Below are 72,089 nucleotides of genomic sequence, written 5' to 3'. Positions count from 1 at the left end.
ATAGCGAACAAATAACTTCTACTACCTTATACAAAAGTTTGTAAGGATAATATGGATGAGATTTCTTATCTATTGAAATCCCATCCAACATGTAAAATTTTGCAAATAAGATCTCGATGAATGAGATCACTGAAAGTTTTATCTACTGAAATCTCATCCAACAAATGTCATGTCCCGATACCGGGGTGAGTTGACATCCGGCGTTGTGTTACAATTATTCAATCGTAATTCAACAAGTCTCGTAGTACAGTGTACAACCAAACCAGTCTTTTTCATAAAACATACATTGTCTTTACAACGTAATCAACTTAACAAACGAGTGCGGAAGCGAACAACGTAAAAATAAAAGATAGCCAAATTCCAAAGTATGTCTTGATCAACTGAAACCTTGTTACCATCCCCAGAAATGCATTTGCTCTTCTTCTTCAACTTGTTTTTCATTCTTATCTGGGAGTGAGAGGTGTAAGAGTGAGTATTTTGTGAAATACTCAGCAAGCGGGAGCCGATCGATCATAATAACACAAGGATATCCATATATAGATCTTAACAATTCGAAATTTGCCGTGTCTCAACAAACGTCGGGACAATAATTAGACAAAATGATAGACATGACATAACTTATATATATTTATGTAAATATTAAATGAATTTCATGTCACAATAATAATTCATAACAAAAGTCAAGACATGATATTAACAATGAGCAAACATAACTTATCATATGCATATAGACATATATATTATTCGTATTACACTATTATTTCATCTTTCTATCCATGATGTTACTGATCAGTCCCCTATATGTAATTCCTCTAAGGGGTGAGGCCATATATCGGTTATTATTAGCCACCGCATCAGGGCCACAAACTTGTCATATCTTATCATGTGTTAGGAAAATTTTCCTTTTTTTTACCATTTCTAACTTGAATCATAACAGTGCCTTTAAACATAATTCTTAGAATACACCAAATTGGTGTTTAAGAACATATATTAGAATATAACATGAAACGAAGACAACATAATTTTGAAACGAAAGGAACATGCACTTGAAATTGATTTAAACATGCTTAACAATTTATCGAAACGAAATATTCATATACCAAATCGAAGGAATATATCATGTCGATCGAATTTTCGAAAACATACTTAAATACTTTAAAACATAAGCCCACTTACCGAAAGGTGCTCCTAAATTATGGAAGAAACAAGCTGGAAGTTAACGTCCGAAAATCCGTAAGATTGCTAAATTCGCTTGAATTCCGAGCAGTATTCTTGCAGATACGTTTCCCATAATTTATACCGTTGGATGAGGCTGAAATTTTGATATGATGTTTAGAACATTTGAAAGTGTATTATGAACGGTGGAGATCGGATTCGAAGGTCAGGAGTGATGGGAGGAATTTCCATAAATATAACAGAATTCTTGTCCTAAATTTCACTTCAAGAAAGGTTGATGGTTTCAAACTTCAAGCTTGCTCTAAATGGAGAGGTTTTGGTGTGATTTCCCTCAAATTCAATACATCTATTTATAGGCAAAATTTGAAAACAATTTCCACAATTTGATGCATACTTTAATATATTTTATTTATTTTAGTCAAAAGTTTGGCACATTTGATTTTCAATGTTTTGCACTCATAGTTTTGTCAATATTTTGCAATCATGTTTTTCAATGTTTTGCACTCATGATAGTTAATAATAATAATAATAATAATAATAGCCATAATAATAGTTATAATATTCATAATTCTTACAACAAAGATAATTTATAGGTAAGATTTGAATGGATCTCATCTAATAGACGATACATGGATGAGGTCAATTGAAATCTCACAATGAAAATCGTTTCTTTTGCATATTTCAAAAGATGACCCCAAATATTATATATAAGTCCATATATATTCAAAAACATATCCAACACAACTAAAATATATTATATTGATATCGATGGACGGAAGTAAAACTATACCTGATGAAGATAAGCTCTTATGACATTTATTTTGATGTTTCGCAGGATTCTCATCGTATCCTTTGACTTATATGGACATCAGAGGACGGGAAGCTATTTTGTTGACCCGTACTGATGAGAATTTGACTTAATGAGAAATTGAACAAAGCGGAATTGGCGTATTTTTGCGCGTACCAATTGAAGTCTTTTGAGAAAAGTAAGGTAATGGGCTGAAGAATGAATGCTTTCTCAGTAGGAGAGAAACTGTCGAGTCAATGGTTTATTTGCTGCTGAAACATTACGATGTGAGCGTAGTCAAAGGACATTTGAAGGAGTCGAAAGTGGATGATTATGATTTTTCATGAACATACAGACAACCCAATTAGGTATAATTTGTTCCTTGACAATAGAAATCTTTGATTTACAACGAGTTCTAAATTTTCGACAAGCTCATTTCTTTTTCGGTTGATTATCTTGTGCATGTTTATTTCCTTATATCTCATCTGCACGGTTTAAACCAAAATCGTCGCTATTAGCGACGGTTTTTGCTTAACCATCGCTAATAGCGACGGTTTAATAAACAACCCTCGCTAATAGCGATGGTTTATTAGCCATGGTCCACATCCATGATAAATTTTTCTCTCTTAGACGATTTTAATTTCGATTTAGGGTAAGTTTTTTCGCTTCAAATCTTGATAAATTTTTAAGTATTAATTAAGATCATGAATATTATTAGTTTATTCAGATTGTAAGTTTTTTGGTAGATTTATTAAATTATAAAAGTAATTTTTTTTATTTTACTTAAAAAATTAGCGACGGATTATGTCTAAACCGTCGCTAATTAGCCACGATTTAGTCAAATTACGGTCGCTAATTAGCGATGGCTTAGTCAAAAATCGTCGCTAATTTTAGCGACGGTTTATGACCCGTTGTCATTGAACGAACTTTCAACAACATCATCAGTTACAACAGTTTTCTGGCAACTACGACAACGAATAGTATTATCTGTTGTCGTTTTGCAATTTTGTCGTAGTGCAGACACTAAACATACGTATGTGGTTTCGAAACTTTCTTGGATTTAGTTAGTCTTTCATATAGTTTGCTACAAGTTGATTACGGAACAAGTAAAGAAGGTGAGTGAGTATAGAACAAAAAGAAAAAAACGGGGGATCACTTGTTCACTTGATTTAGATATGGGTTTTACAAAACCACAAATCGAATGATGCTTTTTCTAAGGTAAAAACACTAAACAAAATATAAGTAATAAAGTTCGATCATTTGCTTGTATGATTAGTTCCACTTGTGTTCATTTTTCAATCCCTTAGGATTGTGTTTTGACAGCAGCAAGTTCATTCGTCCGAGTCCATGAACCTGTCTGTTGCGCTGAACATATCATGATCTAACAATGATCATTGTGGACGTAATTAATTTGACTGTTTAAAAGATTAAAATCACAGAAAGAAAACAATATAAATCGTAAATTCGATTCCCTCACCGTACCAACAAAATAAATGAGGTAGGTGCTGTGTTAATGTCCATCACATGCCATAAACAGACAAACATTTGTCCAATTCATGACATTAATTCAGTGCTCTTTATGCCATGATAATAATAGCCTCATTAATTTTTTGTCAAATATTTGTGTGAGACGATTTCACGGATCGTATTTTGTGAGACATATCTTTTATTTGTGTCATCCATGAAAACATATTACTTTTTATGTTAAGAGTATTACTTTTTATTATGAATATCGGTAGGATTGACCCGTCTTACATATAAATATCCGTGAAACCGTCTCACAAAAGACCTACTCTAATTGTTTAGGGTTTGTAAATTAAATAACCAAAAGGCATGGAAAATAACCCCCAATATGGGAGACCTACACAAAGTCATTATATATATATATATATATATATATATATCATATCCTATTCTGGTATGGAAGACTTGGTAAAAAAAGTATGCATTTGATTACTTTTTGGATGATTTTGCCTTGTACTATTTTATTTTCACTATATTTATATTTTCATGACGAGATTCAGATCATGATCTCTTTAATTAATTAATTGTATATAAATATAGATAGTGAGAGATGTTATCTACGAGCTAATGCTGATTTAGCCTATATTATTAATTAGCCACTAATAACGCTTGTGTCAATCATGTGGGTTTGAGTTGGTAAAGTAGGTGAATGCGAAGACTACTAGTTCGATTCCATCTACCAACATTTTATCGATCGAGTATGTTGCACATAGTTTGTCTAGTGTGGTTTACTCGGTTCACGTGATCTACAAGCTACTATGTTAATTCCAAGAGTTTACTCTGTCCGCACCCGAAAAATAGAGGCCGCAGTTTCCCATCACCAAAAGTATAAATCTGACTTCCTATATATTTAATTTATCTGTCAGTGTATATAGATTTATAATCTGATTTTATGATTTCACCGAGGAAAATCACAAAATTGTAGCTATCAAAATGGCATCAAATTTGTCGTGAAACACCATCCCTCCAAAGCGTCGGTGGTGGATGAAAAATGTGGGCAAAAGAAGCATAGGTCACTATTTGTGCAGGCCAACAGCTTCCCTAAACAATCCATGCAGAGAAAGGAAAATAAAGTAATGTATGACTTATTTTCATGGGTAGGTATCTTGTGGGACGATTTCACTGAATCTTTATCTGTGAGACGTGTCAATTTTTTTCATGGATGACCCAAATAAGATATTCGTCTCACAAAATACGACCCGTGAGACCGTCTCACACAAGTTTTTCTCTATTTTTATTCGTGAAACAGATTAATTTTGTTAATATTTATAATAAAAAATAATATTTATGATATAAAAAATAATTTTTTTGATTGACTCGTGTTTTTGTGAAAATAGAAAGAACAAAGAAAAGAAAGCCCAGCACCAAATTGTCGTGCACGCAATAAATTATTGTCTCGTTTAAAATTTGGTCAATTATTCTGTCAACTTGGAGTCCTCTAAATATCTTTCGTGGTATTTCAGAAACGAAAGGGAAAAATATTTTATATATTAATGAATGAAGGGATCCAATATAGACTTCCCCAATCGAGGCGGCTTCAAATTGCTTTAAGTAAGAAAATGGAATTTATTCGTTCCATCCAATTGTGATTTTCGTTAATTCGACGACATCAAAAGTCGTCTAGATAAGATTTAACAAAATCGCACGCCAAATTTATTTATTCCATGTCATTTTAAAAATATAATAACAATCAGGCAAATACTTGTTTGAGACGGTCTTACGGGTCGCATTTTGTTAGACATATATCTTATTTGGTTCATCAATGAAAAATTATTATTTTTAATGCTAAAGAATTATTTTTATTGTGAATATCGGTAGGGTTGATCAGTATCACATATAAAGATTCGTGATACCGTCTCACAAGAGACCTACTCTAACAATTAATAATTGATCTATAAAATCGAAATATAATTGAATTAAGAATATATTTTTTATGAGACGATATCATGAATTTATATTTTTGATTTCTAGAACAAATAGTAATGTTTTTATGATATTTTTCATGAGTCGAGTCGGATTGAAGATTCGTCTGACTCTTCACCGACGGATTTTGGTCCATCATAACTAGTATGACAATAATAGTTTGCGAATAATAAATATCAGAATTAGAATAATTAGTGAAACATTTATTTATTTGTATATTTTTCGTAAATTTCGTGACAATTATGGAGGGCCTGAAATTGTATAATACTTTTTGACAAACTATTCGGACAAGAGAAATTAACTTTGACTGCCAAAAGTCGACAATATATTTTTACCCAATATGGTACAACGTTGCGTTATGGAGTAATGATTCCAAGGACTGTGATGTCAATACAGGAAATACATAGTGGCAATTCCGTTTTTTCATAAAATCTCTTCTTACACTTTTTCGAAAGGAGTCGTAGGTCGCTAATGGGAAGCAACCGTCGACCCGCAATAGCCGGTTCAGAGTTCTCCGCCTCTGTTGTCGGTGGTGACAAGTGACCGGATATCATGGGTTTCCCGCAAATCGAAACGAATTTAATATACAGACTTGAACCCCTCAGGATCTTTTGTATCTCATACAATGACGTTCATTTTTCACTATACTTTCCCGCGAGTGTACGTAAAATTTACGTGTTTACGGAGAATTTTTAATATTTTGTAACAACTTAATCGACCACCTTTGAATTGTAAATTGTTTGGTAGTTGAAAGTAGGTCTACTTTTGATCCTTGGCGGTATTTTCTTGATTATAAATGTGACTGACGATGGCTTTGAATGATTAATGATATATTTCAAGTTTTTAGGTAGGCTTCTGTTGTCGGGTTGGTTTTTGCGAGATTTCAACTTGTATTTTTAAAAGGAGGGTAGGTTTCTTGCTGGTTTTTATTTTACTATTTTATTTTTTTAAGAGGTGGCTTTAGAACTGGAGTTTTGGATTATGTTATCTGCTTCTTCTTCTTCTTTTTTTTTATAGTACTGGAGGTGGTTTAAAATGATGGGTAGGCTTCAATTCATGAATATATACTTTGTCGGCTGGAGTGTGTGCCATTCAAAGAGGGAATAAAGTATTCAACATTACAGCACATGTTTGAATGAGGGAAAGAGCTTGGGGATGTTTTGTTAGTACCCTTTGATCAAGAAGCTAAGGGTGAAATGAGGTTGAATTTGGGGAGGAAGAATGTGGTGGTGGGAATTCGATTCGACGAGCATACTCAAGAATTGTTGGATTGGGCAGTTGTGAAAGTGGCTGATTCAGGAGATAACGTTGTTGCTGTCCATGTTTGCAGAAATTCTGGTACCAAAAGTGGAGCTTAATAGCATGTTTTTTGTGAAGCTTTTCGTGTTTCAGTACAGTATAGGATTGTGTTAAAACTAAACCAAATTCTTGGTTTCAGATTTCGTTTTGAAACAGAGAGCTGTGTTGGATGGTTATTTGGAAGACTATCGAGGTCTGTGCGATAGAAGGCAGGTTAGTTTCTGTTTTGTAATGTTTGCAGCACATTGTTTTGAATCATTACTTCATTTTGTTAGATATTGATAACTTCTTTGATTCGATGTTTGGATGTTTCTTTTCGCCTTTTTTTAATTCTTCAGATTGTATGGTGATACTGTATCAGGTTTCTCTGTCTTCTGAGGTGGTTAAAGGAAATTCAATCAGGAAAATTTTGGTGAGAGAAGCAAATAAATATGCTGCGACTGCTGTTATAGTGGGGATAACTAATCACAATGCTTTGGGGTGAGTAGTTTTGGGTTTTTGCTATGTTTCTTTCTTTCTTTTTTGTATATTCTATGTGAATTCCGGGTTAAAAGTATATCTATTTTTTTCCCTTTTTGAGGGGATGGAATTCAATTGCTAAATATTGTGCAAAACGTCTGCCTCAAAGCACAGAAGTTATGGCAATACACAATGGTAAAATTGTGTTCAGCAGGTGTTCAACGAGTCACCTTGAAGGTCTGTTTGTAATTCTTCAAAATAGAATGGAACTCAGTTTGGATTTAAACTGGAATCTGAACATATTGTGATGGTTCTCCAGGTCTTAATGACGACCCAAAACCGAGTTTTTACTTTAAAAAACGCTGCCATAAATTCAAAGATTACCTGTCTGAGTTTGAAGAATCTGAGATATCGGAAACGAGTAGACTTAGTTGTGATGGAAGAGAGGATGATGTACTTGACTCTGTTTCTAGACTAAGGAGAAGCTCTTTGAGTTTAATTTCTTTGCCAGTGGAGGATTTTACGAAACAAAGGCCTGGTTGGCCTCTACTCCAAACAGCTAGTTCAGTAACTCAACCAGCACTTGAAGCAAGAGAAATGTCAGTAGTGCAGGTGGGTAATGAACTTACCTCACCGATATCTGGACCGACTAGCTCATCATCAGGAGTTGCCGAAAGATCTTGAACTTGTACTCACCGAAAATTCAACGTGCTGCCAAGTTTTCAGCCATGACTTTATCAAGAAATCCACTTCTGAATTCTCCCTAGGTGGCTTTTCTTTAAATAAGAATTTTTTTTTAAAAAAAAATTTAATTTAATGTCTTCTGCATTTTGGGCTCTCATTTTCTATGTTTGTATGGATAAATACAGGAAATTTGATTGGTAAAGGAGGAAGTAACCGTGTGTATAAAGGGGTTCTTCCTGAAGGGAAACCTGTTGCAATAAAGGTATTGCAATCTTCAGAAGAGGCGTGGAAGGATTTCATACAAGAGTTTGCCATAATGACCACAGTGAAGCACGAAAGAATAACACCTTTACTTGGTATATGCGTAGAAAGCAGTAGCAATCTCGTATCTGTTTATGATCTTTTGTGCAAAGGGAATTTGGAAGATAATCTACATGGTAAGTTAAACGTGAATAGTGAACTTTTTCTTAAAAAACTACGCGAACTCCAACTAATTTCTGAGATTTGATCAGGTAGTGATAGAACGAAAGATTCAGTACTCTCATGGGCAGTAAGATTTAAAATAGCTTTTGGGATAGCTGAAGCACTAAATTACTTGCACAACGAATGTCAAAGGCCAGTTATTCACAGAGATGTTAAATCATCAAATATTCTTCTCACCGACGAATTAGAACCACAGGTAATCCATCATAACTTAGTGCAGAAAACTTTAAATTTTTTCAAGTAATTCAAAAGTTAAATTAGTGCCTATATTTTGTTTTTTCCCAATAGTTGAGTGACTTTGGATTGGCTATCTGGGGACCTACAAAGGCATCTTTCTTGACAGATAGTGATGTAGTTGGAACATTTGGCTATCTTGCTCCTGAATATTTTATGTACGGTAAAGTAAGTGACAAGATTGATGTATATGCTTTCGGTGTCGTTCTACTAGAATTGTTATCGGGAAGGAAACCTATTGGACTTGAGATGACAAAGGATCAAGAAAGCTTAGTGATGTGGGTAAGTAACAAGAACATGCATAAGCATCTTACTGAAATTTGCTCTGCTTTTACGTTTTTCTGAGCATTATACTAAATTGTTTTTCGCTTGTAGGCAAAACCCAAACTAGAAAATGGCGATTTGACGAGCATATTGGACCCAAATTTGGATAGCAATATCGATGACATTCAAGTGAAAAGAATGGCTCTAGCAGCTACCTTATGCCTAACTCAAGCAGCACGCCTGCGTCCCAAAATGTGCCAGGTATGGTACTCTTTGGCATCTCTACCATCTGGTGCAGATCCATTGGAGGGCACCCGTCGTTCTTAAATGACTAAATATTTAATTCAAAGTGCAGATTTTTTAAACTACAAACTTCATTCTTAAAATATATTTTGAGTCTCAATGTACCAGCACAAGAAACTTTGGATCTGCTGTTGGTTTACCACATATTGTTCGTCATCTCGGTCTTAAGATTACTGCCCTTATCCTTAGTTGAATATTTCAGATACTAAAGATCCTCAAAGGAGAAGAAGAATGTATGAACGGGCGAAAACCGCATGATGATTCAGAAAATCACGATGATGACGAAGTTTATCCAGATTCAAGTGCAGAATCACATTTAAGTCTTGCATTTCTTGATGTGAATGATTACTCAACTTCATTCAGTAGTCTGGATCAAAGCAGTCCTCATTCACTTGGTGAATATTTGAAGAAAAGATGGAGTAGATCATCAAGTTTAGAGTAGCCTTTATTTTTTTCAATTATTTTTTTGGCATTTCTTTGTATATATGAGTGAAAATATAAATAAGATTGCACCCAAGAATGAGGTGATTCCATCCATAATCAAAAAGGGATATTGAGGGCTATGTTTAGGAAGAATCCCCGTAAGCGGGGACCATTTAAGGTTTGTAAAAGGTCGTTGTTGATCATAAAAGTACAAGAAATAAATATATTGTGTGTATCGGATTTTTAGTGTTGTCAACACGACGCACAACATGCAGCGGAAGTTAATTAGAAACACATAAATATAATTTTAATAAATAAAGGACATGTTTAAATTATATACAAGTATAAATACTTGTACACCTCAAGGAAAAAATTCAGTAGAAAAATATATAAATCGTTTACACCAAAACAATACTAGTGAGAATAACAAAACCAAAATCGTTGACACTCCAAGAAATTAAATTGCATCAAAAACTCAAAATAAATATTAGATGCATGAAACAAAAAGAAGTGTATTGCTTAAACCAAACGAAATCACTCTTCACTCAACACTTCACGCAGTGTTGTTCTTGATTGTCTCAACATCAATCAGCAACACAGTAATTATGTGAATTAATCGCACAAACTTTTCACACGAAAATCTTCAATACTGAACTTGTGTACGTTAAGAAAAACTCCAGTTGCTACGCAAAATGATCAACCGATCACATGAAAAACTTCAGCAGCTGCACAAAATGATCAACTGATCACACTAAAGCTTCTCATCAAAATAGGCTCGGCTCATATTTTTCTTCTATGCAAGAACTCCTCTGCCGACCACTCTAAAAACCTCTGCCACGGCTATAAGGCACTCCATATTTATATCCAATATTTGACCTAAAAACAATTCCATAAAAGAGTTATATAAAATATGGAAACAAGATTTTCATTAGGGATAAAACTCTTTTAAATAAAGATAAAATATCTTAGGGATAAAAATCATATTAAAAACATATCTTATAATATCTAGAGATAAATCAAGTAAGATCTTATCATCTAGAAATAAATCAAGCAAGACCTTATGATTTAAAAAGACAAAATCTTAAATTGATATTATCCATTTAGCAAAAAAAAAAATAAAGAATAAAATATTACTTTCAATCTCTCTCTTTTTGTGTAAGGCCCGAGAAGTTGATTATTGTAATCTAATATGAATTGTGGATAATCGAGATGTGATTATAGACAGGACGGATCAGACCCGGATTTCATATTAATTTGCGATTATTGATTTATGGATTGATATGATTATGAAAGGGCCAACCGAGACACGAAATGAGATTGCATGTGATGATGTATGTGCGAGGAAAGTACCCCTCGCGCATATGCGCGGCACTGATGCGCGCATATGCCCGAGGCCGGCAGAGGACCTCGCGCATATGCGCGAGACAGGGTGCGCATATGCGCGAGGAGGTGCATTGACGAATGCTATGTCCAGAGAACCTCGCGCATATGCGCGACGATGGTGCGCGCATATCGTCGCGCATATGCACGAGATGCTGAAGAAAAGCCGGCCGAGACCAGTAGGTCTCGCGCATATGCGCCAGTTGAGGTCGCGCATATGCGCGAGACGTGTTGCTTCAAGGAGTGAGCCACGTTTCTTAGGCATGCATTGATATATATATACACTTTCATTCCTTAAGCTGAGAAACAAAAGGAAAGCACGGAGGAACCTTCGGAAGTTCACATCTTTCACGATAGAAATTTTGAGTGTTACTAAAAATCTGTCCGTCAGAATTTTAATCCGACTTCAGTACAGTGATCCTCTCGTTACAGGCTTCGACTGGACGTAAGTTTTATTACGTTTTGATATGATTTGAAATTATGATACTGTCCAGAATCAGATATGATTGATTTATGCTATTCTTGACATAGTAGACATCGTATAATTGAAAACGGATCGAAGAACAGATACCGTATGTAATTGTTATGAATTTTCAGAGTTGATTGGATTGTGATTAGACCGATTTGATATAAGAATGGTGTTATTATCGATTATGAGATGTTGAGATTGATATATGATTGATACTGTATTGCTGGGTATATTGATATTATTCAGATTTTGATCAGGTGAGTTGTTGATTTGTATATACTGATATTGTATTGCCGGTATTTCGAGATTGTACAGTTATGCCGTTGAAACAGAATTTGATTAAGTTCTGATTATATCCAATATTAATTTGATTGGGGTATTGATATTATATTCCTCGACCTTTGTCATTACCAGATTGAGATGGACAGATTTGAGTCCGAGACTTCGACTTCGTCAGACCGAGAAGAGAAATGTATAAATCAATGTTGAACCGGGAGATACGAATCGAGTCAGATTGAACTGGAGTTTCCCTAAACCACATACTAGATTGTTTATGCTTTGAGATGTTTATATTATGTCTATTGAATTATAGAAATGCACTTAAGATAGATGAGTCCTTGGCAGAGCAGCCAAGTTACTAGATGTTCGGTGGTATCGAATTGCATAGGAGAAGATCGATTCCTATTGTAGATGTTCGATACAGAAAGGACCGAAGTCTAGGAATAAGACGTACCGGCACCCCGATTGGGAGAGTAGGTGGGAGATTTGTTACGTCTTATTCACACCGGGATCCCTAGATTAGGAATGAGTCGAGTCAGAGTCTCAGAGTCACAGAGTATGATTTACCGTTTGATATCGATTCCTGTTTTCTGATTATGATACATGTTCAGAGTGTGATTTATAGTTTGATATCGATTCATGTTTCTGACTGTGATACATGTTATGGATATCTGCTTTATGCTTTTATATCTGTTTATATGAAATGCATGTATACATGGTTTATACTGGGAATATAATTCTCACCGGAGTTATCCGGCTGTTGTTGTGTTTGTATGTGTGCATAACAATAGGTGAGACAGGATCAGGGTCACGAAGAGGATGAGAGATTACAGATTAGCGTGGAGATCCGGGCCCAGGAGTAGATTAGAGTTCAGCACTGATATATGTAGTTGAACCTAGTTTGATTTTATTGTATCCAGTACAGGACTGGTACGTTTGATATGTATATCAGATTGATTTACACTACGTTTCCGCGTTTGTATTTAAAAAAAAAAATTTAGACCTTATTTATTATAATTGATTAAATTATTACCAAAGATGATTAAGAAACGAATTAGCGTCCGGATCCCCACATTTTGTCTTTCTAGACAAAACATCCAAAAATGCTAATCTTGGTCATTTTAGCATTAAGTTGAGCTCTTCCCTGCGTTAGAGTGTATCTCCCCCTGAATTAAACATGTTAGATCATTAGTGTTGTTGACAATGTTGTCGACACTAACTTAGAACACTGGAAAACATAAGAAGTCATAAATCAGAATTTATTAAACAACAAACAGATATAAGAGCGAACCAACAAAGAAAATAAAACACTGCATAACAGACTACAGAAAATCATCTATTCCTCATCCAGATGCTTCAATAGGTTCATCAGTCTTAGCTCCTCCAGCAGATGTCATTGCATTTCCAGCATCATATTTCTCTGTCATTTTTGGTTCTTCTGCTCCCTCTTTTTGGCCAAAATATAGGCTAACTTCCAACATTAGCCTATAGTCAGCCACTTTTTCTTCATAGTAGGCAATGAGATTTTTGGCCTTTTGGATCTTTTGCAAACCAAAGTCAATTTATACATGTAGATGAGAGGCAAAGAGCATGACGTAACCTTCAGGAGTGGAAATGGATGTTGACGTCGTGTTGCCAACACCAATGGCAACACCAGTCGCTGACCAAGGTATGTCCAGTTTCTTGTTACTCTTGAAATAGGTAGGAGCGATCTTTAGAGTTTCGCTCACATCAGATAGGGTCTCATCGTCTTCTTTTAGGAACCCATGTGACTCCAGTATCCCAAAGATTAGGGATGGAAAAGGGAGCTTTGTTGACTTCAACCTACCCTTGACGAATTGAAGAACTATTTTGAACACAAGGTTGCCAAAAGTGAAAGGTCCTCCCGTCCCAATAGCAAATACCACAATTTTTTGTGGCATGGTAATCAGAGTCGTGTTGGTGGAGGGAGTCCAGTTGCAAATTGTTGTCTTGTGCAGGACCGAATAGAAAGAAGTTAGACTTGCTGCAGACAGACGCATCGGGCGACTGGAGAATTCAGTTATTAATCCATCAGTTAGTACGTCAGAGATAGCATTGAAATCTGCGTGATTTCATCTTCTTCATCTGTGTGGGTATTGTAGAATTCATTGATGACAATCAGGGAGAACTTGAAAATCGTAGCAAGCATTCCTCGATCTTTGAAGAATGCCGTCAAATTTTGTCGTCCATACACCTCCATGTCAATGTTCTTCTCTTCAATAAATTCTCTATTAACATAGAGAGGCCATAGGACTAATGCAGCTTCAGTGTAGAACTTGGTGGAGAAAGAATGACTCACACCATAATCAGAAGTCAAAGCTGTCAGCGGTGTTGACAACATTGGGCTCAACATCAGCAGTATCTTCAGTCACCTGTAAAATGTGAGAGAGAATTAAGAAGGAAAACAAGAATTACGCACAAAAACGCACAAAGAAATCACGAGAGCAAGGAAAGATTGCGAGAGTAAATAAGAACAAGCAAAAGTAATTATCAGGTACTCCTCCACACTAAGCAATAGGAATCCCAGAGTATGGCATCCCCAAACCACTCCTATAACCATAAGAACTATAAGAACTCGATTGGTATTTCTTTTTAAATTGATTCCTCTTTGATTTGAATTTCTATGGCTTCTGCTGTTGTTATGATTGATGAGGTGGATAAGATGTACTCATTGAAACATATGCACCACCATTGGGTATCTGAGGAGCATGAGGTGGTCTGCCTCATCGCTGTCCTGAATCGATCCCTATCACCTTATCCAAAGCCTCAGCATAAATCACAGGCAAACCAGTCATAAGGAAAGGGTAAACCTTATTGTATAATCCTTCCATAAACTTTGAAAGCTTGCCCTTATTACTAACAGCCACATGAGATACATATTCTTCAACAATCATGTTTCACTTAACCAGTCGATTAAATTACGAATTTCTAGATTAATAGGATGATGGAAAGTATTCATGGGCGAATTTGGCACGTAAAACTTCCCAAGTGATTTCCTTACCCACTTCCAGCAACACCTTGGTAGTAATCTCCCACCAATGCTACGTATGATCATGTAACTAAAAAATTGTCACTTCAATTGTCTACCAGATTCATAATTTACCATGTTAAAGAGATAGTCCATATGCCTCAACCATCCCTATCATCGCTCACTTTATTCATTACCAAAAAGTTTCGATTGATTCATATCTTGAAATCTAGCCACTACTAACTCCGTCTCATCAATTCAATGGGTTAGTTGTTGTACCTCAACTTTGACATTTTGGGAACCTCCTCCAGCAGGACGCCCATGTCTTGCTCTCATCACTCCTTCATTTCATGTCATATATCTAAGATACTAACATTAAATCACACCACGCAAGTAGTTTCAAATACAGAACACAAGCGCATAGTTTATGTTTGTAGACTCAAGTGTGATAACTCTAGTTTGAGCATATCTCAGTTTGATGCTAAATGTGAGGGCTCATTAATTTAATCATATTTTATTAACACGCAAAACATGATTAATTATTAAACAGCAGAAACATGTTAAAAATTTACTTTTGAGCTTACAAAAATTTTTTCATAGTCCCTCGTAAATAATACATGTTAGAAAATCAAATACTTAAAATAACTCAAATATATGCTCAACCATCTCAAAATCATAAAAACGTGTCAGTCTGACACAACAATAGTAAAAACTATCCAAAAATATCATAGAGCCAACAATAATTTATAATACACAATAAAATCACAAAATAACTCAGAACACAAAAAATACATAATAAAACAAGCAGGGGAATCTAGGGAAATGTCTAACCCAAACACACTATGGATAAATAAACATCAACATGATGTTTAAAAATTAATACCTCCATACAAAACATGTTTGGAATTGGTTCCAACTATTCTGAATGTTAAACGAATATAACTCTTCTTTTAAAGGAATATTTCAGCCAACACTAGGGTTTGAGAGAGGAAGATTTCGAAAATCATTTGTTGAATGTTATGTCCAATGATAGGCTCACATAGCCTATTTATAAATTTGTCACCAATCTCATGTTGGTCTCCAACTAATGAAGTTGAAATAGGACTTGTACACTTCAAGTCCATCAAAAGTCTCTATATGTTTTTAAACAATTTTTTATTCTTTTCATAATCTTGATCGAAGATTCAATATCACTGATGTGATGATTATATATAACTCATTATTATGATATGTAGTTTTTTTTACCCACTGAACTCATTCAAAGCAACTCTCAATTTCGGAATACTTTCATACAAATTTGGCGGTTGTAATGTTTTTGGCAGTCTCTCTCTAATTTTAAAAAATGAAATATGCATATAAACTCTTTTGTAAGCTAAACGATGAGAAAAAATTATTATTGTCATGTCCCGTGACCGGAATGTTCGACACCAACATTTTTTAATAATTTAACATTGAAAACAATTAGTCCTGTAATACATCAAATATTCATAACCAACCTATTTCATGGACAATAACTATCTTTACAATAATAAAGGAATTCAAATGCGGAACTCGGAAGCATGCAACTTTGATATGATCTAACTTCAACAAAATCTCAAGTGCACGAAATAACGTAAAGTCTTCATAACCAGCCCCAAACATCTTCTGCTCGTCATAATGTAACAAGTCTTCAGAATCAGTCTATTTCAGGAAGTGGAGATCGATCTACAACAAATAAAAAATTAAAAAAATTAATGAATATTTGAAAAGAACATAGCATGGCAAAAACCAGAACTTATGATGAACATAACATAGTTTAATGCATAAATATTTTATCTTATCATCTATGTTTTAGTGATCAATCCTCTCTATATTACTTTGTTGATGGGTGATGTTATATAACAATTATCATAACTGTAAGGAATATTGCTTAACAGATGTAATGTTATGAATTTGTGTTATATCAGAATTAAGTGTTGTGTCAAATGTTACAATATTTAAGACAACATGCAGCGGAATATTAAAATTTATAACACATATTAACTTTAAATAAATAGATGGACAAGATTAAATATGCACAAATATAAATACTTGTGCGGTGCCTCAGTGCAAAAATTATTCACTAGAAAATCAAAACGTTTACAAAAACCAATCACTAGTGATCCTCACAAAAATCAATTTTCTCAACACTTTGAGAAAACAAATGCTTTCTAAAAGTCATACAACCAGAATAAAAAATTATTCAAGAAAGCGAAGAATCGATGCAAAAGTGTGAGGTAACGAAACACGATCTTCAGCCAACAGTTTCACGTGTATTGTCTGAAGTGTCCTCAGCAATCACGGCAGCACGCTTCACAGCAGCAACAACGTTGATAATATTTTTCTCTAAAAAACTCCACGAAGTGCGAAAGTGAGTATATGATTGATCAAGCATCGGTCCCGTCAATGTCCTCCTTTTTCTTATTTATAAACATCATCTCACCTTGAGTTTATCTCCACAAGATAACCTATCAAACAAAGAAAGTTAAATATTGATACCTTATCAAGATAACATTTACATATTTATCTCATCATCTAGAAAGACAAAATCTCATTAAGTATTATACACAATCAAATCAATATGAAAAGTTAATATTAAGGAAATCTTTTAAGTTAAGAAATTATATCAATTAAATTAAGAGATAATATTTCCCTTCAATCTCCCCCTTTTTGCCTTTCTGGACAAAATGAGATCAAACCCATTTATCCTTGCATCTCCCCCTGAATTCGAGATTTTTTCTCCTCCTGAATAAAATCAAGTTAGCACGAGTGTTGTTAGAATTGTTGGCAACACTTGAGACAACATTTGCATAAAACAAAATTCATTAGATCAGCGCAACAACCACATTTCAAGGAAACATAAGAAACAGAAACAGAGCAAAGACCTAACAAAATTAACCAACAAATATAATAGAACCATCGAAAAACCGACGAAACACTTTCAACACAACACTTTCAATTCCCATCCTCTTCATCAATGTTCTCTTCCTCATCAGTGTCTTTCGTCCCAGATGGACTAGCCTCGCCACCAGTACCAGCAGGGGTTTGATCATGATCTCCCCCTTTTTGTCCAGAATGGACACCTACCTCTAACAACAGCCTGTAGTTTGCCACCAGATTTTCATAGTAGGCTATGTCAGCCTTGGCTTTAGTAATCTTATCCAGGGCATGATTAATTTGAGCGTGAACTTCCGGAACGGTGAGTAGTATAAACCCAGGGAAATCTTGAGTGGCAGAGAGGCATGGGGAAACATCAGAAGCAGTTGGCGCGGTACTGGACTCAGACCAGGGGAGGTCGAGTTTTCTGTTGCCCTTAAAGAATGCAGGAGCAATCCGAAACATGTCACTGGTATCCGAGAGTTGTTCATCAACGTCTCGGATAAATCCTTGAGAAACTAGCATACCATATATGAGTGATGGATATGGGAGCTTCGATGCCTTGAGGCCTCCGGCAGCATATTGAAGGACAATCTTAAAGACTAACTTCCCAAAGTTGAAAATTCCACATGTCCCTATGGCGTGAAGAACCATCACCTTGTGTCTGGTCACAATCATGGAATTTGTGGAGGGATTCCAATTACGAATTGTCAATTTCTGTAGCACTGAGTAAAATGTTGTCAGATTTGCTGCGGACAGCCGCTGAGGGTAAGCTGGGAAAACAGTAATGAGCCCCCCCAGCGAGTATGGAAGTAACTTCATGAATATCTGGGAGAAGGCCATCTTCATTTTTGGTTGGAGTCTGGTAGTGCACATGTATGGTAGTAGGATAGAATTCGTAGACCCTGTGTCTAACAAAAACTTTCCCATACTTGTTCGATCGTTCATCACCCACTCCTGGTGATAAGTTGGCATAGAATTCCAATACAGGTCTACGGCAAAATGGTGTGACTGCTGACACCCTGGAAAGCAGATGGAAGTATTTGAGGAAAGACACCAAGTTGTGTCGTGCGAAGACATCAAAATCAATATTCTTTTCCTCGAGGAAACCTCGATTCGAATATAAGTACCACTGCAAGACAGCCTGCTCGGAGTAGAAATTTGTGGTGAATGCGCTGTCAAGATCATAATCACTGAAATCAGTGCTTGCTGAAATGTTGTCATCATCTGACACAACATTGTCATTCCCAGAGGATGTTTCAACGCCGTCGTTCAATACGTCATCTGTGGACTTTGAAGAGGAACCAGTGAGGTTATTCTCATCAGATTCTTGCACTTCCTCAGGAGTGTGTTTGTCCTCAGACATTTCAGCTGTAAAGGCAGGAGCAGATTGCTTGGCTTTCTTCATACTCGCTAACACTTGGGCCAAGGACATTTCAACTTCATCAGACGAAGTTGTCTCCTGCTGTACAGCTTGTGGGGCTTCATCAGAGGGGTGTGAGTCTTCCTTACCAGAGTACGAGGAGGAAGACCTAGTAGCAACCCGTGGTGCGGGCTTTTTGCGGGCGACTAACTCGTAGTCCCCGTCATCTGAATCATCTCCCGAGGTTTCTGCTGGATCAATGAGGGACGGGCGAGTGGAGAGCTGGCCCTTGTAGCGAAATCTCTTGCCTGGTGTGAGATCTGGGTTATACCCAGCCTGTATTTTTGATCGTCTTACCGGTGGTCATTGTGGATGGGAAACCTAAAAATAGGAGGATTTTCGAGGTTTACTGGATTCCCTGGCTCTCCTGGGGCAATGATCTCCAACGGTTCTGGCGTTTCAACAGCAGGGATAATCTGTAGATTTGGAGCAGTGGGTGTTTCATCAGATGTTGCGGGAGTTGGGGCAACATCCTCCGCATGACCCATCTCACTTCGAATGTCATGTGGATCGTAGCCCTTTCCTGCCATTGATAGAGTATAAATTGTGCGTGAGAAAATGAAAAATGCAGAAAACATAGAGAAATTGTGTGATGAAGACACAAAATCTTGAAGGACTATTATGCAGTTAATGATGAGTGAGGTGTTGTGAATCAAGGAGATAAACATGAAAGCACAGTGCAAGGGTAACAAAAATTCAGTAACCGAGCTAATCTAACGGTAAAAAAATAACGGGCAGAAGATTTAACCGTCATTTCCTTAGAAGAGTATCGAGATAATTACGTACAATATCTTTTGAAAATAATTTCCAGAACTAACATCCACATCGAATTAACACTACTAATTCATCAAGGATCACAAATATCAAATTTCTAGTAAATTCTGGATTTTTGAGATTTTTCTTTGTTGAAGTACTTAACCCCTCATAATGCAACAATATTCACAATGTTATGTTTATGCATGAGTTATTTATGCCTAAAAACAGAATGTAACAGAAATAGAAACATGAAGCCAAGTTTGAGATATGATTACAGATGAAATTTTTTCACGAATATTGGCAACATCTTCTGACAACACGTCCAATTCCTACAAATATTTTGATTTTTCTGCACACTTAGGGACTTAACAACTTTCTGATAATAGAAGTGGTAGCTCCTACACTAGAAGAACGGTCTTCTTTTGGACTTCTCTAGGCACCTTTTTCAAAGTTCTTCTATTTTGATTTCTGTATTAAATTCAGAAGAGGTAGCTCTCACACTAAAAGTACAGTCTTCATTGGACTCTTTTAGGTAGTTTTTTCCAATATTTTCTTCTGATACGAAGCATGTTTATAGATATTTTCAACCTACTCAAATCACTTTTCACATGGGACAGACTCATGATGTACATGATTATCCTTCACTACTTAGTGACTCAATTAGAGTATTTTTCATGTCCAAGTGTGTTAAACAAGATAGAATAAGGAATTGTAAGTGTAACAGAAGATTAAGCAACATCATTCCAACACATCATATCACAGTATGCATGAAAATGCAGAATGTCTAATGCCTAAAAATGCACATGCACGTCAGGTGTTTTCCGAGATGTTGTAACATCTAAGACAACATCTATGATGGTTTAGAAAGAACACTTGCTGAGAGACTTCTGAGGTTGGAAAATCTCTCAAAATCTAATCTTTTTTGTGAATATGTCGGCCAGTTGGTTATTTGTACCAACAAATTCCATCCAAATCAACCCTTTTTTACTAGATCTCGAATAAAGTGATGTCTAATGTCAATGTGTTTTGTTCGAGAGTGTTGTACGGGATTTTTTGAAATGTCAATTGCACTAGAATTATCACAGGACACAACTAAGGTTTCACTCTTAAGTTCATAATCTTCTATCATTTGATTCATCCACAAAAGTTGAGCACAACAACTTCTAGCTGCCACATATTTCGATTCAGCAGTTGAAATTGAAACACAATTTTGTTTCCTACTATGCCACAAGATCAAATTATTGCCAAGATAAAAACAACATCCAGATGTACTCTTTCTATCATCTAAGTTACCAGCCCAGTCAGAATCAGAAAAATCTACCAAATTGCAGTTAGTTTCTTGAGTGTACCATAATCATAGATCATTTGTTCCAGCTATGTAACATAGAATACGCTTAACAGCTTTTAAATGGGAGATTTTAGGATTGGCTTGGTATCTAGTACACAAGAATGATGTCAGGTCGACTGGCTGTCAAATACAGGAGGCTTCCTATGATGCTGCGGTATAAGGTGTTGCCAACATTTTCGGCAACATCATCTTTGCATAGTTTTCACTCGAGCCTATAGGAGTTTTCATATGTTTTGTGTTTGACTAGATTCTTGGCATACTTACTTTGACATAGAAAAATACCATCATGCGTTTGTTTGATTTGTAAGCCAAGAAAAAAACTCAACTCACCAACCATGCTCATTTCAAAAGTATAAGACATACACTCAACAAAATCATTAGCATGTTGTTTAGAGGATGCACCAAAGATTATATCATCAACATAGACTTGGCAGATAAGAATTTCACCTTTTGACTTTTGAATAAAAAGAGTTTTGTCTATCTCACATCGTTTGAAGCCAATTTCAAGTAGATATTCAGTCAATCGGCCATATCAAGCACGTGGTGCTTGCTTCAAACCATAGAGAGCCTTTTTCAACTTGTACACATGATCCAAATGATATGGATCTTCAAATCATTTAGGTTGTCTAACATATACTTACTCACACAAGATACCATTCAAAAATGCACTTTTAACATCCATTTTAAAAGGTTTGATTTTCTTATAGCATGCAATGGCTAGCAATAGTCGAACTGACTCAATGCAGACAACAGGAGCAAAGGTCTCATCAAAATCAACCCCCTCAACCTGTGTATACCCTTGAGCAACCAATCTTGCTTTGTTTCGAATAATGTTTCCGACTCATCATTGTTATTTTTAAAAGTCCACTTTGTACCAATTATATTACCATGGTCAGGAGATGGAACCAGATTACAAACATCATTTCGAATAAATTTTTTAAGTTCATCATGCATTGCATTAATCCAAAATTCATCTTTCAAAGCTTCATAAACATTTTTGGGTTCAAATTGAGATACAAAACATGAAAATCTTACATGTCAGTACATGGTGCTCATGCACACTAGTCCAACCATCTTCCGGTAATCGAATTTCTCTTTCTTTCGGGTTTGGACTTCTCCATGAACACTTCCAATTATTTGAGATGATGCATGATTTTTCTGGATTTTAGTTGGAATGTTCTATCCATCATCTGCATCATCATTTTTCTTTCTTTCGGGTTTGGACTTCTCCATGGAAGGTTCAGTGACTTCAGTGTCACATGTTGTGTTAAGTGTTGCAACATCTGGAGCAACATCTATATTTTCCAGTGAAGTAGAAATTTTCAGCAAGTCATCTACATCATCCTCGACAGTTTTCTTTTTAAGATCTGCATGATCATAAAAAACAACATTAATAGATTCCATAATATTCCTATTTCTAAGATTAAACATCCGGTAAACACGACTATTAGTGGCATATATGAGGAATAAACACTTGTCACTCTTTGAATCAAATTTTGCAAGTTGATCCATGTCATTCAAAACATAGCACACACAACCAAAAACATGAAAATATTTAAGGTTAGGCTTCTTTTCCATAATTATCTCATACGATGTAATAGTCGAACCGCTTCTCAAATACACCCTATTTGAAATATGACATGCGGTGTTAAGGACTTCTGCCCAAAAACGCTTTGAAATGCACTTTGAAGTCAACATCACCCTTGCAATTTCTTGAAGTGTTCTATTCTTACGTTCGGCTATCTCATTTTTTTGTGGTGTCTTTGGAGCAAAAAATTCATGTGAAATACCTTTCTTGTCACAAAAAGATGAAAATGAAGAGTTTTCAAATTCCTTACCATTGTCAGTCCTTATCCTTCTCGCCTTCAAATTATGAAAGTTTGTAATCCTTGTGATCAATTGTTTAAAGACATCGAAAGTGTCTGACTTTTCCTTAATAAAACTTATCCAAGAAAATCGTGAAAAGTCATCTACACACACAAAGGAATATTTCTTACCTCCGAAACTTTCAACTTCCATAGGACCCATAAGATCCATGCGGAGTAACTCGAGACAACGTGTTGTCCCAGATGATGGCAACACAGGGTGTGACACACGAGTTTGTTTACCTTTTTGACAGTCTCCACAAATATACGGTGTACTCGATGATAGATGAGTCATGCCTCTAACAACATCATACTTACACAATTTTTTCATAGTTTTGAAGTTCACATGACCGAGTTTTTGATGCCAAAGGTCTAGCTCAATGAGTTGTGCGTGTTTGCATGTGTGTTCCTTACCTATTTGATAGCAGTTATCCGAAGACTTTGTTCATGTCATAATGCACATGTTAGCTTCATCAAAAACCTCACAAGTATGTTTATCAAATTTGACATGTAAATTATCATCGCATAATTAGCTTATGCTTATCAAATTTGAATTTAATCCTTCAACATGAAGCATATTGTGAAGCTTTGGTAGTTCTTCGACATTCAATGTACCTTTTCCAACAATCCTTCCTTTAGCTCCCCCTCCATAGGTTACCCTACCACCTTTTTTATCAACATAATCAGTGAGATATTCTCGTGATCCTGTCATATGACGCGAGCTTCCACTATCAAAGTACCAATAACCTGCAGTGTCAGTTTATAAGGAAGTATAGACAACATTACAATGAGTTTTTATCTTTGGTACCCAAATTTGTCTTACTGTAGGTCGATGGTTGAAGGTGTTGCGGAAAGTGTTAGACAACATTCGGGCAATATCTGGGTCGACTTTTGGTTCATGCGGTCATTCCTGAGTTTAAATCAGTAGGGCCTGATGTGTCCATGCTTAGAAAAATAATGACATACATACCTGTGTTTTCTTTTCTCAGGAACAGGTGCGGCAGGTTGAAGGATCGAGTGTGCTAGTGCCTTGGAGGTCATTTTGAATACTATATTCTCCAATGAGCTGCAATAGCTCGTGTTCTAAGAATGTTAACACCGATGAATTAAATTGTGTTTGGTTTAAAACCAAGCGGAAGAAACTCGAAGTAATTCTTCGTGAAGAAGAATGTTATATTAGAAAACATTTTATCTCATGTAAACTGAATAACCGAAAAAAGGTAGATTAGTTTTTGCATTCATCAGTTCAGTTATGGTGACAACTGAATTGACGAATACTCTAACTGATCCAAACAATTTGAAAATATTAGTTAATCAGTTAAATACACAAGACATGTTTATGGATGTTCGGAGACTTCAACTGATCCTATGTCACCCCTTCTACCGCCTCGGGTAGTATCTACTAGACGACTTTGATTTATACACACTTTGTACAAACCCACTCAGCTAGGACTTACACTACTGCCTAAACTGAACTCCTAGCTACGACTGAAGGCAGTACCTTCCAGCCAACACTTCTTTAACGTCTATGTGTCCAAGACTACATACACAAGTTTAACGTCTTTGTGCAAGACTGTATTCGAGTGGTTGAGAGTGTTTGTGTGTGAGAACTAAACAAGGATGTTCTCACACACTGAGGGAAATAAGCTTCTAAACTAAGCAGATAACATGTTAAAGTGTCCCTCTGGGCTGATTGCTTCTGAAAGATGATGTGCAATGTGTGTGCCCTTTCTTTTCTCTCTTGTTTGCGTTGAAGCTTTTGTTTCTGTATATCGTTCTTTTTCTTCTTGCTTCAACTTGTTGAGTCTTCACTGATCTTCTCTTTATATAGGCGGAAAAACTGAACGTACAGTGAGAATCAATTATTGTATCCGTTGCATCTTGAATTCGTTTCTTGGACTTTGTGTCTCGACTTTCTGACTGCCCTTCTGAAACGTTTTTTCTTTAATGCTTTGATGCAACATTCATTATTGTCCTTTGACTGGACAATGGCTTTGTACCTTCACGCACAGCTGGAATCCACTGAAAAAGTTTGTCTTCATCTACAACTGAAAGATTCTGACTGATGCTCCGAACTGGTCAGCTGAACTGATCTTCAGTTGGGCTGGTGAAATCAGTTGGCTCATCAGTTGAACTGATTCCACTCTCGTTCAGTTGAACTGATCAGCTGAGTTTCTTCATCAGTTGAACACTCCTTTGGCTGGCCAGACTTCTGAGGTTCTCCTGCTGAACCACCTGTCAACTGGACAATCAGCTGAAATGCTCAATTGACGTAATCAGTTAGACTGATTCAGTTTGTGCTATCAGTTAGGTCTTCAGCTTGCGATGTTAACAACTCGTGAATGATCCTAGCTTCTGCACACTAAGGTAGATTATTAGTAAAACAAATTAACAAGTTTTGTTATCATCAAAATCAAGATTGCAAACTTGAAAAGTTCCAACACAGGTTGTCTTTTTGGAGGCGTGCTTTTCATCGACGTGGATTGTGACTGTGAGGATGTATCAGCTTTTCCTTTCACAAAGACCGTTGATTTTGAAGATTCACCTATTTAGTACACATTGTCTTTGAAACCTAAGCCTTTCTTGTCATCTCTTCCCATCAAAAGTATGGATTCAAGCTTGGATGTGCTCGAATTAAACTTGGATAAAGTCTCAGTTGCCTTTTGAAGCTCATCCTTGGTCTTGCCTAGTTCCAAGTCCTTTTTGCTTAGGATTACTTCAAGTTTGGTAACCACAGCTTTTAGTTCGGTGTTCTCCTTCATGAGAGTTGAGTTAAGCTTGTTTCTTTTGGTCCAATCAGCATATAACTCTTCATAAAGCTTTTGTACACTCTCAATAATGATTTTTTCTTCATAAACTTCCAAATCATCATCTACACTCAAGTTTCCAGAATATGTAGATTTCAAACAGACTGATTTTACACACGTGTTGCGTCCAGGAGTGGCAACACCTAGGGCAACACCTAAAGGGTTCACTTGCAGCCAACGTTTTTCGATCAACAGTGCAGTCAAAGAGGTGTGGTTATATTCATCATTTGATTTGTAGAACCCGATAAAACAGACTACGTATAATCCATGCATAATTAATATTATTTAAATTAAAATGATTTTCATAAATGCATGAGTGTTTAATTCATTTTAAAGTCGTTAAGTTATAATTATTTATTTTAAATCGCAGAGGTTTAGTTTTATCTTTTCAGTTAAATAAGCAAGGCCGGACTGAAGTTGGAGTACTGAGATAAAATTTAATAATAAGAAAATACTCATAAATTTAATTTAAGCTGAGGAGTAATTTATTTTAAGGTAAAAGAACGTTTAGAGATTTATTTAACTAATTGGAGTAAGTAGTAAATAAGTTCTTTTATGTACAATAATTAATTAAAAGCCTAAATTAAATTGTGTAACCAATTGGGATAAATTAATCTAGACCTATTTTATTTAAGAAATTATAACTTAACATGTTAGTAATTTATTTTAAGCCTTAGCCATGCATGCATGAAAATTACTATCCTTAATTAATTTATTATTTCACTAAAATACATAATAAGTGTTTAAAACTTTAAGGAATTAACAATTCAATAATTAAGCAATATTTCTCCCTATTTTAATAGCAATTTTCGGCCCGTTCAATCAAATCCTCACATGCTTGGCAACTCTCCATTTTTTATTCTTTTCCTTAACCCTTCATGGTAGAATAATTCCCTCAATTTTTAATCACCAATAATTAATGATTTAAGCAATATTCTCCCTTACTTTTGATCATCAAATCTTGGCCATCACCTCCCTCAAATCTCCATCAATCTCATTATAGCACACTTCATTCCATATCTCACTAGCAACTAGGATGGAATGAATTGAATTTCCATTCTACCTCCTCATTTAATTAGTAACCTTCCCCCTTCATTCCTTAACACTCTCCCCCACCATCCATTCGAAAATATCAGAGAAAAACCTCAGCAAAAATCGTGAGAAGCAACAAAAAGAAACAAGAGAGAAAATAAGAAAAGAAAAGAAACTCCGTCTCCGCCGCGCCGTGTTCGTCATATTGATTTGTTTCTTTCGAAAACAGATTTCCAGGCATGTTTATATAGTTCTTTGCTCTTCAATCAAGTAATTTAAATATTTTAAATCATTACATGAGCATGATTTTTGGGCAAAAACCGAAATGTTGACAGCAACTACACAAAAAATTCTGCACAGATTTTTCGGCTTCCTTCATGCTTCACGGGTTGTGTTGTGTTTGTGATTTCAGGGATTGGCTCGGTTCCAGGCGCTCAAGGCTGCATCTAGGCATGTAATAGGATGTGTTGGAGTCATGTTGGTCCATTAGTTCAAGCCCCATGCATACTGGACGAAAAGACTTGACAGCAACATCTTCAATCGTTGCGAGTTGTCTTGATTTTCGGATTCTTAGTTGTCTAAGGCAAGTGTTCGAATCATGGTTGGTCCAAGGCTGGTAACCATGGTTGGAACCCTTCCTTAGCATGTTTAGGACGTGACCAAGATGGCCTTTCAAGGCTTGGTTCATGGTCCCATCGATTTTAAAACAAAACAAGACAAGTGTTCCACGGTTTCGTTTTTCTGATTTTTCGTGTGTGTGAGTTGGTTCGGCTTTGTGGTGTTTAGGTGGATCTTGGTTGGCTTCTAGCCCTTATCCATGGTTCACACAATACCTCAGGATGTCTAGATCATGCCATGGTGGATCAAATGGCCACTGGAATGAAAATGACAGCAATATAAAGCAATATACCCTACGTGCAGTAGCATGGTTCTCGGGTGGGAATGTTGGGTTGTCTTGGGTGTTTGCTTGGATTGTAATTGGCCTAGGGCCCTTAGCCATGGTTCAAGCCATACCTTAGGATGTTGGGAAGAGGCTCTGATCGGTGGTTTAAGCCCCAATGGCCATTAGCCTTGTAAACGAAGCAACACAAGCACAGCTGCTGCAACTGAAATTTGACAGCAGCATGGTTACGGTTCAGGAGGCTCGTTTGAGTTCTTGCTTGGCTTTTAGCCTATGGCCTTGGATTGGACAGTACCTAAATTAGTTAGGAAGGTCATGTTTTTGGCCGTTTGTGATTTGGTTAAATTTAGATGTCGTACGAGAATTTACGGTGCAATGTGCCAAAGTGACTCTCGAAAAAGCGTTTCACGATTTTGGCCTCCATTCACTATTTTCGTGTATTACAGCCCTATGGTTATGTTTTCCAGTATTTTAGGAATATTTTAATCATGGCTAAACGATGGTTCAATGTTGGTTCGGGTTGGTACGAAGCCATGGTTGAATACTAAGTTTGTTGGGCGTAATTGTCTCGTTTTTAGTTCGATTATGAAGTGTTGGTCAAGTTAAGTTTATTTGCATGTTCTCATGCTAGAATTAGGTCGCAGCGAGCGTGGGAACGATCCAACTCATTCGGTAAAACAGGGTTATAATTATATTACGTGCATAATATAAAAATGTTATTTTTGAGATATATGCGATATGTCTTGTGGCCACCTTACGCTTATGGGATTGCTTCACCCGGTGACTTACGACCGGTTTACGATTATGTATGGGTATGGATATCCAGTCCAAGGGCTGTGGTGATCTCTACCGCCCAGTATACTGTGGTTTAGTCTGATCAGACGTGCATATTATGTTATGTTATGTGCCACTTGCGCAGAAACATTATCTCTACCAAAAATTACGATATGATATGTTATGACAGAGCTCTATCGAGCAAACATTTTACGTATGATTTTCAGATATGCACGTATTTATAATTACTCATGACATGATTTTCACATTACGCTTTACGATACGATATTTTTACGTTACATGAAATTTTATGATATATTTACTTGTTATTCACTATATATGCATGCTGAGTCTTTAGACTCACTAGACTTGATTGTTGTAGGTACTGATGAGGTCGGGACCGAGGGCGGGGACCAGTGAGCTAGCTTGGGTCAGTAGTAGTAGGAACCCGAGGACCTCATGCTTCAGTTTATTTATCTTTTTATGCACAAAACTCATTTTCATCATGTTGAATTATTTTAAGTCGTTGTTTTGAAAACAATAATTTCTTCCGCTGTTACTTTAACATTAAATCTTTTTATCAGTTTACTTTATGAATGAGGCATGTTATTTATTTAAAGAGAAAAATTTTAAATAATTTCGCAAATTTTCAAATACAAAAACGAGCCGTTACATGATTTCTCCTCCTCATCAGATTCTTTATCGCTTAGAGAAATATTATAACATTTGTTTTTTCCTAATCTGTTAGCACATTTGTTGGCATAATGACCAAATCCATTGCATTTTCTACCTTTTCGAATTAAATTGACCCTTGCATTCATTCCTTGGTCGAAATTGTTGTTGAGCAGGAAACTTTTGTGGCCTTTCAGGTGCTGGAAGACTCGGAAACCTTGATGGTTGTTCAGACTTCTTTTTGTCTCTGATTCTTTTCAAATAATCCCCAAGTTTTTTTGTGATATAGGCGATGAAATCCTCACAAAGATCTGATTCATTAACCTCCTGGGATATTTGAAGTAGATCATTATAAGAGTCATTTGAGACTTTGAATGCAATCGTCTTCCCCATATCCTTCTTCTGCATGTCCAAGTTCATTTCGAAGGTGCGGAGTGAACTGATAAGATCTTCTAGAGCCATCTGAGATAATTCCTTAGCCTCATCGATTGCACAAATTTTCACGTTGAATCTTTCAGGCAAGGAACGGAGAACTTTGCTAACTAATCGTTAATTGGAGATGGGGTCTCCAAGGCTGAACGCCTCATTAGCAATTTCGCGTAGGCGACGATCATAATCCAGTATGTTCTCAGATTCTTCCATCCTCATCATCTCGAACTTGGAAGTAAGCATCCTCAGTCTTGTTTGTCTCACACTCTCAGAACCTTCACAGTGTCGTTGGAGAGTATCTGATGCATTCTTAGCAGAAGTACATTTTGTGATCAAACTGAACATATTCATATCGACTGAGGTGAATATTTCATTCGAAGCCTTTGAATTGTAATTTGAATTCTTCACTTCATCGGCAGTCCAGTCAGTTTCCGGTTTTGGCATGCTGTCACCATCTTGATCCATCATCATCGGTGAAGTCCACCCGTTGATGACACGCTGTCATGTCCTTTCATCTATGGATTTTATCTAATATATGATTTTGACCTTCCATAGGTTGTAGTTGGTTTCGTCGAGGATTGGTGGTCGAAGTGTTGCGTTTGCAAGTGATGTGTCCATTAAATATTAATTGTCAAAACAAAACAAAAACCAGAATCAGCACTTAGTATATCAAGGGTAGGCTCTGATACCACTTGTAAGGAATATTTCTTGACAGATGTAATGTTATGAATTTGTGTTATATCAGAATTAAGTGTTGTGTCAAATGTTACAACATTTAAAACAACATGCAGCGGAATATTAAAATTTATAACACATATTAACTTTAAGTAAATAGATGAACAAGATTAAATATGGACAAATATAAATACTTGTGTGGTGCCTCATGGCAAAAATTAATCACTAGAAAATCAAAACGTTTACAAAAACCTATCACTAGTGATCTTCACAAAAATCAATTTTCTCAACACTTTGAGAAAACAAATGCTTTCTAAAAGTCAAACAACCAGAATAAAAAATTATTCAAGAAAGTGGAGAATCGATACAAAAGTGTGAGGCAACGAAACACGATCTTCATCCAACACTTGCACGCGTGTTGTCTGAAGTGTCCTCAGCAATCACAGCAGCACGCTTCACAGCAGCAACAATGTTGATAATATTTTTCTCTAAAAAACTCCACGAAGTGCGAAAGTTAGTGTATGATTGATCAAGCATCGGTCCCGTCAATAACCTATCAAATCAAGGCATATCACAGTTACTATAACCCATCGCGTAAAGGCTACATCTTTTAATATTTTAGAATCCTGATATCATATAAAATTTAAATCATAACATTGCATTTGAACATGAAACAATGAATCAGAGCGTAACAAAATTATAATAGAACGAACAAAAATTTAATAGAACAAAAACATATAATAATCGATCGATTTAAAACATATGAAATCCTTTTTTAAAAGCCCACTTATTTAGTCGGGAGAACAACAGCATCTCCAATAAAGAATACTTTATCGGATTAATTTAGAAAAAATAGATTACATAATAGCTTTGTTACTTGCTCTATAAAAAATTTCGTTGTGTTTTTTTTTATCTTATAAATTGACAAAAATGCATTTGAGATTTCTTCTTAAATATTCCAGATAAAGAGTATATATATATTATTTTCTGTTTTTTTAAAAGCAAAAATAAAATCTCATCCAATGCTCTAGTTTTGCTCGTCAATTTATAATTTATTAATCATTTTCCTTTCTTATTTTTTTGAACTTCCAACAAAATAAAACTTTCAAGGGTTGAAAATTCCGTGTGCAACTAATTAAAGAAATATATTTTCATCAACGTGGTTTCGTACTAATAAGAGAGTATATTCTTTATGAGACGATCTCACGAATCTTTATCTGTGAGACGGTTCAACCCTACCGATATTTACAATAAAAGTAATATTCTTAACATAAAAAGTAATACTTTTTAATGGATGACCCAAATAAGTGATCAGTCTCACAAAATACGACCCGTGAGACCGTCTCACATAACTTTTTGCCCTAATAAGATATGCTATATAAACTAGAATGTATGTTTAATAAAACAAGGGCATTTAAATTTATAACAATGGCTCCGAAGAATGGGTCCATCGTCTTATACAAATTCCATTCGTTAGAACAGCATTATGCAAAAAATAACATTATATCAGGTGTTTTTAGTCAAAGACGGTCATTTTATTAAATAGATGCAGAGGAAATGAATTTTTTCTATATCTTCTATAGAAGAAAATCATAGCTCAATAAAATGATAAAAGGAAATGCAAACGTAACCCTGAAAACGAACAATGAGACTGAAGAGAGTTCGAACTACATCAACAGCATCCTAAAGTCATAATAAATCGGCTTCCAAAAGCAGAACCTTGTATGTAAAAGATATATAACAAACTTTCAGTGACCAATTTTATGGGGCTGGAGCAGTTTGTTCACTCCTAGAAAAGGAGCATGCTGCTTAACAACTGGAAGTGTGAGCAGAGACCTCAACACTTGCTTCTGAAGAATTCAAATTGGAAATCTCCGGCCACCATCTAGAAGGTCCACGGTAGGTGCAGCTATTGTTGATTCTCCAATGGCTGCCATCGTTCATTCACACCAATTAACATGTGCAGAATATCCTCTATAAATAGAGGCTTCAGCTCGTTGTTTAAATTATCTCATTCCCAGTTGAGGAATCCTAATCCCAAGTAGAGGAGAGCCTTGAGAGTGCTGTGAGATCTGAGAGTTTTTATTTCTTTCTGTAAATTAAATCTATGAATTGAATAGATTGATTTTTCTCTCAAATTAGTTTGATCTTTGATAGTTTAATTCCCAACAAGTGGTATCAGAGCCTGGTTAGAGGTATTAGCCATCAAAGGAGAGCTCTCTGTGAAAAATTCGATTTCGTGAAAGTGTCTGAAATCTTGTTTTGATTATACCACGACGTAGCTCTCGTTCCCACGAGTCGACCGGTATTTTCAGATCGAAAATCGGACATCAAACGAATTTTCTGTGATTTTTCAAAAGTTCTTTACGAAGAAGATGATGAACAGTGCCCACCACGTCATTGCCACGTAAGCGTCCAGTCAGCGCCACGTCATTGCCACGTAAGCGTCCAGTCAGTGCCACGTCATCAGCACTATTCAATTTTCTGAAAATTTCATTTTGGTCCTTATATTTTCTGCTCGTTTCAAAATGGTCCTTTATCTTTCCTAAAGTACAGAATGACCCCTGAACTTTTGGTAATGGCCTAGAGACCCCTGAACTATCAGAAAGTTATATAGTGATTCCAAAATTTTTAGCAATAGAATTTCTGACCCCGAAGTGCCTATTCCTATTTTCGGTATCGATATCGGTATGGAAAAATTCCATACCGATATTTTCGGTACGGTATACGGTACCGTAGTTCGGTACGGTATACCGTACCGTACCCACCCCTACCTAATCCACCATTTTCGGCCGTTCCGGACACAACGGTGTACTCTGTTTTACGAGATTCAGCTCCTATTTTGATAAATAAATATTGAAGATGACTACAGAAGAGTCAACATCATATTCTGGAGCTATGATTATGCTCACGGCAACAAACTACACGCTGTGGAAACCTCGGATGGAAGATCTCCTCAGCTGTAAAGATTTGTTCGATCCCGTAGAATTGAAAGGTGAAAATCCTGATCCAACCAAAGGGTCAGAGTGGAGGAAATTAAACCGGAAATCTATTGGTCAAATCCGACAATGGATTGATCATAGTGTCTTCCACCATGTTGCACAGGAGACAGACGCATATGCTCTCTGGAAGAAGCTGGAGGACATGTACCAGGCCAAGACTGCTCGGAATAAAGCCCTGTTGATGAGGCGGCTAGTCAATATGAAGTTCAAAAGTGGAACTTCTGTTGCCGAGCATACCAGTGAGTACCAGAGTCTAGTAAATCAATTATCGTCTGTAGAGATGCCGCTTGGAGATGAGATGCAGGCACTCCTACTTCTCAGTTCGCTTCCTGATAGCTGGGAAACACTTGTAGTTTCTCTCAGCAACTCGGCTCCAAATGGCAAACTTACCATGTCCATGGTTAAGGATGCCCTGTTCAACGAGGAGGCCAGGAGAAAGGATATGAGCACAGACCAGACTCATGCCCTTGTCACAGAGCCCTGAGGAAGACAACAAAGGGGTAAAGGCAAATGGAGAGGTAGAAGCAAAAGCAGAGGCAGATCCACCGATGGCAGAAAACCTTCGTATAAATGTCATCACTGTGGAATAGAGGGTCATATGAAGAAGAATTGCTACAAATGGCTAGAGGAGCAAGGCCAGAGCAGTTCCCAGTCGAAGAACAAGGGTGGAGAAACGCTAGTCATCATTCCTGGAGATGTAGCGTTCTGTTCGACCCATAATGAGACATGCCTTCATGTTTCAAAAGAAGACACAGAATGGGTGGTAGATACTGCAGCTTCCTACCACGTGACTTCGCACAAGGAATACTTCATGACATACAAAGCTGGTGACTTTGGAGCAGTGAAGATGGGAAATTCCAGTTCCTCTGGATTGTAGGAATTGGAGATAGCCAAATAAAGACAAGTGTTGGAAGTACAATCACTTTGAAGGATGTCAGACATGTGCCAGATCTTCGGCTCAATCTTCTTTCTGGAATAGCCCTAGACAACCAGGGCTATGATAATCATTTCAGCAATGGCACATGGAAGATGGCAAAGGGTGCTTTGATAGTCGCTTGTGGACACATTTGTGGCACACTGTACAAGACTCACATGAAGATATGTACAGACACCCTCAACGTAGCTGAGAAGGAGGGTTCTCAAAATTTGTGGCACCAGAGACTCGGCCATATGAGTGAGAAAGGGTTGTCTACCCTAATAAAGAAAGAGCTTATCATCGTTGACAAAGATGCTGCGCCAGATCCTTGCATTCATTGTCTATTTGGTAAGCAGCACAGAGTCTCATTCAGTTCCTATTCAACGAGAAGATCATAGTTGCTCAGTCTGGTACACTCTGACGTTTGCGGTCCCCTGGAGGATGAATCACTAGGTGGAAATAAATATTTTCTGACTTTCATTGATGATGCTTCTCGAAAAGTGTGGGTCTATTTCCTGAAAACGAAGGACCACGTATTCGAATACTTCAAAATGTTTCATGTCATGGTAGAACGTGAGACTGGGAAGAAATTGAAGTGTCTCCGGTCAGATAATGGAGGTGAATACACTTCCAAGGTGTTCGATGCGTATTGCAAAACATACGGCATTCGACATGAGAAGACGGTCCCTCGCACCCCTCAACACAACGGTGTAACCGAAAGAATGAACCGGACAATCATGGAACGTGTTCGGAGTATGCTCAGTATGGCTAAACTGCCAAAGTCATTCTGGGGAGAAGCAGTCAGAACCGCCTGTTACCTGATCAACAGATCACCATCCGGAGAAACTGTAGTCTGGAAAGGATCCATCATACTCACATTTAAGAGTATTTGGATGTTTGGCGTACGCACATGTATCCAAGGAGCTCAGACAAAAGCTTGATGCAAGGACCACTCCATGCATTTTCATTGGCTATGGAGATGAAGAACTTGGATACAGACTATGGGATCCAAAGGAGAAAAAGGTGATCAGAAGCAGGGACATTGTGTTCCATGAAAGCCAGACAATAGAAGACATTGAAAAACCTACAATGTCTCAGAAGTCAAATGTTGGTGCTCTAAATTCAGATGCAGCACTAAACCCGTTCGATATAGTGACAGAATACATGCCAGAAGTAGAAGCTGAGGAAGAAAGGGGTGTTGAGCAGGGGGAGCCACAACCCACTCCACCAGATGTTCCAGGATCATCACAAGGCCCAGATGATGGTGAATCTTCTCAGATTATTCCAGAAGTTCGTAGGTCTGAACGAGGACGGATTCCATCTAGAAGATATACAGAATCCGAGTACCTTCTGCTTACTGAAGATGGAGAACCAGAGAGTTTCCAAGAAGCACTATCTCATAAGGACAAAGAAACATGGTTGTCAGCAATGCAAGATGAGATGAAATCTCTGCAGAAGAATCACACTTATGAGATCGTAGAACTTCCAAAAGGGAAGAAGGCACTAAGAAACAAATGGGTGTTCAAGATGAAGAAAGATGGCAGCGGACAAGTGGTGAAATACAAAGCACGATTAGTAGTCAAAGGATTCCAACAGAAGAAAGGAATTGACTTTGATGAGATATTTTCACCAGTAGTCAAGATGACGTCAATCCGAGTTATACTTGGCTTGGTAGCAAGTATGAACTTGGAGCTTGAACAGATGGACGTGAAGACAGCTTTTCCTCACGGAGATTTAAAAGAAGAAATCTATATGGAGCAGCTAGAAGGTTTTGAGGTTTCAGGTGATAACCTCGTTTGCGAGCTTAAGAAAAGCTTGTACGGTCTAAAGCAGGCACCAAGGCAGTGGTACAAGAAGTTTGACTCATGCATGGCAAGTCAAGGCTATAAGAAAACTGCTGCAGATGAGTGCGTTTACATTCAGAAATTTTCAGACGGGAGTTTCGTTGCTCTTCTACTTTATGTAGACGATATTATGATCGTGGGAAAGGATGCAACGAAGATTAGTCAGTTGAAGAATGAACTCTCTAAGTTTTTTGAAATGAAGGACTTAGGACCAGCTCAACAGATTTTGGGAATGCAGATTGTTCGAGACAGAAACAACCAACGGTTATGGTTATCTCAAGAGAAGTACATTGAACGTGTGCTCGAGAGGTTATGAACAACGCCAAACCAGTCAGCATTCCACTTGCCAATCATTTCAAGATGAGCAAGAGTGCATGTCCTTTATCCAAGAAAGAGATCGGGAAAATGTCATCAATACCATATTCTTCAGCTGTTGGAAGTTTGATGTATGCAATGGTATGCACAAGGCCAGATATTGCTCATGCAGTGGGAAAGTTGAGTCGTTTTCTCTCCAACCCTGGGAAGCAGCATTGGGAGGCAGTAAAGTGGATTCTCAGGTATCTAAAGGGTACTACTAAATTATGTCTTTGTTACGGGGGAGCTGATCCAATATTGGAGGGCTATACGGATGCAGATATGGCCGGAGATATTGATAGTAGCAAATCTACTTCAGGATATATCTACACTTTCACGGGGGGAGCTGTCTCATGGCAGTCACGGCTGCAGAAGTGTGTTGCTTTATCCACAACAGAAGCAGAGTATATTGTTGTCGCTGAAGCTGGGAAAGAAATGTTGTGGCTAAAGCGATATCTTCAAGAACTTTGAATCAAGCAGAAAGAGTACAAGGTACATTGTGACAGTCAAAGTGCTCTCGACTTAAGCAAGAACTCCATGTACCATTCCCGTACAAAGCATATTGATATTCGATATCATTAGATACGTGAAGTTATGGATCGACAACTGTTGAAACTAGTTAAGATTCATACGAAGGAGAATCCAGCAGATATGTTGACAAAAGTGGTAACGCGAGAAAAGTTAGAGCTATGCAGAGACATAGATAGAATGCTTGTTTTGGATATGGCTGGAGGGGGAGAATTGAAGAACTCAAATTGGAAATCTCCAGACACCATCTAGAAGGTCCACGGTAGGTGCAGCTATTGTTGATTCTCCAATGGCTGTCATCGTCCATTCACACCAATTAACATGTGCAGAATATCCTCTATAAATAGAGGCTTCAGCTCGTTGTTTAAATTATCCCATTCCCAGTTGAGGAATCCTAATCCCAAGTAGAGGAGAGCCTTGAGAGTGCTGTGAGATCTGAGAGTTTTTATTTCTTTCTGTAAATTAAATCTATGAATTGAATAGATTGATTTTTCTCTCAAATTAGTTTGATCTTTGATAGTTTAATTCCCAACAGCTTCATGGTGGGGCGTTCACAGTCACATATATTTATACATTCCATTGCCATTGCAGTGATCTCGGCCCCATCCGCTGAATTAAAATCAGGATCGCTTGTAAAACTTTCAAGGACAAGTGAACGTTGGACGGTTTTCTTGTCAATATCTGATTCACTAGCCTTATATTCTCTCTGTTGGGACATCGTATTCTCGCACCCAAGACGCAGCGGAAGTTAAAAAATTTATCCTTGGGTGTCGTCTGTTCAAATCATTCATAGGGTGTTTAGAATTTATAACCTTTGCGTTCTTAACGCTTAAACTCCAAACTATTTCGATTTTTACGCGGAGATAGTCCTTCTTGTAAATCCCTGCGAACGGCTCTTCAAATTAGATCGTCTAATTAAGCTCACGATCAGAAACTCTGTTCCTCGCTTGGATTGCACTAGAAATCACAAACGATTTGTGCGTTGAGACTGTAGCCTCCAAATTTCCAAAATTTGGAGACGGTGTAGCATCGTCGGCGCGGTGGTGGAAGGAAAAATCACTTGGCCAAAATTTTCCCAATCTTTTGAAAGTATGGTTGAGAGATCATTGTTCATAAACATGGATTTTGGCTAATTGATTGTTAACCAATAATTAACAATTAATTATTGATTTTAATCAACAATTAAACAAATCAATTTGCCAAAATTCCTTCCCACAATTCTATGTGTTGGCCGTGACTTCCAAGGGAGAAAAGGAAAGAATTTTCTTGTGTTTTGTGTGAAGAATAATTCATCCTCCAACAATGAGCCCTAATGGTTTATTTATAGAGTAAGACTCCTAATCTAATTAGGAGTCTATCTCCCACAAGTACTCTAATAATTTCATTATATTTAAACTCTCATATAATTAATATATAATGTAGTTATTAACCTTGAATAATACATGATATAATAATATTATATACACATATTTTATATCATCATATAAAATTTATACATGTATATTAATTAAATTAAATAACCATTATTTAATTAATAAATTAACTCCTTGGTTAATTTAATTCTAGACTCCTCTAGAACATATATGAGAATTTGTGCATGTTAGTAGTCATCACTACTAGCACAATCATTTAATTAGTAAATTCTCAATTCACTAAATAAATGATTTCGAACTCATTATAACTCCGATCGACGATCCGAGAGCGCCGATGTGTCAAGGATACAAATCTTGTTCATATAATGAAAATCGAAAATTTCGAAGATCAAAATTTTCATTTGCCAAGTTTAGAACTTACCATATATGGCAGTTACAATATTTGGCAGCTACCAGTTTTAGTGAACTCCTTCACAAAACAGGCAGTTCCACTCTCCTTCCTTATTTAGCAATCATGCTAACTTTCACTTCTTCCATCCTATGGAATCAGCTCATAAACTCCTTTATAAGCTTCTTGTTTGATCTCCATCAAATTATAGTCGCCAAATTCCAACTCCTTGAAATTTGACTATCTCAACGGGAACACGGAATCCGATACTTGTGTGACCTTCAATGGTTCAGGGATACAGCTAGCCGTGGGTTCACATCTCCATGTGATTCAGAATAACATTTATTCTTATTCGGGTTTACCCTAGTTAACCCCATTCTTTTCATCAACTCCTTGATCAAGAATGTCAGAACTCATTTCTGATTGCACCCATCGGATCATGGTAAGAGCGTCTAGTAGCATCGCTCCATGATCCCCTGTGTATCATTGATAGTGCCTGCAAGAACATTTAGTCATGGTTAGCGTACAGTACGGTCCCTTCAACACATATATCCCGATCGAATCTGCAACCATTGGTATATCGAGAGTTGCATATGAATTCGATAACGATGCGATTTATCTTTGAGTACTAATATTTGCATGGTATGTGCAACTAGGAAAACACCTTTTCCTAAAGCACATTTCTTGCTCTGGCAAGAGACTCCTTGCACTATTAACTCATCAGATCACATAGGATATCTACATCCGTAGGCGAACGATGAATCCCCGACTACAATGCATTTGCTCCTACGTATTTCGAAACTACACCCAACCTCGCCACCTGATGACCCTCGATGGAGTCGGTAAACGGATCAAAGTGCATACTAGTACGTATAGCCCCTACATTGTCCCGGGTCAAATGACTAATGGTGTACAACCATAACTGCGGACTATTCCACTCAATAAGTGAGAACTACTTGGACAGTCCGAGGGAGGGTTGTTCAGTGCATCATCATATGATCACCCATCTGTGTGAATGGACATCTCCATGCCCTTGCCAATGAAACATGGCGTTTACACCACAGATGCTAGTCTCGAGCTCGAGCGACCTTTATCCTTGTTTTAGGCGGCTGAATCGACTAAGAACATGTTTAGAATATACGGTACGCTTCCTAATGAGTTTCATGATCTTACGTTGAGACGCAGACCTCATGGTACCTATTGTATATTCAAGGACTTTATCTATGCAGCTTGCATGGGTATACAGATAAAGTATAATACCATAATCGAATAAAATCGTAAAATATTATTAAAATAAAGATTGTTTTGCATTAGAGTCAATAAAAGCCCTAGCCACAAGTTGGCTTGCCGGACACCTACTCTAACACTCTCTGTGTCCATTCAAGATCAAAAGGTAATCGGGCTTGCCGATCTTCTTGCGTGTAAACTTTCTTGGTTATCAAACCTCGCAATATAACCCCATATGCAAAGACGTCTTGTTTATCTGAACAATTCCCTAAAAGCAAATCCAATACAAAACCTTCTAAATAATCTTGGTTATAAAATCCGCACTTGCTTCAGTAAAACCAAGATGATGTAAAATTAAATTGCAGAACAAAGTGGAGAGTACAGCCATGTGGGCCAATCTGGAAGCTGAATATTTCATACTTCTACAGTAAAGATAATGTTCTAAATGGCGGTCGCCTAGGCGTAGGCGGCCATCGACCGCCTCGCCTTTGTCTAAGGCGGTCTCTATAGGTGGTCCGAGGCTATCCGCCTTTGTCAAACCGCCTATAGTCACCGCCTTAATCATCTTGTTAGTTTGCATTTATATATTTATCTGCACTTTGTCTAAATTGTATTATATTTTATGAAGTTTTTTTATGCATAAACATTATTTAATTACATATATTACATAAAAACTGATGATTACTTGTAATCACGTTGCATGATTATATATTCTTATTTATTACCAATAAAAAATTGCTAAAAAAATTCAACAGCTTAGTCACTTCCTAGGCGGTAGACGGTCATTGACCGTCCTGCCACCGCCTCCCGCCAATTACAACATTGAGTATAGAATGCTCATTAGTTTGCATTTCAAGAGTAAACGACTTCTATACACCCAATTTCAGTTATGGTGTTTGCCCTTTAACCAGCTTAAAAGTCTGCTATTGAATCCATTACAATGCTGTAGACTCAAGAGGACTCTAGCTACAAAAATAACTCCTCACAGCTTGCTCAGAACAATCACAATGGACAGAAATAAATGAGACCAATAGCAATATATCGAATATCGAAATTCATATTTCTTCGGAGTTCACAATTCTTTTTGCTAGTTCAAACTATTTAAGTTAATTTAATGACATTAATAGTTATATTTTATAAGCACTCTGCCTCCGATAAACACCATATCGAGACATCTGTTCATTGTTATACATAAATCATCGTACCAAAAAGCTGTAACAATCAGTTACAGCTTTTCCATTATTCTTTACGGCACAAATACATCATTCTCCCAATTCCAAGTCCACCAATCTCTATGTATCAGCAATGTAAACAGATTACTGTTATCCCTCCAGGCCACCACGACTTCCATTAGCTAGGAAATATATTATTACATGTAGAAAATTAGCTAAAATAGATTCAAAACAAATCATTGTAGCAATATAATAATCTAAACAAGCCAAACTATATGTTCCGTTCTGTTTTGTTCCTCAAAGAAAAAATATCGAGACATTTCAAGCAAAAAAACATTTAAACAAAACCATAAATCAATCAACAATTTCAAACTCAATTCTGTTCAGAGGTAATGAGTAAAATGTGAGGGGCAGAGCTGCAACTAGAATAAATTCTTAAGGCTTATTCATGAGGATACTATATGAAAATGAAATACCTTTCTTCCCAGCGTAAGGGTCCATGTGACCATAACATCCATGGACATTATCGTTTTTATCAAGTGTTCTATCAGGAAGAATTCCACCAGTTATCATGCTAAAATCACATAACCTCGGATAACCGTTCTGCATGACAAGTGAAATAATTATTGCTTGTATATTTCGTACTAGCATAAATATTTTGATGAGTGTAGGGCATCCAAAATGCACCTCATCAAGCAATATATGAGCAGCATCAAGATTGCGAACTACGAAAGGTGGGTACTGTGGATATCCGGTATGCAAAAATTTGAGGAGGCTAGCAATCCCAAGGGCAACCTTGATTCTTTGCAGCCACGTAAAAGAATCTATAGATTAAAAAGGATAAGGTTAACTATGGAGATGATATATTCGAGTTTACAACATGCAGAGCTTGACTAGTATAATGTCAGCAAACTGAACAATAACCACAGCTCATGCAAGAGACAGGATTTGATAACCTAAATAATAACAGAACAACAAATATGGGAATGTACTTGAAGAACAAGTTTGTTGATATTTCGTTCAGTTAAAACTAAAAGATAGCACGACAAGGAGCTTTAGATGGTCGATAGCCAATTGTTCATAAAAATGGAACAAAAAGTTTTATACCTTTTGGAATGAGGTTATATACGGAGTCAGAAGCCTGGAACGCATACATTGCACAAAGATGTTCACCATCGGCACAGAACCCATACATTGGCACCATGCTTGGATGACCAAGAATCAGTTCATGGCGCAATAAAATTATTTCGTCCTACAAAAGTACAACTACAAATGTCATCACAACATAAATATCTCACATCCATTCTTTGCACGAAACACATACCACTAATCTTAACACATTATATCCAGTTTCCCATATTTTCACCACAAAATGCCGTTCCCGGTCAGGATGCCTAAATTTCGTGCGGTAAAGTTTGCCGAACTGGAAATGACTGATGCATTTGCTCTCACTAAAGGAATTAGTATATCGACTCAAGTTGTCATATGTCTGCTTGACGAGCGGATCCATTTATTAGGCAATTTTTATTTTATATTTTTATTTTATTAAAGTCGAGGACATTCACATAGCAAGGACACCAACTTTTTCTTCTAACTTTATCTTTATATGATACTAATATTACACTTTTGTTTTTTGTTTTTTTTAAAAAAAATTTCAACACACTTTTATTTTTATTTTTTTATCTCAACAATTAAAATATCAATTTAGTCCCTCCATAATTTGTCAAATTTCACTTTAGTCCATCGATAATGATAAAAAAGACTGTACACACACGCATCGCGTGTGCAAAGTAAGTAGTTATATTATTAAGTGTGAGACCATTATAGTAACTAACTTAGAGGACATCAAAATATTTAATTTCATAATTACTCATCTTACCCTAATAAAATTTTCATCAAGTTACTCAATATTTTACATTAAAAAAATCTAAACAAAATTTTCTTTTAAAATCGAACAATTCTTCTAAATTGAAAATAATTTCGTATTAATTGTTTAGTATTATTTGATCAAATTAAAAATAATAATAACACATGTAACACGTGTGCATTTTTTACTAGTTTTAAGAAAACATGAGTGAAATTTACGAGTCTTAATAAATATCCCAATAAGTAATTGATTAAAGATTGAGTGTAACTTCGGATACAGAAGTTGTGAACTAAAACAAAACACTTAAACAAGTCCAGTTTTTAAAAGTGTCTTTATTATATATATAAAAAAATAGAAACGGTTTTTACATTTTAATGAATGTTAGAAAATTCTTTTGTTTTTCTTTTTAAATAGAAATAAAAGCCCGATTTTTAAACTTGTTTAAATGGTTTTTTAAAATAATTTTTGTAATCAAAAAATAAACTTTTAAAAACTTTGAGTCTTATTTAACGACTACTGAGGTAATGGAAATTTGGTCATAAGTTATATCCCATAAACTTTAATATTATTGGTCTACAAATATATCGGCCTCTCGCTCTAACTCCGAGATGAAAATAATAAATGTGATTCCATAAAACTAATAAATAATGAGTATGTTTTATATTTATTATTACTGAAAAATCTTGTTGTTAATTTTTCACTGAAAGAAAAATCCAAAAATAATATGAGATCGTTTTTTAGAGGTGTCAATACGAGTGAGTTTGGGTCGGGTTGAAACAAGGACACTAAAAAATATTTCTCAGCTCGAATTCGAGCCCTAAAACTTTAAATCCAAACCCGAATCTTAACCAATCCGATTTAATTTTTTACTATGCAACATTATTATTTTATTATACATGATAATATTTTAACAATCCGATAATTATTATTTTATTATACATGATAATATTTTAATTTAAACACATAATAACAAAAAATCGTCTATAAAAAAAAAGTCTTCAACATCAAAAAATAACTTTAAACTTTAAAGATCCAATTTTTTCATCGTTTACGCCTTTTTGTACGAGACAAATGTTCGAAGAGATCGAAGGCCTTAGAGAAATGAAGGTGAAACAGATAAATTAAAAGCAAATACTCAGTTTAAAAATAGGATTGAACCTAACTTAAAATAATAATAATATATAAATTGGTCGGGCGGGTTCGAGTTGATGGACAACTTGATTCTTAATTTAGGTATTATGAACCCATATTTTCGCTTCATATTTCGAGTCCAATTCGATCTGATCCAAACTCTTAAATTCTCAACCCAAAAACAATATCTTTTGTGTTAGGCTGACGACATTAATTTTCGACACCCCTAATTTTTTTAGCATAAAATTGTTATGTAATGAATTTTTTTAAATAAAATCTTAAAATTTTAATATGAAAATTGGAATATTGGATTTTTTGGGTGGACCCATATAATATATATCATTGTGCCTTATAAATAGGAGACGCATGGTTCTTATAGCGGGAACCCTGGTTTGAACGCGAAGGGAGGTGAGCAGTTTCCGAGGGAAATTCTTAAATTGAAGCAGGTAAAATCTTAAACCCATAGCCTTCGCTCTTCATTATCTTTGGATTTTGGCTGTAAAAGCAATGTTATTATTATTGCTAGATTTTTGTTTAAATTAACGAATTCCCCTCGCGATATGCATTGGGATAAGCAGTACCACCACGAAGATGCAATCTTCGAGGATTTTATGTAGAACTTGATTAGTTTTGTTTATTATCTTCGAAGTTTTTTGTAGCCTTCAATATGAATTTGAATGAGTGAAAATGGGTATTTTGTGGGGCTATTGTCTGCACGGTTAATATTGCATGGAAAATTGCTTCAAATTAAGTATATCAAACTATGTTTTGTTGCTTTTGTTCAATTATTTACTTTTGCAATGTTTCGATTTCTGTATGTATTGTCCCAATGTTTTCATCAACGTGGCTACGTACTAATAAGATATGCTATATAAACTAGAATGGATGTTTAATAAAACTAGGGCATTTAAATTTATAACATTGGCTCCGAAGAATGGGTCCATCATATTTAACGAATGGAATTTTCTTTTTTCATTATGCAACAAATTAACATTGTCTCAGGTGTTTTTAGTCAAAGACGGTCATTGAATAGATGCAGAGGAAATGAGTTTTTTCTATAGAAGAAAATCATAGCTCAATAAAATGATAAAAGGAAATGCAAACATAACCCTGAAAACGAACAATGAGACTGAAGAGAGTTCGAACTACATCAACAGCATCCTAAAGTCATAATAAATCGGCTTCCAAAAGCAGAACCTTGTATGTAAAAGATATATAACAAACTGTCAGTGACCAATTTTATGGGGCTGGAGCAGTTTGTTCACTCCTAGAAAAGGAGCATGCTGCTTAACAACTGGAAGTGTGAGCAGAGACCTCAACACTTGCTTCATGGTGGGGCGTTCACAGTCACATGTATTTATACATTCCATTGCAATGGCAGTGATCTCGGCCCCATCCGCTGAATTAAAATCAGGATCGCTTGTAAAACTTTCATGGACAAGTGAACGTTGGACGGTTTTCTTGTCAATATCTGATTCACTAGTCTTATATTCTCTCTGTGCCCATTCATGATCAAAAGGTAATCGGGCTTGCCGATCTTCTTGCGTGTAAACTTTCTTGGTTATTTAACCTAGCAGTATAACCCCATATGCAAAGACGTCTTGTTTATCTGAACAATTCCCTAAAAGCAAATCCAATACAAAACCTTCTAAATAATCTTGGTTATAAAATCCGCACTTGCTTCAGTAAAACCAAGATGATGTAAAATTAAATTGCAGAACAAAGTGGAGAGTGCAGTCATGTGGGCCAATCTGGAAGCTGAATACTTCATACTTCTACAGTAAAGATAGTGTTTTAAATGGTGGTTGCCTAGACGTAGGCGGCCCTCGACCGCCCCGCCTTTGTCTGCCTTTGTCTAAGGCGGTCTCTATAAGTGGTCCGAGGCTATCCTCCTTTGTCAAACCGCCTCCAGCCACCGCCTTAATCATCTTGTTAGTTTGCATTTATATATTTATCTGCACTTTGTCTAAATTGTATTATATTTCATGAAGTTTTCTTATACATAAACATTATTTAATTACATATATTACATCAAAAGTGATCATTACTTGTAACCACATTGCATGATTATATATTCTTATTTATTACCTATAAAAAATTGTTAAAAAAATTCAACAGCTTAGTCACTTCCTAGGCGGTAGACGGTCATTGACCGTCCTGCCACCGCCTCCCGCCAATTACAACATTGAGTATAGAATGCTCATTAGTTTGCATTTCAAGAGTAAACGACTTCTATACACCCAATTTCAGTTATGGTGTTTGCCCTTTAACCAGCTTAAAAGTCTGCTATTGAATCCATTACAATGCTGTAGACTCAAGAGGACTCTAGCTACAAAAATAACTCCTCACAGCTTGCTCAGAACAATCACAATGGACAGAAATAAATGAAACTAATAGCAATATATCGAATATCGAAATTCATATTTCTTCGGAGTTCACAATTCTTTTTGCTAGTTCAAACTATTTAAGTTAATTTAATGACATTAATAGTTCTATTTTATAAGCACTCTGCCTCCAATAAACACCATATCGAGACATCTGTGTTAGAGTAGATGCCCTGCAAACCAACTGTTGGCTAGGGATTTTATTGACTCAGTTGTAATTAACAATCTTTATTTTAATATAATTCATTATTTCATGGTTTGTTATATTTTATCTATATACCCATGTGAACAACATAGATAAAGACTTTGATTATACTTTAATACAAATGAATCGTAATTCGATGTTGAAACTCGTTTGTAAACACTGTATGATCTAAATTCGTTCCTAGTCGATTCAGCCGCCTAAAATATGGATAAAGGTCGCTTGAGCTCGAGACTAGCATCTGTGATGTTGTGTACTGCGTTTCTTGGTAAGGGCATAGAGATGTCCAAACATGCAGATGGGTAGTCATATGATGATTATACCGAACAACCCTCCCTCGGACTTTCCAAGTGGTTATCATTCATCAAGAGGATAAGTCCGTGGTTATGATTGTACAACATTAGTCCTTACGACCCAGGACAACACTGAAGCTCTATATGCTAGGGCTGTGCTTTGACTCGTTTACCGGCTCTAGGAAAGTCATCAGGCGGCGAGATTGGGTACAGTTGCGACACATATAGGAGCCAGTGCATTGTAGTCGGGGATTCACCGCTCACCTACGGGTGTTGATATCCTATGTGATCTGATGAAATAATAGTGCATGGAATCTCTGGCCAGAGTATGAGATGTACGTTAGAGAAGGAGTTCTCCAACCGTACATGCGGTGCCACTATTTATAGTTATCACATAGTTATCGAATTATTATGCAACCCTCGATGAACCAATGGTTGCAGATTCGATCGGGATATATGAGATGAAGGGACCGTACTGTACGTTAATCATAATCGACTAGTTCTTGCAGGCACTATCAGTGATACCTAGGGGATCATGGGTCGATGCTGCTAGACGCTCTTACCATGATCTAATGGGTGCAATCAGAAATGAGTTCTGACATTCTTGATCAAGGTGTTGATGAAAAGAATGAGGCTAACTAGGGTAAGCCCGAATAAGAATAAATGTTATTCTGAATCACAAAGAGTTGTGAACCCACGGCTAGCTGTATCCCTGAACCATTGAGAGTCACACAAGCACTGGATCGTTTGTTCCCGTTGAGATAATAAATTCAAGAAGTTGAATTTATATTATGATATAGTAAATTCAAAGAGTTGAATTTATGATAATAAAATTTTGAGAAAATAAATTCAAGGAGTTGAATTTATGAGATACTAAATTCAAGAAGTGGAATTTATGAAATTTGGAGAGAATAAATTCAAGGAGTTAAATTTATAAAATTTGATAATTTAATTTATTAAACTCAAAAGTTGGGTTTATTAAATATTAAATTTTGGAGGTGATAAATTCAAAGAGTTGAATTTTTAATTTAAATAATAAATTCAAATGTTGAATTTATAATTAATTTAATTTATTAAGCTCAAACGTTGATTTTATTAAATATTAAATTAAATATAGTGGGAATTATGTTTAATGGGCTTGTAGGAGTACAAGTCCAACATACTAAATGATTAAAGTTTTTAATGGACTTTGATTAATTAATTAAACTAGTTGGACTAACCCAATTACTTAATCAAGCTCATTAATGTTAATTATGTGTATTAGGTCATCACTTGATTAAAAATATATAGTAGATGAGCTAAACCCTAGCCTCCATGAGACCACAAGTTTTCGAAACATTTTCGGTTATTTGGAAAAGAAAAAGATTTGGTTATGCAATAAGAATATTTCATTGACTTACTTAATTCAATTAATTAAGTAAATGAATTATTAGTATTAAAATAAGGATTTTCTTATCCTTAAGATATGGCATGCAATCGTGGGTTTTTGGTTTTCTAATCAACAATAAAAAGGGTCTTTCAGCTATTCCCAACTTCTTCCAAGTGCTGCTCTCGAAAATCTCCTCTCAAAAAACAAGAAAAATTCGGTTTATTGTGTTGAGCCGATTTCTTCTTCGTGTTCAATCTCTACGCCAAAGTTCTTCTAAATTTCTAGTGCAATTTAGAAGAGGAACAAATATTTCAGTCGTGGACCGGATTAGGAGATCGAAAAATGTTCGTATGGATTTACAACAAGAGTTACGTCCGCTAATACCAGAGTAGTTGGAGCCAAGTGAAAATTTTTCACCAAAAGGTAAAAGTTTTAACGCCCTATGTATGTTTATGATAAAATCATACGAGTGCCCAAAGCAAAACATATTTTGATTGTCAAAATAAAATAAAAATTTTTAAACTTTCGCTGCGTTTGGGGCACGAGAAAACCGAGATCTAACAGTGGTATCAGAGCCAGGTTCTCTATATCGTATGGTTTTAAATCATATTGAATAATTTATTTCGAACCACACAAGAAAATTTTTCAGAAAATTGATGCACCATAAAAATTTTATTTTTCCAGAAAACAAAAAAAAAATATTTCGTTTCTGCCCGGAACTATTCCGGGCAGCCCGTGCGCGGCCCGCGCAGAGTGCGCGCGGCCGACGCGCGGCATGCGGAATGTCCGCACGCTACGCTCGCGGCCAGCGCACATGGCTGTGCTCACAAACGCGCACAGCGTGCCTGCGAATGCCCGAAACGTTCGAGCAGTGCGCGGGAAGTGCGGGCAGCTGCCCGGGAACGTCTCGGGCTCTGTTCTGGATAATGGGCTTGAATTGTTTGGGCCTAGGGGCGATTTTCTGATTTTTCAAATTTTTGGGTAAAATTGATATTTTTGAAAATTGGTTCAATTTTTATTTTGGAAAATTGATTTTTAGAAAATTAATAATTTTCTTGTAAAATAAATAATTAGAATGTGATTTTAATTATTTATGGTAAAATGAGTTTTACAAGAAATCAATTATTATTGATTTAATTGGAAATTAAATAAAGGAGTTTATTTAATTTATTAAATTATTTGATAATTGTGGTGGTTAGTGGTAAAATTATTAGATATATGATTTATCAATTAATTAAATTTGTTTAATTAAATTGATTTTAATATTTGATATTAAATGCATGAAGGATGATCAAGAGCCTTGACCAATGTGTTAGGTGTATGTTAGGATATTTTACTGTTTTTTATTCATTTTGTTAATATTTGATATTATTAAAGTGGGCCTGGTTTATGGCCCGTTCCCACCCCATGAGATGTATCCCTTATGTGCCATGGCTATTTAAATGTAATTATTAGAAATAGTGGGAGATCAAGACTGGAAGATGGTGGGCCCGATGAACGAGATGAAGACGTGTAAAATATTGGAAGCACTTGTAATAGTTGCATTTGCATCCCTGCATTCACCTAGGTTTTGGACCTGGATCCATGTTTGGCTCACATGGATCTAATAGTGTTGGCGATCGATCATCCTTATTTATTGTTGAATGTCATATTATGATATATGCGATATATAGTAGTATGCATATATGTATATTATTAGATAATATAGTTGCATGGATCCGGCAAACATACAAACTCGTGGCACGCGATTTTAAAAATTAAAATGATGAGGCAATTTTAAAATCAAAATCCCTCATTTTGAATAAGATTCAAAATTTATATCAAACCGAAAAAGTAAAAATTAAAAAAGTTTAATTTTTCCTTGCCTTCCATCAACCGTGGTTGCATGTTGATCGCTACCCGCGGACAGTGTCTGGCTCATATTATTGGGGAGGCCTGGACGCCGGAAAGCTGTGACTTCCACCTGACATATGATGTGAATTGAGTGGAACTCCCATGACTTTGGCTCATATTATTTGGGGAACTCATGACGACCGTCTATTACAATTCAATATTGATGGGTCGGTTTGACACGCGAAAATAAACGACGTCATATTATTGTGTCCTTATTAAACATGAGGCAAAACACGCGGAGGTTGCATAGGGATTCAATTGGATTCTACCTTTTAGAAATTATAATTGGCTGATATTATTCGGGATTATAATTGGCGAATTGGACTCTACGTGCCCACTAAGGAAATACGATTTCCCTTTTTCATCAGAGGGTGGTGAAAATGTTAAAATAGTGGGAGATAGATTTATAAAATAAAATCCATATTTTATATCTTAAAATTATTTTAAAATAATCAGCAACCTTTATTCTGTTTCCATATCAGTATATTTTAGATTTCGTCTCGTAATCCATTTTTGTTATTAACAAGCTAACCGAATCTAATTTTCAAGACTGGTTGGAAAAATTGTTCTAAATTCGGAAAAAATGACATACACACTAATGTCAGTCTTGTTGAACTGACAATGCATGCAAGATGGTGGGACCATAGTGTGCAAGCTAAAGTGTAATGTGTTCGTTTCTATGTCAAATGAGCTGTAGGGACAATTTGAGGAAATTTTGAATGCTGCTGACATTCGAATGCACGTGCAAGAGTTGCATGGTGCATGAAACTAATACGATGATGCACACTACTTTCGAGGAGCTCATGACTGCACACATGCAAGATGGGGTTCTAGCCCATGAACATGGTGTATATATGACTGTGCTTATTGAAAATGTGGTGGGCCTGGAATATGTGATTCTTAACGAGTTAATTGATGACATCAATTTGTTGTCTTTCTCTTCCTCATTCTCTTCCTCATTTTCGGGGTTATGGTGAACTTCAATTGAATAAGATAGATGATAGCCTTGAAGAGCTAGTTAATATTCTTATAACTTATGAGATCACCATAAAACAGGAAATTATTGTTTTCTTATGGGCCTCTCGTTAGACGAAAATGGCCCACAAGGTAAGGGAAAGAAATGTTCTTCCCCTCACAAGAAAAACAATCCCAATAAGAGACAAACTCTGAAAGATACTTAAAAGGCCTGCAAAGCCCAATAAGTTAGAACATATTTTTTTGCACTGTAAGAAGTCCGGACATAAGAAATTGTATCTGCCAGAAATGTTCTGGAAATGATAAGCGAATGTCCAAGTAAACATGATTTCAATAATAAACAAAATAAAGTTAGATGATCCAAATCCCACACAAATATGGCACGCTAAACTAGGTCATATTTCCCAAAGAATGATGCACAAGCTAGTGGGAGAAGGCATGTTTGACTTGTAAGACAAAAATTCTCAACCTGCTTGTAAGTCCTGTCTAAAAGGAAAAATGACTAAGACTCCATTCAATGGAAACGTGGAACGTGCACATGGTCTACTGGATTTGATCCACATGGACGTTTGTGGCCCGCTAAGTGTTAGCACAAAATTTGGGCATTCTTATTTCATTACCTTTACTGATGACCATTCGAGGTATGGGTATGTTTATGAAACACAAATCTGAAGCATTTGAAAGGTTCAAAGAATTCAGATCTGAAGTAAGAAAACAACTAGAAAGGAGTATTAAGACACTTCGATCTGATCGAGATGGAGAATACTTCAGTGCTGAATTTTTGGATTATCTAAAAGAGAATGAGATTCTCTCACAGTGGACTCCTCCAGCAACACCACAATTGAATGGTGTTTCTGAACATCGAAATCGAACCTTGATGGACATGGTTCGATCCATGATGGGATTCACTGAATTGCCTGCATTGTTTTGGGGCTTAGCGCTTGAAACTGCGGCAATGTTGTTGAATAATGTCCATACTAAAGCAGTTGATAAAACACCATATGAGATATGGATGGGAAAAACTCCCAAATATTCTTACGAGAGAATATGGGGATGTCCTGCTTACGTGAAGCAGACAGTGGGAGACAAATTGGATAGTAGATCCACTTTGTGATACTTTGTAGGATCCAAAGAATTCTGTTGGATATTATTTCTATCATCCCAATGAAGCGAAAGTGTTTGTTTCAAGAAATGCCACCTTTTTGGAAAAGGAATTTCTATTAGATAGAAAAGGCAAGATGATAGAACTTGAAGAAATTCAATATACTCCCTCAACTATAGAAGTTGAACCCATTTCCCAAGAACCAGTAGTTGAAGTACAAGCTCCTAGGAGGTCTGATAGGGTTATTAGACCACCTGCAAGATATACACTTCTTCATGAACAAGGTCATGATGAGCCTTGTGTTGGATGTGATCCAATGAACTTTAAAGAAGTAATATCTGATACTGATTCAACCAAATGGCTTGAAGCCATGCAGTCAGAAATGGACTCTATGTATTCAAACTAAGTCTGGACATTAGTGGATCCACCTGAGGGAATCGTTCCCATAGGATGCAAATGGATTTACAAAAGAAAGCTTGGGGCGGATGAGAAGGTAGTGACCTTCAAAGCAGGACTGGCTGAAAAAGGTTATGCTCAAAAGCAATGAGTTGCCTATGAGAAAATTTTTCCACCAGTTGCTATGTTTAAGTCCATTAGAATACTACTAGCCATAGCATCATGGTATGACTATGAGATATGAAAAATGGATGTAAAGACTGCATTCCTCAATGGAAACATCAAAGAAGAAATTTATATGTCCCAACCTTAGGGATACACATCAGTAGGAAGTGAGCATAAGGTATGCAAACTTCAGAGATCAATATATGGTCTCAAGCAGGAGTCAAGGAGTTGGAACCTCAGATTTGATAGCACTATCAAAGAGTTTGGTTTTTCTAAGAATCCTGAGGAACCATGCGTGTACAAGAAAGTTAGTGGGAGTGCAGTGACATTCCTTATGTTTTATGTTGATGACATCCTACTAATTAGGAATGATGTAGGACTACTGCAATCAACTAAAATATGGTTAGCAAGTAAATTCTCTATGAAAGATATGGGTGAAGCATCCCATGTATTGTGAATACAAATCTATAGAGATAGATCAAAAGAGGATGCCGGGACTCACCCAAGCCGCTTATATTGCTACCATTTTGAAGCGATACTCTATGGAAGAGTCCAAGAGAAGATACTTACCATTGTGTCATGATGTTACTCTATCCAAAGTTATGTGTCCCAAAACTGATGAACAGATAGAGATGATGACACGTATTCCATATGCATCAGCCATTGGTAGTATCATGTATGGTATGATATAGACACGTCCTGATGTTGCTTACGCTCTGAGTGTTACAAGCAAATATCAGGCGAACACTTGTCCAATGTATTGGAAGGCCGTGAAAGATATTCTTAAGTACTTGAGAAGGACTAAGAACTTGTTCATGGTCTATGGGGGTGGAGAATTGAAATTGGAAGGCTACACTGATTCTAGCTTCCAATGTGACGTAGATGATTCGAAATCGACCTTTGGTTTTGTATTCATGCTAAATAGTGCGGCTGTCTCTTGGGAAAGTTCAAAACAAGACACCGTTTCGGATTCCACTACTGAAGCTGAATACATTGTTGCATCTGATTCAGCCAAAGAGATAGTTTGGATGAGAAGTTTTGTCCAAGAGTTGGGCGTTATTCCTAATGGAGTTGATCAAGTCCCGATGTACTGCGACAACACTGGTGCCGTTGCGCAAGCAAAGGAACCAAGGTCTCATCAGCGATCCAAACATGTACTGAGGAAGTTCCACATCATACGGGAGATTGTGGGAAAAGGAGACATATCAGTCGAAAGAGTCCCCTCTGCAGATAATGTTGCTGATCCACTTACAAAGTCCTTGCCAGGACCATTGTTTGAAAAGCATCGCAAGGCAATGTGATTAAAGTTTATGGGTAGTTGACTCTAGGGCAAGTGGGAGATTGTTAGAGTAGATGCTTTGCAAGCCAACTGTTGGCCAGGGATTTTATTGACTCAATTGTAATTAATAATCTTTATTTTAATATAATTCATTATTTCATGGTTTGTTATTTCTTTATCTGTATACCCATGTGAACAACATAGATAAAGACTTTGATTATACTTTACAACAAATGAATCGTAATTCGATGTTGAAACTCGTTTGTAAACACTGTATGATCTAAATTCGTTCCTAGTCGATTCAGCCGCCTAAACATGGATAAAGGTCGCTTGAGCTCGAGACTAGCATCTGTGATGTTGTGTACTGCGTTTCTTGGTAAGGGCATAGAGATGACCAAACATGCAGATGGGTACTCATATGATGATTATACCGAACTACCCTCCCTCGGACTTTCCAAGTGGTTATCATTCATCGAGAGGATAACTCTGTGGTTATGATTGTACAACATTAGTCCTTACGACCCGGGACAACACTGAGGCTCTATATGCTAGGGCTATGCTTTGACTCGTTTACCTGCTCCAAGAGAGTCATCAGGTGGCGAGGTTGGGTACAGTTGCGACACATATAGGAGCCAGTGCATTGTAGTCGGGGATTCACCGCTCACCTACGGGTGTGGATATCCTATGTGATCTGATGAAATAATAGTGAATGGAATCTCTGGCCAGAGTATGAGATGTACGTTAGAAAAGGAGTTCTCCAACCGTACGTGCGATGCCACTATTTATAGTTATCACATAGTTATCGAATTATTATGCAACCCTCGATGAACCAATGGTTGCAGATTCGATCGGGATATATGAGATGAAGGGACCGTACTGTACATTAATTATAATCGACTGGTTCTTGCAGGCACTATCAGTGATACCTAGGGGATAATGGAACGATACTACTAGACGCTCTTACCATGATCCGATGGGTGCAATCAAAAATGAGTTCTGACATTCTTGATCAAGGTGTTGATGAAAAGAATGGGGCTAACTAGGGTAAGCCCGAATAAGAATAAATGTTATTCTGAATCACAAAGAGTTGTGAACCCACGGCTAGCTGTATCCCTGAACCATTGAGAGTCACACAAGCACTGGATCGTTTGTTCCCGTTGAGATAATAAATTCAAGGAGTTGAATTTATATTATGATATAGTAAATTCAAAGAGTTGAATTTATGATAATAAAATTTTGAGAAAATAAATTCAAGGAGTTGAATTCAAGGAGTTGAATTTATGAGATACTAAATTCAAGAAGTTGAATTTATGAAATTTGGAGAGAATAAATTCAAGGAGTTGAATTTATAAAATTTGATAATTTAATTTATTAAACTCAAAAGTTGGGTTTATTAAATATTAAATTTTGGAGGTGATAAATTCAAAGAGTTGAATTTTTAATTTAAATAATAAATTCAAATGTTGAATTTATAATTAATTTAATTTATTAAGCTCAAACGTTGATTTTATTAAATATTAAATTAAATATAGTGGGAATTATGTTTAATGGGCTTGTAGAAGTACAAGTCCAACATACTAAATGATTAAAATTTTTTAATGAACTTTGATTAATTAATTAAACTAGTTGGACTAACCCAATTAATTAATCAAGCCCATTAATGTTAATTATGTGTATTAGGTCATCACTTGATTAAAAATATATAGTAGATGAGCTAAACCCTAGCCTCCATGAGACCACAAGTTTTCGAAACGTTTTCGGTGATTTGGAAAAGAAAAAGATTTGGTATGCAATAAGAATATTTCATTGACTTAATTAATTCAATTAATTAAGTAAATAAATTATTAGTATTAAAATAAGGATTTTCTTATCCTTAAGATATGGCATGCAATTGTAGGTTTTTGGTTTTCTAATCAACAATAAAAAGGGGTCTTTCGGCTATTCCCAACTTCTTCCAAGTGCTGCTCTCGAAAATCTCCTCTCAAAAACCAAGAAAAATTCGGCTTATTATGTTGAGTCGATTTTTTCTTCGTGTTCAATGTCTACGCCAAAGTTCTTCTAAATTTCTAGTGCAATTTAGAAGAGAAACAAATATTTCAGTCGTGGAGCGGATTAAGAGATCGAAGAATGTTCGTATGGATTTACAACAAGAGCTACGTCCGCTAATACCAGAGTAGTTGGAGCCAAGTGAAAATTGTTCACCAAAAGGTAAAAGTTCTAACGCCCTATGTATGTTTATGATAAAATCATACAAGTGCCCAAAGCAAAACATATTTTGATTGTCAAAATAAAATAAAAATTTTTAAACTTTCGCTGCGTTTGGGACACGAGAAAACCAAGATCCAACAATCTGTTCGTAGTAATACATAAATCATCGTACCAAAAAGCTGTAACTATAAGTTAAATATTTCTTAGCGCCTTCACACACACACACTCCCAAAAAAAAGGAAACGGAAATAACTTTAACTCTTCGTTACAAACAGTGACAACTTTGTTTTATTCAAAGCAACCTTATCTCTATATCCTTTCATTCAGCCGTGCATATCGTGTATCAATAGCTTTTATATGTGTTCTACACACATGACACACCTTCTGAACCTTTTCCATTATTCTTTACGACACAAATACATCATTCTCCCAATTCCTAGTTCACCAATCTCTATATATCAGCAATGTAAACAGATTACTATTATCCCTCCAGGCCACCACGACTTCCATTAGCTAGGAAATATATTATTACATGTAGAAAATTAGCTAAATAGATTCAAAACAAATCATCGTAGCAACATAATCATCTAAACAAGCCAAACAATATGTTCCGTTCTGTTTTGTTCCTCAAAGAAAAAATATCGAGACATTTCAAGCTAAAAAACATTTAAACAAAACCATAAATCAATCAACAATTTAAACTCAATTCTGTTCAGAGGTAATGAGTAAAATGTGAGGGGCAGAGCTGCAAATTAGAATAAATTCTTAATGCTTATTCATGAGTGATACTCAGGGGAAATTTAGGGTCCGCTCCCAGCAAGTGTCACTAGTACAGACGCAGGGTTTTGAAATTGTCCCGAGCCTGAAATCATGAAAAAGATAGTTAAGAAGGGGCCAGCAGGGTGTCCTGGCGTAGCCTCTCCGACGCTCAAGTCAGTGACTGAGGATATATGGGGGGAGCAGCTAAGGGTGCTGCTGAAAACGATATAGTGAATGAATGAACTGAACACTCAAACCTGATATTTATAGGAGAATACATGGGCCCTTGATGGGCCTGTCTTCCATTTGGGCTAGGGATGGGCCAGGAGTAGTGGGCCCATCCCTGGGTATCACCAGTCTCCCCCTCCCGAGTCGAACTGAATTGCAAGTTCAAAGTTCGATTAATTGTGTTGTCCCCGGTTCTCCGGGCGCGAGTTGTGCACTTTCTTCCTGCCTTTCGTCGGTCTCCAAAAATTTGGAAAGAAATCAAATAGTAATTATAGCTTTGCTTCATCAGCACCTCGCTCACGTCATACGACGCATCAATGCCCGTCACCCTCGTTCGCAGCTCCGGCCGCCGCCTTGCCTGAGCCCGCGCCGGCCGCACGCCTCGCACCACGCCCCCGCCTAGCCACCCTGCCCTCGCCAAGCCACGCCTCGCCTGCGCGCCTCGCTAAGCCAGCCCTCATCGCCTGCGCGCTAGCCCCAACGTGAGCTCGCTCTGCCCCTGTGTCTGCTCGCCCAAGCGCGCCACGCCCGACCCAGCGCACATCGTCCCATCGCGAGCTCGTCCAGCACCCCTGCTCGCCTGCTCGCCCAAGCTTGCCTCACGCTCGCCCAAGCGCGCCGCGCCACGCCCGCCCCAGCGCAAATCGCCTCATCGCGAGCTTGCCCAGCACCCCTGCTCGCCTGCTCGCCCAAGCTTGCCTCATGCTCGCCCGTCGCCCTCGCCCAGCACGAACGCACGCCTGCCCCGTTCCAACGCTCGCCCAACGCGCGACGCCCGCCATAGCGCGCATCGCCCCGCACGAGCGCACGCCTGCCCCGAGCTCGACCCTCGCCAAGCTAGCCTGAGCACAGCCACGCTCGCCCTGCGTGCCTAGCCCTCGCCTTCCCTTCACCTCGCTTCGCCTCTGTCTCGTCACCCAAGACACCCCTCGCCAGCTCGCCCAGCTTCGCCCAAGCCAACGCTGCTGGCTCGCCAAAGATACCCATCGCCAGCTCGCCCAGCCCCTTGCTCGCTCGAGCGCTCGTCCAGTACGTTGAGAATTTTGATACATTTCCTTGCGAATGGTTGTGTGATTTCTGAATAGCTTTTGGGGGCGTTGCCCCCAAACCCCCACGACCTGATCGGTAATTTTCGCAGCGGAAAACATTGTTCGTTAATGACAAACGAAATACATTTTTCTAACATAGTATGCCCTCGTCGCCCCCATCTTCAAGGTCCTCTACTAAGCTTTTGAAGAGAAATAGTTTCCACTTCCCCGCACCCTTGACTCCTCTGCTAAAATAGTCCTTAGCAGGAAAATAAAACTCTTACCTCATCATATCATAACTCCTCTGCTAAGCCGGGCCTTTGCAGGAAAATAAAAATCTCCACCCTCATACTCTAACTCCTCTGCTAGGCGACGCCTTAACAGGAAAATAAAAATTCTCCACCTTCACCCTATAAATCATCTGCTAGGCGACGCCATAGCAGGAAAATAAAATTCAACACCTCCACCCTCTAACCCCTCTACTAGGTGACGCCTTAATAGAAAAATTAAATTCGACACCTCCACCCTCTAACTCCTCTGCTAGGTGATACCTTAGCAGGAAAATAAAAACTCAACACCCACATCTCTAACTTCTCTGCTAGGCGATGCCTTAGCAGGACAATAAAAATTCTCCAACTTCACCCTCTAACTCCTCTGCTAGACGATACCTTAGCAGGAAAATGAAAATTCAACTCCCCCATCTCTAACTCCTCTGCTAGGCGATGCCTTAGCAGGAAAATAAAAATTTTCTCCTCCCCAACCCTGCTCCTCTGTTAGGCGATGCCTTAGCAGGAAAATTTAATTCTCATCCTCCACTCTGCTCCTCTGCTAGGCGACGCCTTAGCAGGAAAAATTTGATATCTCCCAAACTCTGCTCCTCTGCTAGGCGATGCCTTAGCAGGAAAAATAAAAATTTTTCTCCTTCCAAACTCTGCTCCTCTGCTAGGCGACGCCTTAGCAGGAAAATTTTAATGTCTCTCAAACTCTGCTCCTCTGCTAGGCGATGCCTTAGCAGGAAAATTTAATTCTCCTCCTCCACTCTGCTCCTCTGCTAGGCGATGTCTTAGTAGGAAAATAAAATTTTTCTCCTCCCAAACTCTGCTCCTCTGCTAGGCGGACGCTTTAGCAGGAAAATTTTAATATCTCCCAAACTCTGCTCCTCTGCTAGGCGATGCCTTAGCAGGAAAAATTTAACTTTTCTCATCCCCCCAGCTCCTCTGCTAGGCGATGCCTTAGCAGGAAAATTTTAATATCTCCCAAACTCTGCTCCTCTGCTAGGCGATGCCTTAGCAGGAAAATTTAATTCTCCTCCACTCTGCTCCTCTGCTAGGCGATGCCTTAGCAGGAAAAATTTAAATTTTCTCCTCCCCCACTCTGCTCCTCTGCTAGGCGATGCCATAGCAGAAAAAATTTAACTATATCATCCTCATAATACAAGAACATCCACAAACTTAATATAAGAACTCGGCTTTATTAAATTTCAACTGATAATGTAAGACAAATTAAGGAACGAAATACATCACAAATAAAGTAAAGATTAATATTCTCTAAGGTGGTAAGCGTTCCCTGGCCTCTTTAGAGCCTTACCCAGCGCATTCTCCAACTTTCCTCTCTGCTCCTCTCGTACCTCCACAGGACAAAGTTACCCACTTAGAAGCTTCTCCGAATGACTCTACAACTGTAAGACTGAGCTCAAGCTTCCATGTGAATGCTCACGACCTCTCTTTTCTTCTTCCTTCACGATTCGTTCATAACAACGACGTGCGACTTCTTGGTCCTCGCACAAGACTCCAAATCCTTTTCCCACAGGAAACTTAAGTTTCTGATGATAACTGGAAGCTACGGCTCTAAAATCCTTCAGGGCTGGCCGTCCTAGAATTCCATTATACTTTGACAAGTTATCCACCACGGTGAATGCTACCATTTTTGTTACCCGCCGAGGATAAGTCCCCAAGGAGAGGGGAAGAACATTCTGACCCAAAGGCAGGATGGCGTGTTCTGCAAACCCATACAGCGGGGTGGAGATCGGCTCAAACTCAAATCCTTCCACCTTCATTTGATCCAACGTGCTCTTGAACAAGACGTTCACGGAGCTTCCATTATCAATAAATATCCTCGCCACATCATAATTGGCAATGGTGGCCGTTACCACCAAGACATCGTTATGTGGAGTCACAACGCCTCGGAGGTCTTTGGGCCCAAAGCTGATGACGGGGTCTTGTGGTAAGTCTGCACCCATAGATATCTCAAAGTTCTCCAACCTTCTCCCATGTGCCTTCCGAGCTCGCCCAGAGTCTCCATCAGTAGCACCCCCCGAGATCATATGAATCATTCCCTCTTCGGGTGGTTATCCTCATTCATTCCCCTCCTCGGTTCGATGGGTTTCTGAGGAACATCTTGACCTTGACGGAGCTAACAAATCATCATAGCTCGACGGAGGTTTCTTGACCAGCGATTTGAAAAATTCTCCTCCCCTCAGTCCTTGGGTAAAGGCACTTATCATGATGTCAGGGGTAGCCGCTGGTATTTCCAGCGCTGCACTATTGAAGCGTTGGAAAAACTCTCGCAAAGTTTCATTCTCTTGTTGTTTCATCACGAACAGGCTCAAATAATTTTTCTGGTGCCTCTTGCTGCTAGGAAATCGGTGCAAGAAGGCAGCTGAGAAGTCCTCAAAAGAACGTATAGAGTTGGGCTGCAAGGTGTTAAACCATTGCTGGGCTGACCTCACTAACCTGTCCCGAAACACCCTGCACCTGACTCCATCCGAATATTGGTGCAACAGAGCCGCATTCTCAAATCTCCCCAAGTGTTCTTCAGGGTCAGTATGTCCGTCATATTCTCCCACGTTTGACTGTCGGAAATTTGGAGGAAGTCCTTCTTCCAAGATGGCCAATGAAAAAGGACTTCCTCTCTTGGGTACCGGCGCTCGGCTTCCTACCTGCTGCCTCAACATCCATATCTCCTTCCACATCTCTCCTATCTCACTAACCTTCCCCACTTTGGAGGGGATGCGTCTCTTCAACCCGGCTCTGGTGGCCCTCCACATTCTCCTCTTGCTCCTGGCGAGCGGCCTGCTCTTCTGCAAACATAGACTCTTGATTCCTCTTAATTGCTTCATCCACTGTCCGGGTGATAAATTGGCCCAACTGTTCCAGGGTCAAGTTCCCCACATTCTCATTGGGACGGGTTTGCTCGACCCTTGTCTCTTGAAGGGGCTGCTCAGCTCTTGTCTCTTGACGAGGTTGTTCCTGTCTCGTCTCAAGATGCGGTTGTTCGGGTCCCCTCTGAGGATGCGATGATGCTGAGGTAGCTCTTCTACTCCCTCTCTTGCCTACCATCTCTACGTCTCAACTCAAATTTCCCACAGACGGCGCCAAGTGATACTCACGGGAAATTTAGGGTCCGCTCCCAGCAAATGTCACTAGTACAGACGCAGGGTTTTGAAATTATCCCGAGCCTGAAATCACGAAAAAGACCGTTAAGAGGGGGCCAGGAGGGTGTCCTGGCATAGCCCCTCCGACGCTCAAGTCAGTGACTGAGGATATATGGGGGGAGCAGCTAAGGGTGCTGCTGAAAACGATATAGTGAATGAATGAACTGAACACTCAAACCTGGTATTTATAGGAGAATACCTGGTCCCTTGATGGGTCTGTCTTCCATTTGGGCTAGGGATGGGCCAGGAGTAGTGGGCCCGTCCCAGGAGTATCAATGAGGATACTATATGAAAATGAAATACCTTTCTTCCCAGCATAAGGGTCCATGTGACCATAACATCCATGGACATTATCGTTTTTATCAAGTGTTCTATCAGGAAGAATTCCACCAATTATCATGCTAAAATCACATAACCTTGGATAACCGTTCTGCATGACAAGTGAAATAATTATTACTTGTATATTTCATACTAGCATAAATATTTTGACGAGTGTAGGGCATCCACAATGCACCTCATCAAGCAATATATGAGCAGCATCAAGATTGCGAACTGCAAAAGGTGGGTACTGTGGATATCTAGTATGCAAAAATTTGAGGAGGCTAGCAATCCCAAGGGCAACCTTGATTCTTTGCAGCCACTTAAAAGAATATATAGATTAAAAAGGGTAAGGTTAACTATGGAGATGATATATTCGAGTTTACAACATGCAGAGCTTGACTAGTATAATGTCAGCAAACTGAACAATAACCACAGCTCATGCAAGAGACAGGAATTTGATAACCTAAATAATAACAGAACAACAAATATGGGAATGTACTTGAAGAACAAGTTTGTTGATATTTCGTTCAGTTAAAACTAAAAGATAGCACGAGAAGGTGCTTTAGATGGTCGATAGCCAATTGTTCATAACAATGAAACAAAAAGTTTTATACCTTTTGGAGTGAGGTTATATACGGAGTCAGAAGCCTGGAACGCATACATTGCACAAAGATGTTCACCATCGGCACAGAACCCATACATTGGCACCGTGCTTGGATGACCAAGAATCAGTTCATGGCGCAATAAAAGTATTTCGTCCTACAAAAGTACAACTACAAATTTCATCACAACATAAATATCTCACATCCATTCTTTGCACAAAACACATACCGCTAATCTTAACACATTATATCCAGTTTCCCATATTTTCACCACAAAATGCCGTTCCCGGTCAGGATGCCTAAATTTCGTGCGGTAAAGTTTTCCGAACTGGAAATGACTGATGCATTTGCTCTCACTAAAGGAATTAGTATATCGACTCAAGTTTTCATATGTCTGCTTGACGAGCGGATCCATTCTTTAGGCAATTTCTCGTGTGCTAAAGCACATTTACACAAAACATTGAGACAATTCATAGAGAAATCGATGTTGGATCTCGGTTTTCTACACGCCCAAACGCAGCGGAAGTTTAAAAATTTTTATTTTGTTTTGACAATCAAAATATGTTTTGATTTGGGCGCTCGTATGATTTTATCATAAACATTCATAGGGCGTTGGAGTTTATACCTTTGGTGAATGATTCACACGGCTCCAACTATTTCGGGATTAGCGGAGATAGCTCTTGGTGAATTCCCTACGAACTTTCTTCAGATCTGCTTTCTTTGATCCTCCTATCAAGTCCACAACTAGATCGCTTGTTCCTCTTCCAAATTGCACTAGAAAATTTGGAAGAAGTTTCTACGTTGAGATCAAAATTTGAGATATGACTCAAATTTATTTTCCTTGAAAAATGGCCAAAAATATTTTGGAGGAATTTTTGTGAAACTCACGTGAATCACCATTGGAAGAATGGAGGCTAGGTCATTTTTTATTTCCTTAAAAACAATAGCTTGACCTAAATTCCACAATTAACATTAATGGGCTTGATTAATTAATTGGGCTAGTCCAACTAGTTTAATTAATTAATCAAAGTCCATTAATAACTTTAATTATTTAATATGTTGGATTTGTACTCATACAAGCCCATTAAACATACTCCCACTATATTTGATTTAATATTTAATAAACTCAACTTTTGAGCTTAATAAATTAAATCAATTATAAATTCAACATTTGAATTTAATATTAAAATTATAAATTCAACTCCTTGAATTTATCACCTCCAAAATTTAATATTTAATAAACCCAACTTTTGGGTTTAATAAATTAAATTATCAAATTTTATAAATTAAACTCCTTGAATTTATTCTCTCCAAATTTCATAAATTCAACTTCTTGAATTTACTATATCATAAATTCAACTTCTTGAATTTATTTTCTCAAAATTTAATTATCATAAATTCAACTCCTTGAATTTATTCTCTCAACGGGAACAAATGATCCAGTACTTGTGTGACCCTCAATGGTTCAGGGATACAGCTAGCCATGGGTTCACAACTCTTTGTGATTCAAAATAATATTTATTCTTATTCGGGCTTACCCTAGTTAGCCCCATTCTTTTCATCAACACCTTAATTAAGAATGTCAGAATTCATTTCTGATTGCACCCATCGGATCATGGTAAGAGCGTCTAGTAGCATCGCCCCATGATCCCCTAGGTATCACTAATAGTGCCTGCAAGAACCAGTCGATTATGATTAACGTACAGTACGGTCCCTTCATCTCATATATACAATCGAATCTGCAACCATTGGTTCATCGAGGGTTGCATAATAATTCGATAACTATGTGACAACTATAATAGTAGCATCGCGTGTACTATTGGAGAACTCCTTCTCCAACATACATCTCATACTCTGGCCAGAGATTCCATGCACTATTATTTCATTAGATCACATAAGATATCCACACCCGCAGGTGAGCGGTGAATCCCCGACTACAATGCACTGGCTCTTATATGTGTCGCAACTGTACCCAACCTCGCCATTTGATGACTTTCCTGGAGCCGGTAAACGAGTCAAAGCACAGCCCTAGCATATAGAGCCTCAGTGTTGTCCCGGGTCGTAAGGACTAATGGTGTACAATAATAACCACGGACTTATCCTCTCGATGAATGATAAACACTTGGAAAGTTAGAGGGAGGGTTGTTCGGTATAATCATCATATGACTACCCATCTGCGTGTTTGGACATCTCCATGCCCTTACCAAGAAACACAGTACACAACATCACAGATGCTAGTCTCAAGCTCAAGCGACCTTTATCCCTGTTTTAGGCGGCTGAATCGACTAGGAACGAATTTAGAATATGCAGTGTTTACAAATGAGTTTCAACATCGAATTACGATTCATTTGTATTAAAGCATAATCAAGGACTTTATCTATGCTATTTGCATGGGTATACAGATAAAGTATAACAAGACCATAAAAAGTTAAATTATATTAAAATAAAGACTGTTTATTTCACTTGAGTCAATAAATTCCCTAGCTAACCGTTGGCTTTCAGGGCATCTATTCTAACAATCTCCCACTTGCCTTAGAGCCAACTACCCATAACTTTAATGATATGAATATGGCCGGGCATGACTTGCTAAATCTTGCGATTCGAAGCGTCAAAGAATTCGTCATGTATAACAATGAAGTTAGAAGGCATTTCAATGTTATTCAATTGCTAGATGATGAAGAAGAAGCCAAATCAAGACCCGGAACCCGAGAGCCCCGCGCTAGGGCTGCCAAACTTCGTCGCCCCAGCGCGCCGCAGCCAAGAATAATACCTAGTTTGCTATTTTAGAGTTTTAATTGTTTAGGTAATGAGATTTTCATATCTTTCTTATTTGTAACAATATATACACGAAAATTAATGATTGTAAACAGAACTTTTGACATTTTTTTATGATATTTGTGAGTTTTCTCTCAACTTTTCAAAGTTGGCTTTATATACACTTCGTGTGTTTCTCAAATCAAACTTATCAAAGTTTAAAACTTTGTGGCGTTTGTCAATTGTTCTTCACTCGGATTGTCAAAGATGAGTTCTTTGAAGGTTCGCTTGAATTTCGATTGTTACCTTCGTTAATATTTGTTGCTAAATTCTTCGTAATTTAGAGGTGAATATTACACCTTACTTGTGTCAAAAAGATCGAGACAACACAACTGTTTCTTTGTTTCATCGAATCGAGGGCGTGACTCCGTTTTTGAGCGCGTTTGCTTTTCGTGGTTCGAAGTATCGCATCATTTGGTGTCAGAGCTTTAAGTTCCCTTTGATTCAAGTAAGTTTATTCTTTTTATTTTCAGATCTGTATTTATCCTTGTTTGTTATCAGATCTGTTTTATCCGTATCGTTCTTCATCTTTCGTGGATCTTGCGATTCTCGAAATTTTTGATTTTTTTTTCTTCTTTTTTTCGAGTTACACGGCCATCCTTGTGCAATCCCAAAAAAAAAAAAGTGTACCAAAATTTCGAAATTTTGGCATAGCTTGGTTTTGTTATTTGTTCTATTCTCTTGTGGGAGCCATATTCAAGTGCCTCTCACAATAAAAAATAAAATATAAAAAATAAAAAATAAATAAATAAAAATATTGTGCTATTATTTAGCATTAAATCTTGTTCTTATCTCTATTGTGAGTCATACTCAAGTGACTCTCACAGTCAAAAAAAAAAATTTTAAAAAATATATATATCAAATTTCTTGCTTTACGTAGTCCGTGTAAGTCAGTTTGCAAGTGTCGTGAAGTTTGAACTTGTGAGTTTGATGCACACAAGCTACAAAGCCTGAAAGTTTACCCTACGAGAGAACTCTCAAAAATCGAGTAAAATACTTGAGTGTGAGCGTTATTTCTTGGAGTGACGTGTGAGGTATTTGTAGTGAGGACAAAAAAAAAATAGACAAAAAAAAAGAGTCGAGTGAATTTTCATTGGAGTGACCAGTGAGAATTTGTTGTGAGGAAACTTTATTCTTTTATTGTTTATACTAACATTTTCTTGCAAGTATAATGATTGACGATAGTCAATTTGAAACAATGTTAAGGGGGTTGGATAACATGTGAGAGAAGGAGTTTAAGCCTCTACGTGATAGGTATAAGAGGTGTGGAAGAGGAGATGTACGATAGGCATGTTGATGAGAATAGACGAGGTAGTGGAGTTGAAGGAAGTGGAGCGATGCGTCGTGATGATGATAGTCGAAGTGAGGAGAATAGAAGAGTGGGCAGAAGAAATGAACAAAATGTGCATAGGGAGTCTTTGAGATCCACTTGGCGGGGGAGCTTGAGAGAAAAAATCAGTGGTAGGCCAAAGAAGGAGTCGAAACGTGAAGCTAGCAAATATGAATATCAAGGTACATCTAAAAATTCAATTTCTCGTACTTGTGATATTATATGTTGTTGGTGTCTAGAGGTCGGGCATGATATCATCCAATGTCCACGTGAGGAGGTGACCGTAATAAAATCTTCAGTTGAGCCTAAATCACAAATGGAGGTTGATGTTGTGTGTGAGCTTGAATTTCTTGTGGAGGATGAGGTTGTTATTGAACTTAAACATGAAGTTGAGGTTGTAGTTGAGCCTCAATATGAGGTTGTGGTTGATAAAATTGATGATTATAGTATTCCACTAGTTGGTGAGTCGAATTATATTGAACGATGTACAGTGGAAGCTGAATCATTAGGAGGAGGATAAGTGCCTACTTTGTGTACTAGGGAGAAGGAGGGTAGGCAAGGAAAAATTGTTGTGCATAAATGTCTTGAGGAACAAAATATTTCATTGGTTCAATTGAATCCAAATGTTTTTGAGGATTAATTGAAATTTATTAATGAATTGAGTGAAAAGAAATGCGAAATGACCGAAAGAAAGAGAGAACAAAAGAGTGAGATGGCCATAGAAAAGAAACAAGAGAGAAAAGATGAAAAAGAAAAAGAGGCCAAAGAAAAGAAAAAGAAAAATAAATTAAAGGCTCAAAAGAGTGAAAAGAGTGAGGTTGAGAGTTGTTTATTCTTGCATAAACCATTTCATGTACCTTTGTACAAAGTGGTTTATTCTCATTATGATGATATAGCCGGTTCAATCCCGAGCATTATTATTTCTTCTTTGCAAGATGATGGTGATGTCCTGATGAGGAGGCGAGCAAGTGTTGATGGTGTGAGAACACAATGGGATGATGCATATGAATTTGGGAGTAATCAAGGTGAGGTAAGGTTAGTTGCCAACGCAACAAACATAAGGTATGATTTGCTTCCTTACCTTAATTCATTGATGTGTTATTTTCAAAATTTTAGAGAAAATGTTGAAAGGGATGATTTTAAGAGATTTGATCGTATATTCACTTTTGTCTCTAAAATTTATGGGTATGAGAATTATGAGAAGTTTCATACATTAATTTTGAACATTGTTGCTTTTGATGTCTCACGAGTTGCTAAATTGGTGAGAATTGGTGGCTACAAAATATTATATGCATTAGACTTCAAATATTGTGGTGTGACAGATGATGGCATGAATAATACATTTAGTTTGTCCTATTTGCATGATTCATATTTGTTTGATGATGACGTTAGAAAGAGCATGAATGAATACAAGAATTTTTATGTGCATATTGAATACAATGTTAAAGAGAATAAATTCTTCATTCTATATTCATTACATGAGTTACGTGCTAGTGAAGCATATTGTGGTGGTTTAATTGCTGATAAAATACATGATTATATGTGTTGGTTGCATATAAAACGACATGTTGAGGGTCATTGTGATACATGCATTGCATATGGGAGAATGACATGTCGACGGTATTCCTATATCATGCATCAGTTATATCTTATTCCTAGTGAACTATGGTCGTACATTTGTATGGATTTTGTTATGTTGCTAACTAGGTCTAAGAAGGGGAGGAACTTAATTTTTGTGATACTTAATGGTATTTTATCATTTGGTGTCATTTATTATTTGGTGTATGTTGAGGTTGATGAGTTGATAGTGAAGGCAATCATGGAGGAGTTAGGTATCAAAACGTTGATGGCACATATGGGCGATGGCATCTACAATCTAGTGTTAAAAGGTAAGCATGTTGATAATTTAATTCTTGTTATTACTAACTCGCTTCATTTTTGCGTAGGTTGCCAAGATTTGAGGACAAATCTTTTTGAAGAAGGGGAGTATGATATGAATCTGGCCGGGCATGACTTGCTAAATCTTGCGATTCGAAGCGTCAAAGAATTCGGCATGCATAACAATGAAATTAGAAGGCATTTCAATGTTATTCAATTGCTAGATGATGAAGAGGAAGCCAAATCAAGACCCGGAACCCGAGAGCCCCGCGCTAGGGCGGCCAAACTTCGCCGCCCCAGCGCGCCGCAGCTGAGAATAATACCTAGTTTCCTATTTATAGTTTTAATTGTTTAGGTAATGAGATTTTCATATCTTTCTGATTTGTAACAATATATACACGAAAATTAATGATTGTAAACAGAACTTTTGACATTTTTTTATGATATTTGTGAGTTTTCTCTCAACTTTTCAAAGCTTGGCTTTGTATACACTTCGTGTGTTTCTCAAATCAAACTTATCAAAGTTTAAAACTTTGTGGCGTTTGTCAATTGTTCTTCACTCGGATTGTCAAAGACGAGTTCTTTGAAGGTTCGCTTGAATTTCGATTGTTACCTTCGTTAATATTTGTTGCTAAATTCTTCGTAATTTAGAGGTGAATATTACACCTTACTTGTGTCAAAAAGATCGGGACAACACAACCGTTTCTTTGTTTCATCGAATCGAGGGCGTGACTCCGTTTTTGATCGCGTTTGCTTTTCGTGGTTCAAAGGATCGCATCATTTAATCCCATTGCTTCGCGATGCTTCTCAAACAATGGTCCTGACAAGGGCTATGTAAGTGGATCAGCAACATTATCTGCAGAGAGGACTCTTTCGATCGATATGTCTCCTTTTCCCACAATCTCTCGTATGATGTGGAACTTCCTCAGTACAGATTTGGATCGCTGATGAGACCTTGGTTCCTTTGCTTGCGCAACGGCACCAGTGTTGTCCCAGTACAACGGGACTGGATCAACTCCATTAGGAATAACGCTCAACTCTTGGACAAAATTCCTCATCCAAACTACTTCTTTTGCTGCAGCTGATGCAACAATGTATTCAACTTCAGTGGTGGAATCCGCAACGGTGTCTTGCTTGGAACCTTTCCAAGAGACAGCCGCACAATTAAGCATGAATACAAAGCCAGAGATCGATTTCGAATCATCTACGTCACATTGGAAGCTAGAATCAGTGTAGCCTTCCAATTTCAATTGTCCACCCCCATAGACCATGAACAAGTTCTTAGTCCTTCTCAAGTACTTAGGAATATCTTTCACGGCCTTCCAATCCATTGGACCAGGGTTTGCCTGATATCTGCTTGTAACATTCAGAGCATAAGCAACATCAGGACGTGTCTGTATCATACCATACATGATACTACCAATGGCTGACGCATATGGAATACGTGTCATCATCTCTATCTCTTTATAAGTTTTGGGACACATAGCTTTAGATAGAGTAATACCATGACACATTGGTAAGTATCTTCTCTTGGATTTTCCATAGAAAATCGTTTTATAATGGCATCGATATAGGTGGCTTGGGTGAGGCCGAGCATCCTCTTTGATCTATCTCTATAGATTTGTATCCCAATACGTAGGATGCTTCACCCATGTCTTTTATGGAGAATTTATTGGCTAAACATACTTTAGTTGATTGCAAAAATCCTACATCATTCCCAATGAGCAGGATATCATCAATATAAAGTACCAGGAATGTCACTGTACTCCCACTAACTTTCTTGTACACGCATGATTCCTCAGGATTCTTAGCAAAACCAAACTCTTTGATAGTGCTATCAAATCTGAGGTTCCAACTCCTTTACTCCTGCTTGAGATCATATATTGATCTCTGAAGTTTGCATACCTTATGCTCATTTCCTACTGATGTGTATCCCTCAGGTTGAGACATATCAATTTCCTCTTTGATGTCTCCATTGAGGAATGTAGTCTTTACATTCATTTGACATATCTCATAGTCATACTATGCTGCTATGGCTAGTAGTATTCTAATGGACTTAAACATAGTAACTGGTGAAAAAGTTTTCTCATAGACAACTCCTTACCTTTGAGTATAACCTTTTCCAAGCAGTCTTGCTTTGAAGGTCACTACCTTCCCATTCGCCCCAAGCTTTCTTTTGTAGATCCATTTGCATCATATGGGAACGATTCCCTCAGGTGGATCCAATAATGTCCAGACTTGGTTTGAATACATAGAGTCCATTTCTGACTGCATGGCTTCAAGCCATTTGGTTGAATCAGTATCAGATATTGCTTCTTTGAAATTCATTGGATCACATCCAACACAAGGCTCATCATGGCCTTGTTCATGAAGAAGCGTATATCTTGCAGGTGGTCTAATAACCCTATGAGACCTTCCAGAAGCTTGTACTTCAACTATTGGTTCTTGGGAAATGGGTTCAACTTCTATAGTTGAGGGAGTATCTTGAATTTCTTCAAGTTCTATCATCTTGCCTTTTCTATCTAATAGAAATTCTCTTTTCAAAAAGGTGGCATTTCTTGAAACAAACACTTGTGCTTCATTGGGATGATAGAAATAATATCCAATAGAATTCTTTGGATATCCTACAAAGTAGCACAAAGTGGATCTACTATCCAATTTGTCTCCCACTGTCTGCTTCACATAAGCAGGACATCCCTGATATCTGCTTGTAACATTCAGAGCGTAAGCAACATCATGACGTGTCTATATCATACCATACATGATAATACCAATGGCTGACGTATATGGAATACGTGTCATCATCTCTATCTCTTTATCAGTTTTGGGACACATAGCTTTAGATAGAGTAATACCATGACACATTGGTAAGTATCCTCTCTTGGACTATTCCATAGAGAATCGTTTTATAATGGTATCGATATAAGTGGCTTGGGTGAGGCCGAGCATCCTCTTTGATCTATCTCTAAAGATTTGTATCCCAATACGTAGGATGCTTCACCCATGTCTTTTATGGAGAATTTACTGGCTAACCATACTTTAGTTGATTGCAATAATCCTACATTATTCCCAATGAGCAGGATATCATCAATATAAAGTACCAGGAATGTCACTGCACTCCCACTGACTTTCTTGTACACGCATGATTCCTCAGGATTCTTAGCAAAACCAAACTCTTTGATAGTGCTATCAAATCTGCGGTTCCAACTCCTTTACTCCTGCTTGAGATCATATATTGATCTCTGAAGTTTGCATACCTTATGCTCACTTCCTACCGATGTGTATCCCTCAGGTTGAGACATATCAATTTCCTCTTTGATGTCTCCATTGAGGAATGCAGTCTTTACATCCATTTGACATATCTCATAGTCATAC

General features: G+C 37.3%; 2 protein-coding genes and 1 long non-coding RNA gene across 4 annotated transcripts; 1 reads left to right on the top strand and 2 right to left on the bottom strand.

The window, feature by feature from the left end:
• Positions 1-5,747: 5,747 nt before the first annotated feature.
• On the top strand, positions 5,748-9,805 carry LOC142526911 (protein kinase STUNTED-like). Its single transcript, XM_075631574.1, is given in 11 exon segments — positions 5,748-6,748; positions 6,849-6,922; positions 7,071-7,189; positions 7,290-7,405; positions 7,488-7,780; positions 7,782-7,935; positions 8,038-8,289; positions 8,365-8,531; positions 8,624-8,851; positions 8,945-9,094; positions 9,339-9,805. Coding segments are annotated over 11 exon segments (1,935 nt in total). The 5' UTR covers positions 5,748-6,606; the 3' UTR covers positions 9,579-9,805.
• Positions 9,806-16,204: 6,399 nt separating this feature from the next.
• Positions 16,205-42,594, bottom strand: LOC142527488 (putative serine/threonine-protein kinase PBL7). Of its 2 annotated transcripts, XM_075632303.1 has the most exons (5): positions 42,382-42,594; positions 42,165-42,309; positions 41,745-41,881; positions 41,534-41,660; positions 16,205-16,380 (listed from the first exon to the last, which is right to left on the bottom strand). In XM_075632303.1, exons 1-5 carry the CDS (start codon positions 42,565-42,567, stop codon positions 16,352-16,354), a joined length of 624 nt encoding a protein of 207 aa, XP_075488418.1. In that variant the 5' UTR covers positions 42,568-42,594; the 3' UTR covers positions 16,205-16,351. The 2 variants fall into 2 exon arrangements, with proteins under 2 accessions (XP_075488418.1, XP_075488417.1); XM_075632302.1 differs by lacking the exon at positions 16,205-16,380 and having other exon boundaries at positions 41,181-41,660.
• Positions 42,595-45,142: 2,548 nt separating this feature from the next.
• On the bottom strand, positions 45,143-63,033 carry LOC142527489 (uncharacterized). Its single transcript, XR_012815470.1, has 4 exons — positions 62,922-63,033; positions 62,284-62,849; positions 62,073-62,199; positions 45,143-45,676 (listed from the first exon to the last, which is right to left on the bottom strand). It is a non-coding gene; the product is annotated as an uncharacterized LOC142527489 (long non-coding RNA).
• Positions 63,034-72,089: the final 9,056 nt, after the last annotated feature.

Source organism: Primulina tabacum, chromosome 15 (genome assembly GCF_025594145.1).
Source record: "Primulina tabacum isolate GXHZ01 chromosome 15, ASM2559414v2, whole genome shotgun sequence".
Classification (NCBI taxonomy): domain Eukaryota; kingdom Viridiplantae; phylum Streptophyta; class Magnoliopsida; order Lamiales; family Gesneriaceae; genus Primulina; species Primulina tabacum.
The sequence above is the reverse complement of the archived record's forward strand: the minus strand, read 5'-3'. Positions and strand labels throughout refer to the sequence as shown.

Coding starts and splice junctions, on each gene's coding strand:
- LOC142527488 (XM_075632302.1), bottom strand. CDS start 42,567: ATGGATCCGCTCGTCAAGCAGACATATGACAACTTGAGTCGATATACT. Junction 42,310..42,381: donor ATAATGTGTTAAGATTAGTG/GTATGTGTTTCG, acceptor GTACTTTTGTAG/GACGAAATAATTTTATTGCG. Junction 41,661..41,744: donor CTCATATATTGCTTGATGAG/GTGCATTTTGGA, acceptor CTTGTCATGCAG/AACGGTTATCCGAGGTTATG.